Source organism: Heterodontus francisci, chromosome 7 (assembly GCF_036365525.1).
Source record: "Heterodontus francisci isolate sHetFra1 chromosome 7, sHetFra1.hap1, whole genome shotgun sequence".
Classification (NCBI taxonomy): domain Eukaryota; kingdom Metazoa; phylum Chordata; class Chondrichthyes; order Heterodontiformes; family Heterodontidae; genus Heterodontus; species Heterodontus francisci.
This window is the reverse complement of record NC_090377.1, coordinates 4199703-4270445: the sequence shown is the minus strand read 5'-3', so window position 1 is coordinate 4270445 and position 70743 is coordinate 4199703. Positions and strand designations below refer to the sequence as shown.

Genomic DNA, 70743 nt, shown 5'->3' with positions numbered 1-70743 from the left:
CTGGCCAGCGACGCCCACATCCCACGAACAAATAAATAAAAGAGAGACAAAGGTATACAGGCACAGAGAGAAACGTACACAGAGACTGAAAGGGTTGATTTGTGTTTACCAGTCTTTGGGTTGTTCTAGTCTTCCTGATCCTGTTTGTAAGGTCAAATCCTGAAAGTGCTCAATCCTTTAGTCTAAACTCATCTAAATAAGTATTCACAACGCCAAGTGCAAGCTCATGTGGATCTTTTGTTCATTTGTTCTCAAGATGTGTGACACTCGTAGCTCTGAGAGGTGATAGGTTCAATCTCCAAACTGCTCCTGCCAGTTAGTGATGTGGCTCCCATGATGACATTAGTTAGGGAATCAGGGTCCAGGAAGGTCATTAGTGGTGAAACAGGAATTTGTGTGTATGTTGTTATGAGAGTTTTCATATTTTTTGTTAATCTATGAGAAGAATTTCATGGACATTGAATCATCTGGAGATTGCTGAACTTTGTGGGTGTTTTTTGTTAAAAAGGAAAGGTTGATCAGTAAACAAGTTCTGGAAAACATGATTTCAAGTAAACACAGCAGGTGTTCTAACCTCAAGGGACAGATGTTTACAAGGAAATGATAAACCACAATATATGGCTGTCATAGGATTGTTACTGAATTGTTTTTGGTTTCATTTTGAACTGTTAAAAGCCAATTGGTTTTTGGACTAAAAGTGGCAGTTGGAGATCAGAAGAAAATCCAGACCACTGTTACCTCTCTTTGAAGAATCCCTGCTCTTGAAAAGCAAAAGCCTGTATGAAGTTGTACTGTTGCCTCCTGTATTTTGAAGACATCCTGAATGTTTGCAGAAACCTTGCATCTTTAAAAGGAATTCGTGTCGAATGTGTGAGAACTGAAACCTTTGTTGCTGCACACCTGTTGTAAGACCTATGTGAAGCCTTCTGTAGTTGAATTTCTTTGACTGCCTATCCAAGCAGACTGTTCATCAACCTCGCCTGGAAAGATTCCTAGTGGTAGCCAAGTATATTCAACTTTGGGACAGCTCGCCAAAACAAAGGACTTCCATATCTGTTTCTCAATCGAAGTTTTTTTTATTCTTTCTATTTCTTTGTAACAGCTGTAAACAAAAATTCCTTTTCTTTTGCTGGTTAACCGGTTGTGTATATGAGTGTTTGTGGAGGGCTAGGATAAAAAAAAGGAGCTTTAGTATCTCAATTCGCATATATATTTACTTTATTATTGGTTAAGACTTGGTTTATAATAAATGGATAATTTTGCTGTTTATTAAAGAAACCTGGATGGTGTGCTTTAATCTGAGAACGAATGGAATATCTAATTGACTGTTTCAGTAAGTGGGAAAATGTATTGATATGTTGTGACCTGTGGTGTAGTGGGAATGAATTAACAGTGCACTCCTCCCATTCAGTCGTAACAATGTTCAATTTAAAGTGATAGGAAATTTAACAGGAATGTCACAAGGGGAGAGGGGTAGGTACAGAAGTTTAGTACATTTGTGGAGAGCTTTAAAAAGCCTCTCAGCCCCTCAGCCTTTGATAATCATTAGCTCTAGGCAATTAACAAGCAGATTATGAATTTAAAAGGTCTCATTGTAAACATTGAATTTGGTGTTTGTTGCAACTTCCTAGACCTGTCTCTCCCTCTCTCCATTTGTTTCTCTCACGTCTCACTCTTTGGCTCGTTCTCTCCCTGTCACTCTTTCTGTCTCTGCCTCCCCATTCATCCACCTCTCAATTTCACTTTCTTGTCTGTCTCTCTCTGCATCGCTTTCTGTTTGTCTGTCTCTCTGTATCTATTTCTCTGTTTATCTTTATCCATCTCTCTTTCTGTCTGCCTCTCTCTGTTTCTCTATCTCTGTCTCTCTCTGTCTTTCTCTCAAGCATATGAACATACGAATTAGGAGCAGGAGGAGGCGACTCGGCCCCTCGAACCTGCTCCACCATTCAATAAGATCATGGCTGATCTGATTGTAATCTCAACTCCACATTCCCGCCTACCCCCAATAACCTTTCACCCCGTTGCTTATCAAGAATCTATCAACCTCTGCCTTAAAAATATTCAAAGACTCTGCTTCCACTGCCTTTTGAGGAAGAGAATTCCAAAGACTCAAGACTCAGAGAAAAAATTTCATCTCATCTCTGTCTTAAATGGGCGACCCCTTACTTGTAAATAGAGACCCCTAGTTTTAGATTCTCCCACAAGGGGAAACATCCCCAAGTCGCCTCTTATTCTTCTAAACTCCAGTGGATACAAGTCTAACCTGTCCAATCTTTCCTCGTAAGACAGCCCGCCCATTCCAGGTATTAGTCTAGTAAACCTTCTCTGAACCGTCTCCAATGCATTTACATCCTTTCTTAAATAAGGAGACCAATACTGTACACAGTACTCCAGATGTGGTCTCACCAATGCTCTGTATAGCTGAAGCATAATCTTCCTGCCTTTGCATTCAATTTCCCTCACAATAAATAATAACATTATATTAGCTTTCCTAATTACTTGCTGTACCTGCATAATAACCTTTTGCGATTCATGCACTCGGACACCCGGATCCCTCTGCATCTCAGAGCTCTGCAATCTCTCACCATTTAGATAATATGCTTCTTTTTTATTCTTCCTGCCAAAGTGGACAATTTCACATTTTCCCACATTATACTCCATTTGCCAGATCTTTGCCCACTCACTTAACCTATCTATATCCCTTTGGAGCCTCCTTACGTCCTCTTCACAACTTACTTTCCTACCTATCTACCTCTCTGTTTGCCTCTGACTGTTTTCTTTCTCTCTCTCCCTCAATCTCTCTGTTTCTCTGTTCCCCTCTCTCTCCCAGCTCTAAGAAGATCTAAACATTCTAATTACGAACCATCAGCTGAAGACAGGTAATAATCAGGTAATGATTACAAGTTGTTCTCACTGTTAATATAGTAAAGGTGATAATCAAATGGTAAAGACAGGTTTTTTTTCCTCACTGTCAGCAGAGTGTGGGTGAAGATCAGGTGGTATTTAGAAGATGTTTGCTTCAAAACTCAACTAATATTTATGAAAAAAAACTCCAATTACAAGGAAGAAAGGCACGCTCCTCTCTCTCAGCTTAATGTATTCTGAAGTTTATAAAATATAAAACAAGAGGTGGATAGAGATTCAGGAGCATCTTCAGAAGAGCGTGGAAAAATAAATGTTTGCATGGGCTATGGGAAAGAGCAAAGGCTGAATGGGATTAATTAAATAGCTCTTTCAAAGAGCCAGCACAGGCATGATGGGCTGAATGGCCTTCCCCTGGGCTGTAAGATTATTTGATTCTATGATTCCCAAAGCGACAAGAAGTTTATAATCTGTTTTTCACACAGCACACATGTACAGGCTTATTCACAAATGCACATGTACTGCACAGACCACCCCCACCCAGCACCCCCCCACCCTGCACCACCCCCACCCAGCACCCCCCCACCCTGCACCCCCCCACCCAGCACCCACCAACCCAGCACCCCCCCACCCTGCACCCCCGCACCCAGCACCCACCCACTCAGCACCCCCCCACCATGCACCCCCCACCATGCACCCGCCCCACCCTGCACCCCCCACCCTACACCACCCCACCCTGCACCACACCACCCTGCACCCCCCAACCCTGCAAACCCACCCTGCACCCCCCAACCCTGCACCCCCACCCTGCAACCCCACCCTGCACCCGCACACCCTGCACCCCCCACCCAACAAACCCCACCCTGCACCCCCCACCCAACACCCCCCACCCTGCACACCCCACCCTGCACCCCCCACCCAACACCCCCCCCACCCTGCACCCCCCACCATGCAGCCCCCCACCATGCACACCCCAACCCAACACCCCCCACCCTGCACCCCACACCATGCAGCCCCCCACCATGCACACCCCAATCCAACACCCCCCACCCTGCACACCCCACCCTGTACCCCCCACCTTGCACCCCCCACCCTGCAAGCCCCACCCTGCACACCCCACCCTGCACCCCCCACCTTGCACCCCCCACCCTGCAACCCCCACCCAACACCCCCCCACCCTGCACCCCCCACCGTGCACCCCCACCCTGCACCACCCACTCAACAACCCCCCCACCCTGCACCCCCCACCATGCAGCCCCCCACCATGCACACCCCAACCCAACACCCCCCACCCTGCACCCCTAACCCTGCACCCCATCAGCCAGCACCCCCCACCCTGCACCCCCCACCCAGCACCCACACCATCCCAGCTCACACCGTTCCAGATCACTCCATCACAACTCACACCATCCCAGCTCACTCCGTTCCAGCTCACTCCATCACAACTCACACCATCCCAGCTCACTCCGTTCCAGCTCACTCCATCACAACTCACACCATCCCAGCTCACTCCGTTCCAGCTCACTCCATCACAACTCACACCATCCCAGCTCACTCCGTTCCAGCTCACTCCATCACAACTCACACCATCCCAGCTCACTCCGTTCCAGCTCACTCCATCACAACTCACACCATCACAGCTCACTCCGTTCCAGCTCACTCCATCACAACTCACACCATCCCAGCTCACACTCTTCCAGATCACACCATCACAACTCACACCATCCCAGCTCACTCCGTTCCAGCTCACTCCATCACAACTCACACCATCCCAGCTCACTCCCTTCCAGCTCACTCCATCACAACTCACACCATCCCAGCTCACTCCGTTCCAGCTCACTCCATCACAACTCACACCATCCCAGCTCACTCCGTTCCAGCTCACTCCATCACAACTCACACCATCCCAGCTCACTCCGTTGCAGCTCACTCCATCACAACTCACACCATCCCAGCTCACTCCGTTCCAGCTCACTCCATCACAACTCACACCATCCCAGCTCACTCCGTTCCAGCTCACTCCATCACATCTCACACCATCCCAGCTCACTCCCTTCCAGATCACTCCATCACAACTCACACCATCCCAGCTCACTCCGTTCCAGATCACTCCATCACAACTCACACCATCCCAGCTCACTCCGTTCCAGCTCACTCCATCACAACTCACACCATCCCAGCTCACTCTGTTCCAGCTCACTCCATCACAACTCACACCATCCCAGCTCACTCCGTTCCAGCTCACTCCATCACAACTCACACCATCCCAGCTCACTCCGTTCCATCTCACTCCATCACAACTCACACCATCCCAGCTCACTCCGTTCCAGCTCACTCCATCACAACTCACACCATCCCAGCTCACTCCGTTCCAGCTCACTCCATCACAACTCACACCATCCCAGCTCACTCCGTTCCAGCTCACTCCATCACAACTCACACCATCCCAGCTCACTCCGTTCCAGATCACTCCATCACAACTCACAGCATCCCAGCTCACTCCGTTCCAGATCACTCCATCACAACTCACACCATCCCAGCTCACTCCGTTCCAGCTCACTCCATCACAACTCACACCATCCCAGCTCACTCCGTTCCAGCTCACTCCATCACAACTCACACCATCCCAGCTCACTCCGTTCCAGCTCACTCCATCACAACTCACACCATCCCAGCTCACTCCGTTCCAGCTCAGTCCATCACAACTCACACCATCCCAGCTCACTCCCTTCCAGCTCACTCCATCACAACTCACACCATCCCAGCTCACTCCGTTCCAGCTCACTCCATCACAACTCACACCATCCCAGCTCACTCCGTTCCAGCTCACTCCATCACAACTCACACCATCCCAGCTCACTCCGTTCCAGTTCACTCCATCACAACTCACACCATCCCAGCTCACTCCGTTCCAGCTCACTCCATCACAACTCACACCATCCCAGCTCACTCCGTTCCAGCTCACTCCATCACAACTCACACCATCCCAGCTCACTCCGTTCCAGCTCACTCCATCACAACTCACACCATCCCAGCTCACTCCGTTCCAGCGCACTCCATCACAACTCACACCATCCCAGCACACTCCGTTCCAGATCACTCCATCACAACTCACACCATCCCAGCTCACTCCGTTCCAGCTCACTCCATCACAACTCACACCATCCCAGCTCACTCCGTTCCAGATCACTCCATCACAACTCACACCATCCCAGCTCACTCCGTTCCAGATCACTCCATCACAACTCACACCATCCCAGCTCACTCCGTTCCAGCTCACTCCATCACAACTCACACCATCCCAGCTCACTCCGTTCCAGATCACTCCATCACAACTCACACCATCCCAGCTCACTCCGTTCCAGCTCACTCCATCACAACTCACACCATCCCAGCTCACTCCGTTCCAGCTCACTCCATCACAACTCACACCATCCCAGCTCACTCCGTTCCAGCTCACTCCATCACAACTCACACCATCCCAGCTCACTCCGTTCCAGCTCACTCCATCACAACTCACACCATCCCAGCTCACTCCGTTCCAGCTCACTCCATCACAACTCACACCATCCCAGCTCACTCCGTTCCAGATCACTCCATCACAACTCACACCATCCCAGCTCACTCCGTTCCAGATCACTCCATCACAACTCACACCATCCCAGCTCACTCAGTTCCAGCTCACTCCATCACAACTCACACTATCCCAGCTCACTCCGTTCCAGCTCACTCCATCACAACTCACACCATCCCAGCTCACTCCGTTCCAGATCACTCCATCACAACACACACCATCCCAGCTCACTCCGTTCCAGCTCACTCCATCACAACTCACACCATCCCAGCTCACTCCGTTCCAGCTCACTCCATCACAACTCACACCATCCCAGCTCACTCCGTTCCAGCTCACTCCATCACAACTCACACCATCTCAGCTCACTCCGTTCCAGCTCACTCCATCACAACTCACACCATCCCAGCTCACTCTGTTCCAGCTCACTCCATCACAACTCACACCATCCCAGCTCACTCCGTTCCAGCTCACTCCATCACAACTCACACCATCCCAGCTCACTCCGTTCCAGCTCACTCCATCACAACTCACACCATCCCAGCTCACTCCGTTCCAGCTCACTCCATCACAACTCACACCATCCCAGCTCACTCCGTTCCAGCTCACTCCATCACAACTCACACCATCCCAGCTCACTCCGTTCCAGCTCACTCCATCACAACTCACACCATCCCAGCTCACTCCGTTCCAGCTCACTCCATCACAACTCACACCATCCCAGCTCACTCCGTTCCAGCTCACTCCATCACAACTCACACCATCCCAGCTCACTCCGTTCCAGCTCACTCCATCACAACTCACACCATCCCAGCTCACTCCGTTCCAGCTCACTCCATCACAACTCACACCATCCCAGCTCACTCCGTTCCAGCTCACTCCATCACAACTCACACCATCCCAGCTCACTCCGTTCCAGCTCACTCCATCACAACTCACACCATCCCAGCTCACTCCGTTCCAGCTCACTCCATCACAACTCACACCATCCCAGCTCACTCCGTTCCAGCTCACTCCATCACAACTCACACCATCCCAGCTCACTCCGTTCCAGCTCACTCCATCACAACTCACACCATCCCAGCTCACTCCGTTCCAGCTCACTCCATCACAACTCACACCATCCCAGCTCACTCCGTTCCAGCTCACTCCATCACAACTCACACCATCCCAGCTCACTCTGTTCCAGCTCACTCCATCACAACTCACACCATCCCAGCTCACTCCGTTCCAGCTCACTCCATCACAACTCACACCATCCCAGCTCACTCCGTTCCAGCTCACTCCATCACAACTCACACCATCCCAGCTCACTCCCTTCCAGCTCACTGCATCACAACTCACACCATCCCAGCTCACTCCGTTCCAGATCACTCCATCACAACTCACACCATCCCAGCTCACTCCGTTCCAGCTCACTCCATCACAAATCACACCATCCCAGCTCACTCCGTTCCAGATCACTCCATCACAACTCACACCATCCCAGCTCACTCCGTTCCAGCTCACTCCATCACAAATCACACCATCCCAGCTCACTCCGTTCCAGCTCACTCCATCACAACTCACACCATCCCAGCACACTCCGTTCCAGCTCACTCCATCACAACTCACACCATCCCAGCACACTCCGTTCCAGATCACTCCATCACAACTCACACCATCCCAGCTCACTCCGTTCCAGCTCACTCCATCACAACTCACACCATCCCAGCTCACTCCGTTCCAGCTCACTCCATCACAACTCACACCATCCCAGCTCACTCCGTTCCAGATCACTCCATCACAACTCACACCATCCCAGCTCACTCCGTTCCAGCTCACTCCATCACAACTCACACCATCCCAGCTCACTCCCTTCCAGATCACTCCATCACAACTCACACCATCCCAGCTCACTCCGTTCCAGCTCACTCCATGACAACTCACACCATCCCAGCTCACTCCGTTCCAGCTCACTCCATCACAACTCACACCATCCCAGCTCACTCTGTTCCAGCTCACTCCATCACAACTCACACCATCCCAGCTCACTCCGTTCCAGCTCACTCCATCACAACTCACACCATCCCAGCTCACTCCGTTCCAGCTCACTCCATCACAACTCACACCATCCCAGCTCACTCCGTTCCAGATCACTCCATCACAACTCACACCATCCCAGCTCACTCCGTTCCAGATCAGTCCATCACAACTCACACCATCCCAGCTCACTCCGTTCCAGCTCACTCCATCACAACTCACACCATCCCAGCTCACTCCGTTCCAGCTCGCTCCATCACAACTCACACCATCCCAGCTCACTCCGTTCCAGATCACTCCAACACAACTCACACCATCCCAGCTCACTCCGTTCCAGCTCACTCCATCACAACTCACACCATCCCAGCTCAGTCCGTTCCAGCTCACTCCATCACAACTCACACCATCCCAGCTCACTCCGTTCCAGCTCACTCCATCACAACTCACACCATCCCAGCTCACTCCGTTCCAGCTCACTCCATCACAACTGACACCATCCCAGCTCACTCCGTTCCAGCTCACTCCATCACAACTCACACCATCCCAGCTCACTCCATTCCAGATCACTCCATCACAACTCACACCATCCCAGCTCACTCCATTCCAGCTCACTCCATCACAACTCACACCATCCCAGCTCACTCCGTTCCAGATCACTCCATCACAACTCACACCATCCTAGCTCACTCCGTTCCTGATCACTCCATCACAACTCACACCATCCCAGCTCACTCCGTTCCAGCTCACTCCATCACAACTCACACCATCCCAGCTCACTCCGTTCCAGATCACTCCATCACAACTCACACCATCCCAGCTCACTCCGTTCCAGCTCACTCCATCACAACTCACACCATCCCAGCTCACTCCGTTCCAGCTCACTCCATCACAAATCACACCATCCCAGCTCACTCCGTTCCAGCTCACTCCATCACAACTCACACCATCCCTGCTCACTCCGTTCCAGCTCACTCCATCACAACTCACTCCATCCCAGCTCACTCCGTTCCAGCTCACTCCATCACAACTCACACCATCCCAGCTCACTCCATTCCAGATCACTCCATCACAACTCACACCATCCCAGCTCACTCCGTTCCAGATCACTCCATCACAACTCACACCATCCCAGCTCACTCCGTTCCAGCTCACTCCATCACAACTCACACCATCCCAGCTCACTCCGTTCCAGCTCACTCCATCACAACTCACACCATCCCAGCTCACTCCGTTCCAGCTCACTCCATCACAACTCACACCATCCCAGCTCACTCCGTTCCAGCTCACTCCATTACAACTCACACCATCCCAGCTCACTCCGTTGCAGCTCACTCCATCACAACTCACACCATCCCAGCTCACTCCGTTCCAGCTCACTCCATCACAACTCACACCATCCCAGCTCACTCCGTTCCAGCTCACTCCATCACAACTCACACCATCCCAGCTCACTCCGTTCCAGCTCACTCCATCACAACTCACACCATCCCAGCTCACTCCGTTCCAGATCACTCCATGACAACTCACACCATCCCAGCTCACTCCGTTCCAGCTCACTCCATCACAACTCACACCATCCCAGCTCACTCCGTTCCAGATCACTCCATCACAACTCACACCATCCCAGCTCACTCCGTTCCAGCTCACTCCATCACAACTCACACCATCCCAGCTCACTCCGTTCCAGCTCACTCCATCACAACTCACAGCATCCCAGCTCACTCCGTTCCAGCTCACTCCATCACAACTCACACCATCCCAGCTCACTCCGTTCCAGCTCACTCCATCAGAACTCACACCATCCCAGCACACTCCGTTCCAGCTCACTCCATCACAACTTACACCATCCCAGCTCACTCCGTTCCAGCTCACTCCATCACAACTCACACCATCCCAGCTCACTCCGTTCCAGCTCACTCCATCACAACTCACACCATCCCAGCTCACTCCGTTCCAGCTCACTCCATCACAATTCACACCATCCCAGCTCACTCTGCTCCAGATCACTCCATCACAACTCACACCATCCCAGCTCACTCCGTTCCAGATCACTCCATCACAACTCACACCATCCCAGCTCACTCCGTTCCAGCTCTCTCCATCACAACTCACACCAATTCAGCTCACTCCGTTCCAGCACACTCCATCACATCTCACACCATCCCAAATCACTCCGTTCCAGCTCACTCCATCACAACTCACACCATCCCAGCTCACTCCGTTCCAGCTCACTCCATCACAACTCACACCATCCCAGCTCACTCCGTTCCAGCTCACTCCATCACAACTCACACCATCCCAGCTCACTCTGTTCCAGCTCACTCCATCACAACTCACACCATCCCAGCTCACTCCGTTCCAGCTCACTCCATCACAACTCACACCATCCCAGCTCACTCCGTTCCAGCTCACTCCATCACAACTCACACCATCCCAGCTCACTCCGTTCCAGCTCACTCCATCACAATTCACACCATCCCAGCTCATTCTGTTCCAGATCACTCCATCACAACTCACACCATCCCAGCTCACTCCGTTCCAGATCACTCCATCACAACTCACACCATCCCAGCTCACTCCGTTCCAGCTCACTCCATCACAACTCACACCATCCCAGCTCACTCCATTCCAGCTCACTCCATCACAACTCACACCATCCCAGCTCACTCCGTTCCAGCTCACTCCATCACAACTCACACCATCCCAGCTCACTCCGTTCCAGCTCACTCCATCACAACTCACACCATCCCAGCTCACTCCCTTCCAGATCACTCCATCACAACTCACACCATCCCAGCTCACTCCGTTCCAGCTCACTCCATCACAACTCACACCATCCCAGCTCACTCCGTTCCAGACCACTCCATCACAACTAACACCATCCCAGCTCACTCCGTTCCAGCTCACTCCATCACAACTCACACCATCCCAGCTCACTCTGTTCCAGCTCACTCCATCACAACTCACACCATCCCAGCTCACTCTGTTCCAGATCACTCCATCACAACTCACCATCCCAGCTCACTCTGTTCCAGCTCACTCCATCACAACTCACACCATCCCAGCTCACTCCGTTCCAGCTCACTCCATCACAACTCACACCATCCCAGCTCACTCCGTTCCAGCTCACTCCATCACAACTCACACCATCCCAGCTCACTCCGTTCCAGCTCACTCCATCACAACTCTCACCATCCCAGCTCACTCCGTTCCAGCTCACTCCATCACAACTCACACCATCCCAGCTCACTCCGTTCCAGATCACTCCATCACAACTCACACCATCCCAGCTCACTCCGTTCCACCTCACTCCATCACAGCTCACTACATCCCAGCTCACTCCGTTCCAGATCACTCCATCACAACTCACACCATCCCAGCTCACTCCATCACAACTCACACCATCCCAGCTCACTCCGTTCCAGATCACTCCATCACAACTCACACCATCCCAGCTCACTCCGTTCCACCTCACTCCATCACAACTCACACCATCCCAGCTCACTCCGTTCCAGCTCACTCCATCACAACTCACACCATCCCAGCTCACTCTGTTCCAGCTCACTCCATCACAACTCACACCATCCCAGCTCACTCCGTTCCAGCTCACTCCATCACAACTCACACCATCCCAGCTCACTCCGTTCCAGACCACTCCATCACAACTCACACCATCCCAGCTCACTCCGTTCCAGCTCACTCCATCACAACTCACACCATCCCAGCTCACTCTGTTCCAGCTCACTCCATCACAACTCACACCATCCCAGCTCACTCTGTTCCAGATCACTCCATCACAACTCACCATCCCAGCTCACTCTGTTCCAGCTCACAATCACAACTCACACCATCCCAGCTCACTCTGTTCCAGCTCACTCCATCACAACTCACACCATCCCAGCTCACTCCGTTCCAGCTCACTCCATCACAACTCACACCATCCCAGCTCACTCCGTTCCAGCTCACTCCATCACAACTCACACCATCCCAGCTCATTCCGTTCCAGATCACTCCATCACAACTCACACCATCCCAGCTCACTCCGTTCCAGCTCACTCCATCACAACTCACACCATCCCAGCTCACTCCGTTCCAGCTCACTCCATCACAACTCACACCATCCCAGCTCACTCCGTTCCAGCTCACTCCATCACAACTCACACTATCCCAGCTCACTCCGTTCCAGCTCACTCCATCACAACTCACACCATCCCAGCTCACTCCGTTCCAGCTCACTCCATCACAACTCACACCATCCCAGCTCACTCCGTTCCAGCTCACTCCATCCAGCTTTTTTATTACTCTTTCATGGGATGTGGGTATTGCTGTCAAGGCTACCATTTGTTCCCCATCCCTAATTGCCCTTGTCAACTGAGTGTCTTGCCAGGCCATTTCAGAGGGCAGTTAATTGTCAATCACATTACTGTGTGTCTGGAGTCACATGTAGGCCAGACCAGGTACGGACGGCAGATTTCATTCCCTGAAGGACATTAGTGAACCAGATGGGTTTTTATGACAATTCATAATAGTTTCATGGCACCATTACTGAGACTAACTTTCAATTCCAGGTTGTTTTTTATGATTAATTTCTTTAATTTAAATTCCACCAGCTGCCATGGTGGGATTTGAACCCATGTCCCCAGGGTATTAACCTAGGCCTTTGGATTACTGGTCCAGTGACATTTCCACGACACCACAGGCTCCCCAATCACAACTTACGCCATCACAATTCACATTGTCACAGCTCACAACATCCCCGCTCTCACTGTCACAACTCACACCATCGCACTCACACTGTCACATCTCCAATCCGATTCACTTCACGTGAGATCAAGAAATGGCTGAGGGTGCTGGATATTGGAGAGAGAGCTGTAGGAACAGAGCAGGAGAAAAAAAAAAATCAAAAAGTGACGTCACAATCAATAGAGAGAGCAGGGGAACAGTAAGCCGCCGGGCTGAGTATACCGGTAAAATTTTAATTTAATTTAATCTAAATCAATCAAATATAAAATAAGACTTGATCGATTCATTAGTATATACACTAAAAACTAAGGTGGATTTACTAGGGAGTGTATTAGTTCAAATTAGCACCTGGGAAATTAAAAATATTCAATTGGGTAGTGTAACAGTAAATGTTATAATAAGAGTATAAGCACAGAGCAGGATTCGAGGTATTAATTAAAATTGATAGTGTAAACAGATTACTAATTAGATAGTTAAAAAAGAGACTGAGTGCGACTTGAGTAGATAGTTGGGTGAATTGAGGGAGTTGGGAAAGGATGTGTTCCTTTGCTTCTTCTAACTTTTTCACCCTGTAGGATTTGGTTCTCACTCTGCTGCAGGGGATGAAGCTAGCTGTTTGGTGAGTATCCGGTAAGCAGTTAAGGTCTATCCTATTCCTAACGTTTAAAATAGTACAGGAACTGGTGATCAGGCTATGAAATATATAAAAGAGGAAAATAATTAATTGAATAAAATAATTAAGTAGTTTATTCAAACACATTAAGGATGGCAGGACAGGTGATGTGTCACGGCTGCAGCATGTGGGAGCTCCTGGATGCCAGTGTGATCCAGGGTAAACACGTCTGTGGCTCGAGGAGCTTCGGCTCAGACTCATTGAACTGGAGTCCGAACTGCAGACACTGCGACACATCAGGGAGGGGAAAAGCTACCTGGGCATTTTGTACCAGGACGTGGTCACACCCCTTAGGATAGGGTCTTCTGATTTGGTCAGTGCTCAGGGACAGGAGAATGTGGCTGCAACTGAGGCAGGTAAGGGGAGCCAGAGGGCAGGAGCGCAGGAGCCTCAACCTTTGCGATTGTACAACAGGTTTGAGGTTCTTTCAGCTTGTTTGGATGAGAGTGGGGGCTGCAGGGTGGATGAGCAACCTGACCATGGGACCATGGTACAGGAAGCCATTCAAGTGGGGGGAGCAAAAAGGAATGTAGTTGTATTGGGGGACAGTATAGTTAGGGGGATTGACAATGTTCTCTGCAGCAAAGAGCAAGAGTCCAGATGGCTGTGTTGTCTGCCCGGTGCCAGGGTTCAGGACATCTGCTCAGGGCTGGAGAGGAACTTACAGTGGGAGGGGGAGGATCCAGTCATCGTGGTCAATGTAGGTACCAATGACATAGGCAGGGCAAGAAAGATGGTTCTGCATAGTCAGTATGAGGAACTAGGCGCCAAAATAAGAAGTAGAAATTCAAAGATAACAATCTCTGGATTATTACCTGAGCCACGTGCAAATTGGTATACGGCAAATAAGATTAGAGAAATGAATGCATGGGTCAGACTGGCGGGTTCCGGTTTGTGGGGCACTGGCACCAGTACTGGGGAAAGTGGGAATTGTACTGCTGGGACGGTCTACACCTGTACTGAGCTGGGACCAGTGTTCTTGTGAGCTGCATAATTAGAGAAGTAGAGAGGATTTTAAACTGAATAGTGGGGGCAAGGGATCAAATTTGGGAAGATGTGGTAAATCAAAGAGTCGAGATTAGGGAAAAGAGAAAGGTATTAATATGGGAAATGTAAACAGACTGTGACAGGAAAGGATAGAGAGTACAAATCTAAGAGTAAATCAACAGTCAAGCTAGACCTAACAAAAATAATAAAAGGACAAAACTAAAGGCTCCTTATCTGAATGTACTTAGCATTCGAAACAAAACAGATGAACTGATAGCGCAAATAGCAATAAAGAAGTACGATCTGATAGCCATTACAGAGACATGGCTGCAGGATGACATAGATTGGGACCTGAATATTGAAGGGAACATGACATTTAGGAAGGACAGGAAGCTAAAGAAGGTGGAGGGGTAGTTCTGTTAATTAATAACGATATTAGCACATTAGAGAGGGATGACCGAAGTCAGGAGACCAGGATGCAGAAGCGGTTTGGGTAGAGATGAGAAATGATAAAGGCAAAAAGTCACTTGTGGGAGTGGTGTACAGGCCACCTAACATTAACCACACTGTAGGACAGAGCAATTAGGAAGGCTAATGGTATGTTAGCCCTTATTGCAAGAGGATTTGAGTACAGGAGTAGTGAAGTCTTGCTTCAATTGTATAGAACCTTGGTTAGACCGCACCTGGAGTACAGTGTGCAGTTTTGATCACCTTACCTTAGGAAGGATATTATTGCCATAGAGGGAGTGCAACGAAGGTTCACCAGACTTATTCCCAGGATGGTGGGACTGTCCTAGGAAGAGAGATTGGGGAAACTGGGCCTGTATTCTCGAGAATTTCGAAGAATAAGAGGTGATCTCATTGAAACCTGCAAAATAATTAAAGAGATAGACAGGGTAAACATAGAAACATAGAAAATAGGAGCAGGAGTAAGCCATTCGGCCCTTCGAGCCTGCTCCGCCATTCATCATGATCATGGCTGATCATCCAACTCAGTAACCTGTTCCCGCTTTCGCCCCAAACCCTTTGATCCCTTTAGACCCAAGAGCGATATCTAAATCCTTCTTGAAAATATATAATGTTTTGGCCGCAACTGCTTTCTGTGGTAGCGAATTCCACAGGCTCACCACTCTCTGGGTGAAGAAATTTCTCCTCATCTCAGTCCTGAAAGGTTTACCCCGTACCCTTAGACTATGACCCCTGGTTCTGGACTCCCCCACCATCGGGAACATCCTTCCTGCATCGACCCTGTCAAATCCTGTTAGAATTTTATAGGTTTCTATGAGATCCCCCCTCACTCTTCTGAACTCCAGCGAGTATAAACCCAACCAACTCAATCTCTCCTCATACGTCGGTCCCACCATCCAGGAATCAGTCTGGTAAACCTTCACTGCACTCCCTCTATAGCAAGAATATCCTTCCTCAGATTAAGAGACCAAAACTGCACACAATATTCCAGGTGTGGCCTCACCAAGGCCCGGTATAATTGCAGCAAGACATCCCTGCTCCTGTACTCGAATCCTCTCGCTATGAAGACCAACATAACATTTGCCTTTTTTACCGCCTGTTGCACCTGCATGCTTAACTTCAGCGACTGGTGTACGAGAACACCACAGTCTCGCTGCATATTTCCCTCTCTCAGTTTATAGCCATTCAGATAATAATCTGCCTTCCTGTTTTTGCTACCAAAGTGGATAACCTCACATTTATCCACATTATACTGCATCTGCCATGCATTTGCCCACTCACTCAACTTGTCCAAATCACCCTGAAGCCTCTCTGCATCCTCCTCACAACTCACCCTCCCACCCAGTTTTGTGTCATCTGCAAATTTGGAGATATTACATTTAGTTCCCTCATTTAAATCATTAATATATATTGTGAAATGCTGGGGTCCTAGCACCGATCCCTGCGGTACCCCACTAGTCACTGCCTGCCATTCGGAAAAAGACCCATTTATCCTTACTCTTTGTTTCCTGTCCATCGCAATACACTACCCCCAATCCCATGTGCTTTAATTGTACACGCTAATCTCTTATGTGGGACTTTGTCGAAAGCCTTCTGAAAGTCCAAATGAACCTCTTCCACTGGCTCCCCCTCATCAACTCTACTAGTTACATCCTCGAAGAATTCTAGTAGATTTGTCAAGCATGATTTCCCTTTCGTAAATCCATGCTGACTCTGCCCGATTCTACCACTGTTCTCTAAGTGCTCTGCTGTAAAATCTTTGCTAATGGACTCTAGAATTTTCCCCAATACCGACGTCAGGCTGACTGGTCTATAATTCCCTGCTTTCTCTCTACCTCCCTTTTTAAATAGTGGGGTTACAGTAGCTACCCTCCAATCTGTAGGAAATGTTCCAGAGTCTATAGAATCTTGGAATATGACCACCAATGCATCCACTATTTCTCGGGCCACTTCCTTAAGTATTCTGGGATGCAAACCATCAGGCCCTGGGGATTTATCGGCCTTCAATCCCATCAATTTCCCCAACACCATTTCTCTACTAATACTGATTTCTTTCAGTTCCTCTCTCTCACTAAGCCCTGTGTTCCCCAACATTTCTGGTATGATATTTGTGTCCTCCTTTGTGAAGACAGAACCAAAGTATGCATTTAGTTGCTCAGCCATTTCTTTATTCCCCATAATAAATTCCCCTGTTTCTGACTGTAAGGGACCGACATTTGTCTTCACCAATCTTTTTCTCTTCACATACCTATAGAAACTTTTACAGTCAGTTTTTATGTTCCCTGCAAGCTTGCTCTTGTACTCTATTTTCCCCTTCTTAATCAATCCCTTGATCCTCCTTTGCTGAATTCTAAACTGCTCCCAATCCTCAGGTCTGTTGTTTTTTCTGGCAGATTTATATGCCTCTTCCTTGGATCTAATGCTATCTCTAATTTCCCTTGTAAGCCATGGTTTGGTTACCTTTACCGTTTTACTTTTGCGCCAGACAGGGATAAACAATTGTTGCAGTTCATCCATGCGCTCTTTAAATGTTTGCCGTTGCCTATCCACCGTCATCCCTTTAAGTAACGTTTCCCAATCCGTCATAGCCAACTCGTGCCTCATACCTTCGTAGTTTCCTTTACTAAGATTCAGGACCCTCGTCTCAGAATTAACTATGTCACTCTCCATCTTGATGAAGAATTCTATCATATTATGGTCGCTCGTCCCCAGGGTGTCTCACACAACTAGATTGTCAATTATTCCTCTCTCATTACACAATACCCAGTCTAGGATGACCTGTTCTCTAGTTGGTTCCTCAACGTATTGGTCCAGAAAACCATCACGTATACGCTCCAATAATTCCTCCTCTACGGTATTGTGACTAACTTGATTTGCCCAATCTATATGCAGATTAAAGTCACCCATAATTACAGATATAAAAGCAAAATACTGCGGATGCTGGAAATCTGAAACAATTACAGATGTTCCTTTATTGCATGCATCTCTAATTTCCTGTTTAATGCCATTCCCAACAACACCACTACAGTTTGGGGGTCTATATACAACCCCCACTAACATTTTTTGCCCTTTAGTGTTTCTCAGCTCTACCCATACAGATCTAGAGGGTAGATGCAGGTAAGATGTTTCCACTGGTTGGGGAGTCTAGAACCAGGATACACAATTTCAAAATAAGGAGGAAGCCACGTAGGACAGAGATGAGGAGAAATTTCTTTACTCAGAGGGTTGTGAATCTTTGGAATTCTCTACCCCAGAGGGTTGTGGAAGCTCAGTCATTGAGTATGTTTAAAGCCGAGATTAACAGATTTCTAAATACCAATGACATAAAGGGATATGGGGATAGTGCGGGAAAAAGCATTGAAGTGGATGATCAGCCATGATCATATTGAATGACGGAGCAGGCTTGATGGACTGAATGGCCTCCTCCTTCTCCTATGTTCATACGTTTCCTATAAAGGAAGAAATAATGGAAGCTTGTCAGAAAGGTACGGTGATAATCATGGGGGACATTTATCTACATACAGATTATGTATGGAAATATCAGGTAGGCAAAGGTAGCCTAGATGAGGAGTTCTTAGAATGTTTCTGGGATAGTTTCTTAGAACAGAACATTCTGGAGCCAACCAGAGAGCAGGCTGTACTAGACCTGGTATTGTGCAACAAGGTAGGATCAATTGATGACCTCATAGTGAAGGTGCCCCCAAGGTAGCAATGATCATAATATGATTGAATATTACATTCAGTTTGAGGGAGAGAAGGGCATGAAAGTAGAGCCAGCACAAATGAACTGGCAAATTAGGTTAAGGGATCGGTCACTGGAGATGTAGTGGCAGACATTTAAGGGGATATTTCAGAATACACAGAATAGATACATTCTAACAAGAAAGGAAATTTCCATGGGTGGAATTAACCAATTTATTGGAGTTCTTTGAGGGAGTTACATGTGCTGTGGATAAAGGGGAACTGGTGGATGTACTGTACTTAGATTTCCAGAAGGCACTTGATAAGATACCACATCAAAGGTTATTGCAGAAAATAAAAGCTCATGGTGTAGGGGGTAACATATTGGCATGGATAGAAGATTGGCTAGCTAACAGGAAACAGAGTAGGCATAAATGGTTAATTTTTTGGCAAGATGTAACGAGTGGTGAGCCACAGGGATCTGTGTCAGGGCGTCAACTTTTTACAATTTATATAAATGACTTAGATGACGGGACCGAAGGTATGGTTGTTAAATTTGCTGATGACACAAAGATTGGTGGGAAAGTAACTTGTGAAGAGAACATAAGTGAGCACTTGGCACGTCATAACATTCAAGGCTATGGGCCAAGTGCTGGCAAATGGGATTAGGTAGACAGGTCAGGTGTCTTTAATGCATCAGTGCAGACTCGATGGGCCGAAGGGCCGAAGGGCCGAAGGGCCTCGTCTGCACTTTTAATTCTGTGATTCTGTGATACAAAGGGATATAGATAGATTAAGTGAGTGGGCAAAGATCTGGCAAATGGAGTATAATGTAGGAAAGTGTGAAATTGTCCATTTTGGCAGGAAGAATAAAAAAGCATATTATCTAAATGGTGAGAGATTGCAGAGCTCTGAGATGCAGAGGGATCTGGGTGTCCTAGTGCATGAATCGCAAAAGGTTAGTATGCAGGTTCAGCACGTAATTAGGAAAGTTAATAGAGTGTTATTTATTGCGAGGGAAATTGAATATAAAAGTAGGGAGGTTATGCTTTAGTTATACAGGGCATTGGTGAGACCACATCTGGAGTACTGTGTACAGTACTGGTCTCCTTATTTAAGGAAGGATGTAAATGCATTGGAAGCAGTTCAGAGAAGGTTTACTAGACTAATACCTGAAATGGGCGGGTTGTCTTATGAGGAAAGATTGGACAGGCTAGGCTTGTATCTGCTGGAATTTAAAAGAGTAAGAGACGACTTGATTGAAACATATAATATCCTGAGGGGTCTTGACAGGGTGGATGTGGAAAGGATGTTTCCTCTTGTGGGAGAATCTCGAACTAGGGGTGACTGTTTAAAAATAAGGGGTCACCCATTTAAGACAGAGATGAGGTGAATTTTTTTCTCTCAGAGGGTCGTGAGTCTTTGGAATTCTCTTCCTCAAAGCAGAGTTCTTAAATATTTTTAAGGCAGAGGGAGATATATTCTTGATAAGCAAGGCGTTATCGGGGACAGGCAGGAATGTGAAGTCGATGTTACAATCAAATCAGTCATGATCTTATTGAATGGTGGAGCAAGCTCAGGGCCAAGTGGCCGACTTCTGCTCCTAATTCGTATGTTCGTATACCTGGCAATGTGGAAAATTGCCCAGGCATGTCCTATACAAAAAAAGCAGGACGAATCCAACCCAGGCAATTACCACCCCTGTAATTCTACTCCTGATCATCAGCAAAGTGATGGAAGGTATCATTGACAGTGCTTTCAAGTAGCACTTACTCAGCAATCTTCTTCTTAGGCAGTCCCTTGGGAACGGGGATGACATTCTTCCACTCCAGGGTTGTGGGTCCTTCGATGACTGAATAGTCCAATTCTGGATCCACACACTCTGCCACAGGTGGGGCAGGTGGTGTTTGGTGAGCTGAGTGATCCAAATGCTCCTGTTTGCACTTGGTCGCTGCCTGGGCATGTCGACGTTGTTCAAACTGGCTGGCACCTTCACGATGCTAATTCTACATTTTGGGCAGTCCCTGACAAGAGAATCCCACGAATCAGTGGAGATGTCACATTATTTCAGGGAGGCTTTAAGGACATCCTTGTAGTGTTTCCTCGGCTCTCCTGGTAATCTCTTGCTGTGATGAAGCACAGAGTAGAAAGCTTGTTTTGGGAGTCTTGTGGCCCACCCAGCATAACTGACTAGCCAGGACTGGCATCTCGATACTGGGGATACTCAGCAATAACTTGTTCACTGAAGTTCAGTTTTGGTTCCACCAGGGCCACTCAGCTCCTGAACTTATTACAACCTTGGTCGAAACATGCACAAAAGAGCTGAACTCCTGAGGTGAGGTGAGAGTGACTGCCCTTGACATCAAGACAGCATTTGACTGAGTATGACATCAGGGAGCCCTAGCAAAACTGAGGTCAATGGGAATTGGGGGAAAACTCCGCTGGTTGCTGTCATACCTAGCGCAAAGGTGGATGGTTGTGGTTGTTGGAGGTCAATCATCTCAGCTCCAGGACATCACTGCAGGAGCTCCTCAGGGTAGTGTCCTAGGCTCAACCATCTTCAGCTGCTTCATCAATGACCTTCCTTCAATCATAAGGTCAGAAGTGCGGATGTTCGCTGATGATTGCACAATGTTCAGCACCATTCGTGACTCCTCAGATACTGAAGCAGTCCATGTCCAGATGCAGCAAGACCTGAACAACATTCAGGCTTGGGCTGATAAATGGCAAGTAACATTCGCGCCACACAAGTGCCAGGCAATGACCATCTCCAACAAGAGAGAATCTAACCATCTCCCCTTGACATTCAATGGCATTACCATCGCTGAATCCCCCACTATCAACATTCTGGGGGTACCATTGACCAGAAACTGAACTGGAGTAGCCATATAAATACTGTGGCTACAAGAGCAGGTCAGAGGCTAAGAATCCTCCGGCGAGTAACTCACCTCCTGACTCCCCAAAGCCTGTCCACCATCTACAAGGCACAAGTCAGGAGTGTGATGGAATACTCTCCACTTACCTGGATGGATGCAGCTCCAACAACACTCAAGAAGCTCGACACCATCCAGGACAAAGCAGCCCGCTTGATTGGCACACCATCTACAAACATTCACTCCCTCCACCACCGATGCACAGTGGCAGACAGTGTGTACCATCTACAATTGGTCCAAGATCAACAAAGCAGCAGATGCGTGGGAACACCACCAACTGCAAGTTTCCCTCCACACCATCCTGACATGGAAATCTATCGCCGTTCCTTCACTGTCATTGGGTCAATATCCTGGAACTCCGTTCCTCACAGCACTGTTGGTGTACCTACACCCCACGGACTGCACCTTCTCAAGGGCAATTAGGGATGGTCAAGAAATGCCAGCCAGTGACGCCCACATCCCGTGAATGCAAAATAAATAAAAAATCACAGCTTACACTGTCACAGCTCACACTGTTACAGCTCACACTGTCACAGCTCACACTGTCACAACTCACACTGTCACAATTCACACTGTCACAGCTCACACTCTCTTTACGCAGAGAGTAGTAGGGGCATGGAACGCTCTGCCTGCAACAGTAGTAGACTCGCCAACTTTAAGGGCATTTAAGTGGTCATTGGATAGACATATAGATGTAAATGGAATAGTGTAGGTCAGATGATCGGCGCAACATCGAGGGCCGAAGGGCCTGTACTGCGCTGTAATATTCTAATTCTAATTCTAAAATACACTGACACCAAGTAACAAAGACAGACAATTACACCAAGTAACAAAGACATACACTTACACCAAGTATTTTGACATACACTGACACCAAGTAACAAAGACATACACTGATACCCAGTAACACAGGCACACACTGGTGGGTGGTTAGCACCGCAGCCTCACAGCTCCAGGGACCCAGGTTCGATTCTGGGTACTGCCTGTGCGGAGTTTGCAAGTTCTCCCTGTGTCTGCGTGGGTTTCCTCCCGGTGCTCCGGTTTCCTCCCACATGCCAAAGACTTGCAGGTTGATATGTTAATTGGCCATCATAAATTGCCCCTAGTATAGATAGGTGGTAGGGAAATATATAGGGATAGGTGGGGATGTGATAGGAATATGGGATTAGTGTAGGATTAGTATAAATGGGTGGTTGATGGTCGGCACAGACTCGGTGGGCCGAAGGGCCTGTTTAAGTGCTGTATCTCTAAACTAAACTCAGACTATCACAGCTCACACTGTCACAACTCACACTGTCACAACTCACACTGTCACAACTCACACTGTTACAGCTCATACTGTCACAGCTCACACTGTCACAACTCACACTGTCACAACTCACACAGTTACAGCTCATACTGTCACAGCTCACACTGTCACAACTCACACTGTTACAGCTCATACTGTCACAGCTCACACTGTCACAACTCACACTGTTACAGCTCATACTGTCACAGCTCACACTGTCACAACTCACACTGTCACAACTCACACTGTTACAGCTCACACTGTCACAGCTCACACTGTCACAGCTCACACTGTCACAGCTCACACCGTCACAACTCACACTGTCACAACTCACAATGTCACAGCTCACACTGTCACAACTCACACTGTCACAACTCACACTGTCACAACTCACAATGTCACAGCTCACACTATCACACCTCACACTGTTACATCTCACACTGTTACAGCTCACACTGTCACAGCTCACACTGTTACAGCTCACACTGTCACAGCTCACACTATCACACCTCACACTGTTACATCTCACACTGTTACAGCTCACACTGTCACAGCTCACACTGTTACAGCTCACACTGTCACAGCTCACACTGTCACAGCTCACACTATCACAGCTCACACCGTCACAACTCACACTGTCACAACTCACAATGTCACAGCTCACACTGTCACAACTCACACTGTCACAACTCACACTGTCACAACTCACAATGTCACAGCTCATACTGTCACAGCTCACACTGTCACAACTCACACTGTTACAGCTCATACTGTCACAGCTCACACTGTCACAACTCACACTGTTACAGCTCATACTGTCACAGCTCACACTGTCACAACTCACACTGTCACAACTCACACTGTTACAGCTCACACTGTCACAGCTCACACTGTCACAGCTCACACTGTCACAGCTCACACCGTCACAACTCACACTGTCACAACTCACAATGTCACAGCTCACACTGTCACAACTCACACTGTCACAACTCACACTGTCACAACTCACAATGTCACAGCTCACACTATCACACCTCACACTGTTACATCTCACACTGTTACAGCTCACACTGTCACAGCTCACACTGTTACAGCTCACACTGTCACAGCTCACACTATCACACCTCACACTGTTACATCTCACACTGTTACAGCTCACACTGTCACAGCTCACACTGTTACAGCTCACACTGTCACAGCTCACACTGTCACAGCTCACACTATCACAGCTCACACCGTCACAACTCACACTGTCACAACTCACAATGTCACAGCTCACACTGTCACAACTCACACTGTCACAACTCACACTGTCACAACTCACAATGTCACAGCTCACACTATCACACCTCACACTGTTACATCTCACACTGTTACAGCTCACACTGTCACAGCTCACACTGTTACAGCTCACACTGTCACAGCTCACACTGTCACAGCTCACACTGTCACAACTCACAATGTCACAGCTCACACTATCACACCTCACACTGTTACATCTCACACTGCTACAGCTCACACTGTCACAGCTCACACTGTTACAGCTCACACTGTCACAGCTCACACTGTCACAACTCACAGTATCACAGCTCACACTGTCACAACTCACAGTATCACAGCTCAAACTGTTACATCTCACACCGTCACGACTCACACTGTCACAGCTCACACTGTCACAGCTCACACTATCACAGCTCACACTGTTACATCTCACACTGTCACGACTCACACTGTCACAGCTCACACTGTCACAACTCACACTGTCACAACTCACACTATCACAGCTCACACTGTCACAATTCACACTGTCACAGCTCACACTGTCACAACTCAAACTATCACACCTCACACTGTCACAGCTCACACTGTCACAGCTCACACTGTCACAACTCACACTGTCACAACTCAAACTATCACACCTCACACTGTCACAGCTCACACTGTCACAGCTCACACTATCACAGCTCACACTGTCACAGCTCACACTGTCACAACTCAAACTATCACACCTCACACTGTCATAGCTCACACTATCACAGCTCACACTGTCACAATTCACACTGTCACAGCTCACACTGTCACAACTCAAACTATCACACCTCACACTGTCACAGCTCACACTGTCACAGCTCACACTATCACAGCTCACACTGTCACAACTCAGACTATCACAGCTCACACTGTCACAACTCACACTGTTACAGCTCATACTGTCACAGCTCACACTGTCACAACTCACACTGTTACAGCTCATACTGTCACAGCTCACACTGTCACAACTCACACTGTCACAACTCACACTGTTACAGCTCATACTGTCACAGCTCACACTGTCACAACTCACACTATCACAGCTCACACTGTTACAGCTCACATTGTAACAACTCACACTATCACAGCTCACACTGTTACAGCTCACACTGTCACAGCTCACACTGTCACAGCTCACACTGTTACAGCTCACACTGTCACAGCTCACACTGTCACAGCTCACACTATCACAGCTCACACCGTCACAACTCACACTGTCACAACTCACAATGTCACAGCTCACACTATCACACCTCACACTGTTACATCTCACACTGTTACAGCTCACACTGTCACAGCTCACACTGTTACAGCTCACACTGTCACAGCTCACACTGTCACAACTCACACTATCACAGCTCACACTGTCACAACTCACAGTATCACAGCTCAAACTGTTACATCTCACACCGTCACGACTCACACTGTCACAGCTCACACTGTCACAGCTCACACTATCACAGCTCACGCTGTTACATCTCACACTGTCACGACTCACACTGTCACAGCTCACACTGTCACAACTCACACTGTCACAACTCACACTATCACAGCTCACACTGTCACAATTCACACTGTCACAGCTCACACTGTCACAACTCAAACTATCACACCTCACACTGTCACAGCTCACACTGTCACAGCTCACACTGTCACAACTCACACTGTTACAGCTCACACTGTCACAACTCACACCGTCACAGCTCACACTGTCACAGCTCACACTGTCACAGCTCACACTGTCACAGCTCACACTGTCACAACTCACATTGTCACAACTCACACTATCACAGCTCACACTGTTACAGCTCACACTGTCACAACTCACACTATCACAGCTCACACTGTTACAGCTCACACTGTCACAGCTCACACTGTCACAGCTCACACTATCACAACTCACACTGTTACAGCTCACACTGTCACAGCTCACACTGTCACAGCTCACACTATCACAGCTCACACTGTTACAGCTCACACTGTCACAGCTCACACTATCACAACTCACACTGTTACAGCTCATACTGTCACAACTCACACTGTCACAGCTCACACTGTCACAACTCACACTGTCACAACTCACACTATCACAGCTCACACTGTCACAGCTCACACTGTCACAACTCACACTGTTACAGCTCACACTATCACAGCTCACACTGTCACAACTCACACTGTTACAGCTCATACTGTCACAACTCACACTGTTACAGCTCACACTGTCACAGCTCACATTGTCACAACTCACACTATCACAGCTCACACTGTTACAGCTCACACTGTCACAGCTCACATTGTCACAACTCACACTATCACAACTCACACTGTCACAGCTCACACAGTCACAACTCACATTGTCACAACTCACACTATCACAGCTCACACTGTTACAGCTCACACTGTCACAACTCACACTATCACAGCTCACACTGTTACAGCTCACACTGTCACAACTCACACTGTCACAGCTCATACTGTCACAACTCACACTGTCACAGCTCATACTGTCACAACTCACACTGTTACAGCTCATACTGTCACAACTCACATTGTCACAACTCACACTATCACAGCTCACACTGTCACAACTCACACTGTCACAGCTCACACTGTCACAACTCACACAGTCACAGCTCACACTGTCACAGCTCACACTGTCACAACTCACACAGTCACAGCTCACACTGTCACAGCTCACACTGTCACAACTCACACTGTCACAGCTCACACTATCACAGCTCACACTGTCACAACTCAGACTATCACAGCTCACACTGTCACAACTCGCACTGTTACAGCTCATACTGTCACAGCTCACACTGTCACAACTCACACTGTTACAGCTCATACTGTCACAGCTCACACTGTCACAACTCACACTGTCACAACTCACACTGTTACAGCTCATACTGTCACAGCTCACACTGTCACAACTCACACTATCACAGCTCACACTGTTACAGCTCACATTGTAACAACTCACACTATCACAGCTCACACTGTTACAGCTCACACTGTCACAGCTCACACTGTCACAGCTCACACTGTTACAGCTCACACTGTCACAGCTCACACTGTCACAGCTCACACTATCACAGCTCACACCGTCACAACTCACACTGTCACAACTCACAATGTCACAGCTCACACTATCACACCTCACACTGTTACATCTCACACTGTTACAGCTCACACTGTCACAGCTCACACTGTTACAGCTCACACTGTCACAGCTCACACTGTCACAACTCACACTATCACAGCTCACACTGTCACAACTCACAGTATCACAGCTCAAACTGTTACATCTCACACCGTCACGACTCACACTGTCACAGCTCACACTGTCACAGCTCACACTATCACAGCTCACGCTGTTACATCTCACACTGTCACGACTCACACTGTCACAGCTCACACTGTCACAACTCACACTGTCACAACTCACACTATCACAGCTCACACTGTCACAATTCACACTGTCACAGCTCACACTGTCACAACTCAAACTATCACACCTCACACTGTCACAGCTCACACTGTCACAGCTCACACTGTCACAACTCACACTGTTACAGCTCACACTGTCACAACTCACACTGTCACAGCTCACACTGTCACAGCTCACACTGTCACAGCTCACACTGTCACAACTCACATTGTCACAACTCACACTATCACAGCTCACACTGTTACAGCTCACACTGTCACAACTCACACTATCACAGCTCACACTGTTACAGCTCACACTGTCACAGCTCACACTGTCACAGCTCACACTATCACAACTCACACTGTTACAGCTCACACTGTCACAGCTCACACTGTCACAGCTCACACTATCACAGCTCACACTGTTACAGCTCACACTGTCACAGCTCACACTATCACAACTCACACTGTTACAGCTCATACTGTCACAACTCACACTGTCACAGCTCACACTGTCACAACTCACACTGTCACAACTCACACTATCACAGCTCACACTGTCACAGCTCACACTGTCACAACTCACACTGTTACAGCTCACACTATCACAGCTCACACTGTCACAACTCACACTGTTACAGCTCATACTGTCACAACTCACACTGTTACAGCTCACACTGTCACAGCTCACATTGTCACAACTCACACTATCACAGCTCACACTGTTACAGCTCACACTGTCACAGCTCACATTGTCACAACTCACACTATCACAACTCACACTGTCACAGCTCACACAGTCACAACTCACATTGTCACAACTCACACTATCACAGCTCACACTGTTACAGCTCACACTGTCACAACTCACACTATCACAGCTCACACTGTTACAGCTCACACTGTCACAACTCACACTGTCACAGCTCATACTGTCACAACTCACACTGTCACAGCTCATACTGTCACAACTCACACTGTTACAGCTCATACTGTCACAACTCACATTGTCACAACTCACACTATCACAGCTCACACTGTCACAACTCACACTGTCACAGCTCACACTGTCACAACTCACACAGTCACAGCTCACACTGTCACAGCTCACACTGTCACAACTCACACAGTCACAGCTCACACTGTCACAGCTCACACTGTCACAACTCACACTGTCACAACTCATACTGTTACAACTCACACTATCACAGCTCATACTGTCACAGCTCACACTATCACAGCTCACACTGTTACAGCTCATACTGTCACAACTCACACTGTCACAGCTCACACTGTCACAACTCACACCGTCACAACTCACATTGTTACAGCTCACACTGTCACAACTCACACTGTCACAACTCACACTGTTACAGCTCACACTGTCACATCTCACACTGTCACAACTCACACTGTCACAGCTCACACTGTTACATCTCACACTGTCACAACTCACACTGTCACAGCTCACACTGTTACATCTCACACTGTCACAACTCACACTGTCACAGCTCACACTGTTACATCTCACACTGTCACAGCTCACACTGTCACAACTCACACTGTCACAACTCACACTGTCACAGCTCACACTGTTACAGCTCACACTGTCACAACTCACACTGTCACAACTCACACTATCACAGCTCACACTGTTACAGCTCACACTGTCACAACTCACGCTGTCACAGCTCACACTGTTACAGCTCACACTGTCACAGCTCACACTGTCACAACTCACACTATCACAGCTCACACTGTTACATCTCACACTGTCACGACTCACACTGTCACAGCTCACACTGTCACAACTCACACTGTCACAACTCACACTGTCACAGCTCACACTGTTACATCTCACACTGTCACATTTCACACTGTCACAGCTCACACTGTTACATCTCACACTGTCACAGCTCACACTATCACAGCTCACACTGTTACATCTCACACTGTCACAACTCACACTGTCACAGCTCACACTGTTACATCTCACACTGTTACATCTCACACTGTCACAACTGACACTGTCACAGCTCACACTGTTACATCTCACACTGTCACAACTCACACTGTCACAACTCACACTGTCACAACTCACACTGTCACAGCTCACACTGTTACATCTCACACTGTCACAACTCACACTGTCACAGCTCACACTGTTACATCTCACACTGTTACATCTCACACTGTCACAACTCACACTGTCACAGCTCACACTGTTACATCTCACACTGTTACATCTCACACTGTCACAACTCACACTGTCACAGCTCACACTGTCACATCTCACACTGTCACAACTCACACTGTCACAGCTCACACTGTCACAGCTGATAGTACCACATTCTTGTTTCTAAATGTCTCCATCGCCTCGCCTCACCCACCACCCCCCTCCAAACTCCCTATCTCTGGAATGTTCTCCAGCACCACAGCCCTCTGAGGTCTCTGCCCTCCTCCAAATTCAAACTCCGTACTTTCATCTGCCTGGGCTCTAAGCTCTGGAATTCCCTGCTTAAACCTCTCTGCCTCTCTCTCCTCCTTTAACTTGCTCCTTAAAACCTGCCTCTTTGACCAAGATATTGGTCACCTGTCCTGATATCACTTTATGTGGCTCAGTGTTAAATCTTGTCTGATAATTGTTGCTGTGAAACGCCTTGGGATAATTTGCTACATTAATAAATAAATAAACAATCCACTGAATGAATACAGGTTATTGTTTCTCTGGGGTTTGGCGGAAATCTGTCATGGAATAGGGAGCAAGTTTATTTTTCATTAGGTAAAAAGTGGACAACGACCTCTCCGGGCTGTGATTTTATTTGAAGCTTTGTCAGATCTTGTTTGAGACTGAAGGGTCAGCTGCTGCGGTTAAAGGGTTTCAATGTAGAGCCTGTGGGCCTCAGGCTAAAGGGCTAACTTCAGTCTCTTGTGTTAATATAGGAAGCAGCAACTACAGCAGAGTGTGAACAGGCAGAGAGCGCGTGTGATCAAACTTCCCCCAGTTCACTCACTCCCCCCATCTCCAACATTCTCCCTCCCCTTCCAATTCCCTTCCCACCCCCTCCCCTTTCCCTACTTCCACCCACTCCTCACCTCCTCACTCATCCCCATCCACTCCCTCAACTCCTCTCACTAAACCCCTCCCCCACCTCCTCACCCCTCCCACTCCACTCCCCCAACCTCTCTCCCCACTCCACCCTCTCCCCACCTTTCACCAACAGTTCTGTTTGAGAAATCTCTTGTTTTCTGAAGCCTCTCACACCAGCCGACAACAGTTTAACAATCTCACTGTTCAGTATTCTGAGAGACACCAGTCTCACTGAAAGGTTCCAGCGGAAGGGTGTCCAGCTCTGGTCCAATGCATTCATGGAGATTTTATCTCATCACCTCCCACATGCACTGCCCCATCTCCCCTCTCACCATTGGTTACCTGGCACACCCATTTTGACAGAGCCCACCCGCCACAGCCAATCAGGAAGCGAACAGACTAATTATCAGCTGAAATAAAAACAAGAAATGCTGGAAATACTCAGCAGGTCTGGCAGCATCTGTGGAAAGAGAAGCAGAGTTAACGTTTCAGGTCAGTGACCCTTCTTCGGAACTAATTATTCGCTGATTGTTCTCTCTTATCCCAAGTCTGATCTGTTTACAACCAATAAACCAAAGTGTTCAAAGAACATTTAAAAACAATATTTTGTTTTACTCTTGCATGGGATGTGGGCGTCACTGGCCAGGCCAGCATTTATTGCCCATCCCTAATTGCCCTTGAGAAGGTGGTGGTGAGCTGCCTTCTTGAACCGCTGCAGTCCATGTGGGGTAGGTACACCCACAGTGATGTTAGGAAGGGGATTCCAGGATTTTGACCCAGCGACAGTGAAGGAACGGTGATATAGTTCCAAGTCAGGATGGTGTGTGACTTGGAGGGGAACTTGCAGGTGGTGATGTTCCCATGCATCTGCTGCCCTTGTCCCAGGTGGTAGAGGTCACGGGTTTGGAAGGTGTTGTCTAAGGAGCCGTGGTGTGTTGCTGCAGTGCATCTTGTAGATGGTACACACTGCTGCTACTGTGTGTCAGTGGATGAGGGAGTGAATGTTTGTGGATGGGGTGCCAATCAAGCGGGCTGCTTTGTCCTAGATGGTGTCGAGCTTCTTGAGTGCTGTTGGAGCTGCACCCATCCAGGCAAGTGGAGAGTATTCCATCACACTCCTGACTTGTGCCTTGTAGATGGTGGACAGGCTTTGGGGAGTCAGGAGGTGAGTTACTCACCTCAGGATTCTTAGCCTCTGACCTGCTCTTTTAGCCACTGTATTTATATGGCTACTCCAGTTCAAAGGTAAATGGTAACCTCCAGGATGTTGATAGTGGGAGATTTTACAATGGTAATGTCACTGAATGTTAAGGGGCAATGGTTCTCTCTTGTTGGAGATGGTCATTGCCTGGCACTTGTGTGGCATAAATATGACTTGCCATTTATCAGCCCAAGCCAGGATATTGTCCAGTTTTTGCTGCATCTGAACATGGGTTGCCTCAATATCTGAGCAGTTGCGAATGGTGCTGAACATTGTGCAATCATCAGCGAACATCCCCACTTCTGACCTTATGATTGAAGGAAGGTCATTGATGAAGCAGCTGAAGATGGTTGGGCCGAGGACACTACCCTGAGGAACTCCTGCAGTGATGTCCTGGAGCTGAGATGATTGACCTCCAACAACCACACCATCTTCCTTTGCGATAGGTAAGACTCCAACCAGCGGAGTATTTTCCCTCGAGACCCATTGACTTCAGTTTTGCTAGGGCTCCTTGATGCCATACTCAGTCAAATGCTGCCTTGATGTCAAGGGCAACCACGCTTGCGTTACCTTGAGGAAATGGTGGCGTACTGGTGATGTCACTGAACTAGTAATCTAGAGGCCTAGGCTAATGCACTGTGTCACAGGTTCAAATCATACCATGGTAGCTGGTGAAATTTGAATTCAATCAATTATTAAAATATCTGGACTAGTCTCAGTAATGGTGCCCTGAAACTATCATTGACTGTTGTAAAAACCCATCTGGTTCACTAATGTCCTTTAGGGAAGGAAATCTGCCGTCCTTACCTGGTCTGGCCTACATGTGACTCCAGACCCACAGTAATGAGGTTGACTCTTAACTGCCCTCTGAAATGGCCTAGCAAGTCACTCAGTTGTCAAGGGCCTTTAGGGATGACTAACAAATGCTGGCCTTGCCAGCGACACCCACATCCCATGACAGAATAAAGAAAAGCTTCTTGAGTTCAACTCTTTTGTCCATGTTTGAACCAAGGCTGTAATGAGGTCAGGAGCCGAGTGGCCCTGGCGGAACCCAAAGTGAACGTTAGTGAGCAGGTTATTGCTAAGCAGGTGCCGCTTGATAGCAGTGTCGATGACACCTTCCATCACTTTACTGATGATTGAGAGTAGGCTGATGGTGCAGTAATTGGCTGGGTTGGATTTGTCCTGCTTTTTGTGTACAGGACATACCTGGGCAATTGTCCACATTGCAGGGTAGATGCCAGTGTTATAGCTGTACTGGAACAGCTTGGCTACGGGCGCGGCAAGTTCTGGAGCACAGGTCTTCAGTACTATTGCTGGAATATTGTCAGGGCCCATAGCCTTTTAGTATCCAGTGCTTTCAGCTGTTTCTTGATATCATGTGGAGTGAAACAAATTAGCTCCTTGGACAGCACCTTCCAAACCTGCGACCTCTACCAACTAGAAAGACAAGGGTAGCAAATGCATAGGAACACCACCGCCTGCAAGTTCCCCTCCAAGCCACACACCATCCTGACTTGGAACTATATCACCGTTCCTTCACTGTCGCTGGGTCAAAATCCTGGAACTCCCTTCCTAACAGCACTGTGGGTGTACCTACCCCACATGGACTGCAATGGTTCAAGATGGCAGCTCACCACCACCTTCTCAAGGGCAATTAGGGATGGGCAATAAATGCTGGCCTGGCCAGCGATGCCCACATCCCATGAATGAATAAAAAAAAAAGATTGGCATCTGTGATACTGGGAACCTCAGGAGGAGGCTGAGATGGATCATCCATTCGACACTTCTGACTGAAGATTGTTGCAAATGCTTCAGCCTTATCTTTTGCACTGACATGCTGGGCTCCCCCATCATTGAGGTTGGGGATATTTGTGGAGCCTCCTCTGTCATGATTGTTGATTGTATGTGTGGGCTTGAATATTAGAGACTATTTGGTATTCGGAAGAGAAATTGGAAGGAAGTCTCTGTACTGTGGTGAGTCACCTGACTTGGATGAGTTGGAAGGTCTGAAAACACATGCTGCAAGAAGGAGCTACCATTAAAAGCTTGTTAAATCTTTGTTAAAGTTAAGTCTGTGACTTGAACTGTGATTCTTTCAGCTTGAAATGTGACGTTGGCAATGTGGATAAAGAAAAAAATACAGAGATATTTAGGATTGTGTCATGGCATTTGTTGGAGCTGATATGTCTGCAGTCTGGGGAATTGTGCCATTTGATCCGATGGGTGATGTCAGTTCCGTCAGTGTGAAATGGAAAGCGTGGTTTGAGGAGTTTGAACCATTTGCTGACAGTTGCAATATGGGCGGCACAGTGGCGCAGTGGTTAGCACCGCAGCCTCATAGCTCCAGGGACCTGTGTTCGATTCCGGGTACTGCCTGTGTGGAGTTTGCAAGTTCTCCCTGTGTCTGCGTGGGTTTTCTCCGGGTGCTCCGGTTTCCTCCCACAAGCCAAAAGACTTGCAGGTTGATAGGTGAATTGGCCATTATAAATTGTCACTGGTGTAGGTAGGTGGTAGGGAAATATAGGGACAGGTGGGGATGTGGTAGGAATATGGGATTAGTGTAGGATTAGTATAAATGGGTGGTTGATGGTCGGCACAGACTCGGTGGGCCGAAGGGCCTGTTTCAGTGCTGTATCTCTAAATAAAAAAAAAATAAATATGTTTTTGGATTGGGTGACAGAGATGCAGAAAGCACAGCGACAGGCCTTATTGCTGTCCAATGTCACTGCTTCAGTGAGGGAGACTTTCAAGACATGGGAGAAAAGGCGGATTATGAATGTACAGTGACAGCTTTGAAGGACCATTATGTGGTGATGCCAAATGCCACATTCCAAAGGTAGGTTTTCCATTAAACGAGACAGAAAGAGAGGGAATTAGTAGTTCAGTTTGTGACTATTTTGAGGCAGGCGTCGTCACATCGATGCAATTATGTTGTGACAGTTCTGAATAACCAGATGATGGGTCAGGTGGTCCAGCATTGCAAGTCTGATAAGTTGTGGCTGAAGCTACTGGAAAGACGAGGTGATACTTTGAAAATATCAGCTGTATTGGAAGCAGCGGCGACAGGGAGAGCGAGGTGGCAGCTGGGTAAGTAAGTCCTAGATATTTGGGCACTGGCTGAACCCGAGACACTACACCTGTAGTATCTCCCACCCGCCCTCCTCCTCTAACCAAAAAAAAGGACTCGCTGGTGTGTAGATAAGGTAAGGCTTTTTCTATTTTTTTTTTCGTGTGATTGGCAAAAACTTTTTGTTCCTTTTTCATTTAACTAAGTTAAGACTAAGTTAAGCTTAAGATTAAAAATGGCAGGAGATCTCAGACCCGTGTTATGCTCCTCTTGCTCAATGTGGGAGCTCAGGGACATGGCTGATGTCCCTAACTCCTTCACGTGCAGGAAGTGTGTCCAGCTGCAGCTCTTGTTAGACCGCATGACGGCTCTGGAGCTGCGGATGGATTCACTTTGGAGCATCCGCGATGCTGAGGAGGTCGTGGATAGCACGTTTAGTGAATTGGTCACACCGCAGATTAGGATTGCTGAGGGAGAAAGGGAATGGGTGACCAAAAGGCAGAGAAAGAGCAGGAAGGCAGCGCAGGTGTCCCCTGCGGTCATCTCCCTCCAAAACAGGTATACCGTTTTGGATACTGTTGAGGGAGATGGCTCACCAGGGGAAGGCAGCAGTAGCCAGGTTCATGGCACCATGGCTGGCTCTGCTGTTCAGAAGGGCGGGAAAAAGAGTGGAAGGGCTATAGTCGTAGGGGATTCGATTGTAAGGGGAGTAGATAGGCGGTTCTGTGGTCGAAAACGAGACTCCCGAATGGTATGTTGCCTCCCAGGTGCACGGGTCAGGGATGTCTCAGATCGGCTGCAGAACATTCTGAAGGGGGAGGGTGAACAGCCAGTTGTCATTGTGCACATAGGCACCAATGATATAGGTAAAAAACGGGATGAGGTCCTACAAGCAGAATTTAGGGAGTTCGGAGCCAAGTTAAAAAGTAGGACCTCAGAGGTAGTAATCTCAGGATTGCTACCAGTGCCACGTGATAGTCAGAGTAAAAATGAAAGAATAGTCAGGATGAATGGGTGGCTTGAGAGATGGTGCAGGAGGGGGGGGTTCAGATTTTTGGGACATTGGGACCGGTTCTGGGGGAGGTGGGACTATTACAAATTGGATAGTCTACACCTGGGCCGGACTGGAACCAATGTCCTTGGGGGTGCTTTTGCTAACGCTGTTGGGGAGGGTTAAACTAATGTGGCAGGGGGATGGGAACCAAATGAGGAGGTCAGTGGACAGTAAGGAGGTAGTAACTAAAGCCTGTAAGGAACTAGATAATGAAGTCAGCGTGACTAAGGGGAAGAGTAGACAGGGAGCAGATGATGAACGCAAAGGGAGTGGTGGTCTGAGGTGCATTTGTTTTAATGCAAGAAGTGTAGTAGGTAAGGCAGATGAAGTTTAGTTTAGTTTAGAGATACAGCACTGAAACAGGCCCTTCGGCCCACCGAGTCTGTGCCGACCATCAACCACCTATTTATACTAATCCCATATTCCTACCACATCCCCACCTGTCCCTATATTTCCCTACCACCTACCTATACCAGGGGCAATTTATAATGGCCAATTAACCTATCAACCTGCAAGTCTTTGGCATGTGGGAGGAAACCGGAGCACCCGGAGGAAACCCACGCAGACACAGGGAGAACTTGCAAACTCCACACTGGCAGTACCCAGAATTGAACCCGGGTCGCTGGAGCTGTGAGGCTGCGGTGCTAACCACTGCGCCACTGTGCCGCCCCAAACTTAGGGCTTGGATTAGTACCTGGGAGTAAGATGTTATTGCTATTACTGAGACTTGGTTGAGGGAAGGGCATGATTGGCAACTAAATATCCCAGGATATCGATGCTTCAGGCGGGATAGAGAGGGAGGTAAAAGGGGTGGAGGAGTTGCATTACTGGTCAAAGAGGATATCACAGCTGTGCTGAAGGAGGGCACTATGGAGGACTCGAGCAGTGAGGCAATATGGGCAGAACTCAGAAATAGGAAGGGTGCGGTAACAATGTTGGGGCTGTACTACAGGCCTCCCAACAGCGAGCGTGAGACAGAGGTACAAATATGTAAACAGATTATGGAAAGATGTAGGAGCAACAGGGTGGTGGTGATAGGAGATTTTAATTTTCCCAACATTGACTGGGATTCACTTAGTGTTAGAGGTCGAGATGGAGCAGAATTTGTAAGGAGCATCCAGGAGGGTTTTCTACAGCAGTATGTAAATAGTCCAACTCGGGAAGGGGCCATACTGGACCTGGTGTTGGGGAATGAGCCCGGCCAGGTGGTTTCAGTAGGGGACTACTTTGGGAATAGTGATCACAATTCCGTAAATTTTAGAATACTCATGGACAAAGATGAGAGTGGTCCTAAAGGAAGAGTGCTGAATTGGGGGAAGGCCAACTATACCAAAATTCGGCAGGAGCTGGGGAATGTAGATTGGGAGCAGCTGTTTGAAGATAAATTCACATTTGATATGTGGGAGGCTTTTAAAGAGAGGTTGATTAGCGTGCAGGAGAGACATGTTCCTGTGAAAATGAGGGATAGAAATGGCAAGATTAGGGAACCATGGATCACAGGTGAAATTGTGAGACTAGCTAAGAGGGAAAAGAAAGCATACATAAGGTCTAGGAGGCTGAAGAAAGACGAAGCTTTGAAAGAATATCGGGAATGTAGGACCAATCTGAAACGAGGAATTAAGAGGGCTAAAAGGGGTCATGAAATATCTTTAGCAAACAGGGTTAAGGAAAATCCCAAAGCCTTTTATACATATATAAGGAGCAAGAGGGTAACTAGAGAAAGGATTGGTCCACTCAAGGACAAAGGAGGAAAGTTATGCGTGGAGTCAGAGAAAATGGGTGAGATTCGAAACGAGTACTTTGCATCGGTATTCACCGAGGAGAGGGACATGACGGATGTTGAGGTTAGGGACAGATGTTTGATTACTCTAGGTCAAGTCGGCATAAGGAGGGAGGAAGTGTTGGGTATTCTAAAAGGCATTAAGGTGGACAAGTCCCCAGGTCCGGATGGGATCTATCCCAGGTTACTGAGGGAAGCGAGAGAGGAAACAGCTGGGGCCTTAACAGATATCTTTGCAGCATCCCTAAACACGGGTGAGGTCCTGGAGGACTGGAGAATTGCTAATGTTGTCCCCTTGTTTAAGAAGGGTAGCAGGGATAATCCAGGTAATTATAGACTGGTGAGTCTGACGTCAGTGGTAGGGAAGCTGCTGGAGAAGTTACTGAGGGATAGGATCTATTCCCATTTGGAAGAAAATGGGCTTATCAGTGATAGGCAACATGGTTTTGTGCAGGGAAGGTCATGTCTTACCAACTTAATAGAATTCTTTGAGGAAGTGACAAAGTTGATTGATGAGGGAAGGGCTGTTGATGTCATATACATGGACTTCAGTAAGGCGTTTGATAAGGTTCCCCATGGTAGGTTGATGGAGAAAGTGAAGTCGCATGGTGTCCAGGGTGTACTAGCTAGATGGATAAAGAACTGGCTGGGCAACAGGAGACAGAGAGTAGCAGTGGAAGGGACTTTCTCAAAATGGAGACGTGTGACCAGTGGTGTTCCACAGGGATCCGTGCTGGGACCGCTGTTGTTTGTGATATACATAAATGATTTGGAGGAAAGTATAGGTGGTCTGATTAGCAAATTTGCAGATGACACTAATATTGGTGGAGTAGCAGATAGTGAAGGGGACTGTCAGAGAATACAGCAGAATATAGATAGATTGGAGAGTTGGGCAGAGAAATGGCAGATGGAGTTCAATCAGGGCAAATGCGAGGTGATGCATTTTGGAAGATCCAATTCAAGAGTGAACTATACAGTAAATGGAAAAGTCCTGGGGAAAATTGATGCACAGAGAGATTTGGGTGTTCAGGTCCATTGTTCCCTGAAGGTGGCAACGCAGGTCAATAGAATGGTCAAGAAGGCATACGGCATGCTTTCCTTCATCGGACGGGGTATTGAGTACAAGGGTTGGCAGGTCATATTACAGTTGGATAAGACTTTGGTTCGGCCACATTTGGAATACTGCGTGCAGTTCTGGTCGCCACATTACCAAAAGGATGTAGATGCTTTGGAGAGGGTGCAGAGGAGGTTCACCAGGATGTTGCCTGGTATGGAGGGCGCTAGCTATGAAGAGAGGTTGAGTAGATTAGGATTATTTTCATTAAAAAGACGGAGGTTGAGGGAGGACCTGATTGAGGTGTACAAAATCATGAGAGGTATAGACAGGGTGGATAGCAAGAAGCTTTTTCCCAGAGTAGGGGACTCAATTACAAGGGGACACGAGTTCAAAGTGAAAGGGGAAACGTTTAGGGTGGATATGCGTGGAAAGTTCTTTACGCAGAGGGTGGTGGGTGCCTGGAACGCGTTGCCAGCGGAGGTGGTAGACGCGGGCACGATAGGGTCTTTTAAGATGTATCTAGACAGATACATGAATGGGCAGGAAGTAAAGAGATACAGACCCTTAGAAAATAGACGACATGTTTAGATAGAGGATCTGGATCGGCGCAGGCTTGGAGGGCCGAAGGGCCTGTTCCTGTGCTGTAATTTTCTTTGTTCTTTGTTCAGTGGATGGATAAGTTCATAGCATGAAATTTGGTCCCACCTTTGCCATTGGTACAACAACATCTGAGGTTTATTGAGTGACACAACAGAATCCAGGTACATGTAAATATAAATAGCAAAAGTCTGAGAGAGAGTGTTTCAGATGTGACAGCTTGTGGCACCATGGAAGAGATAATTGCTGCCCTGCCAAGGGAAAGATGTGTAGAATATGTGGGGCAGAGACCATTTTGCCAAGAAGTGCAGAAGCAAAGCTGAACAGAGTGAGAAGCCTGGCAAACCATGTAAATGAAAAAGAGATGGAAGTAGTACAACTGTGAGACAAGTTGAAGATGATGCAGTGAGTGAGAACACGAATAGCAATCATGGATACAATGTTTTCTGTCAATGGGAACAATCGTGAGAAAATTCCAGTGATTGTTGGGAGTCTTGAAGTGAACATTATTGTAGATTCAGGCAGTGACAGTATGTCATCAGCAGAGCACTGTGGGAGGAACTGAAGGCAAAGCGAATCGAGTGAACGTCTCGAAAATGTGTCAAAAAACTTGATCTTACACATCTAAAACCTGACTTCAAACTGTTGGATGCTTCACTGCGAGTGTGAGAGCTGGGGATCAGAATGTGGAGGCAGAATTTGTAGTAATTGAGGAGGATGATGAGCCTCTTCTGAGAAGAGAGAAACTGGCCAAGCCTTGGGGGTGCTACACATTGGATTGAAAGTGAATTCTGTGAATTCCTATGTGGAGTTTCGAGAGGAGTTTGGACCAGAGTTTCAAGGAATTAGGAAGTTGCACAACCGGCAAGCGAGAGTAACCATTGATAAGAATGTGAAGGCTGCAGCTCAGCCTGTACACAGAACACCTTTTGGTCTGAGAGGGAAAGTTGAGGCAAAGATCAAGGAACTGGTTGACCAGGACATCAAGGAGCCAATTGAAGGACCGTGGGTGAGTCCTGTTGTGGTAGTGCCCAAACCACATGGTGACACCAGACTCTGTGTTGATATGCAACAGGTAAATGAAGTGGTAGTGAGAGAACATCACCCAATTCCCACTGTGGATGAAACCTTTCAAGAGTTGTCAACAAGCAAGGTGTTCTCCAAATTAGACCTAAAATGGGGATAACCACAGCTGGAGCTTTATCCTGATTCAAGAACAATGACAACTAGAGAGATTGGAAGAAAGTCAAAGATCCAGATTTGAATGACATCAGACAGAGAATCCAAGCTGGAAATTGGGAGAATTGCACATTCAGAGCATACATTGTTATATGAAATGAATTGTGCACAATTGGGAAGTGTGTTCTCAGAGTGCCACAAAACCTTAGGCCCAGACAGGTGATGCTAGTTCATGAGGGTCACTTGGGGGTGGTTGGTGCTAAGCAAAACTTACAAACCAAAGTATGGTGGCCAGGGATGGAGAAAGATGTGGAGCAGTTTGTCAAAACATGTCATGGATGTCAACTTGTCGTTAGACCCAATCCACCAGAACCAGTATGCAGTACACTGTTACTGGCTGGACTATAGGAGGTTGTCGCAGTTGATCTTAGGTCCACTTCCATCAGGACAGTCCATACTAGTGGTGATTGACTATTACAGCCTTTAATAAGATTATGTGGTAATGAAGTCTACAACAGCAGAGAAAATGCTGTTTGTATTGAATGAAATATTTGCAAGGCACAGTCTACCAGTCACACTGTATTCAGACAATGGGCCACAATTCATTTCACTGAGTTCTGCAGATTACATGCAAATCACAGGCATTCATCGTCACAGAGTAACACCTAAATGGCCACAGGCAAATGGGGAAGTGGAACAACAAAACCAATCTTTAGAGAAACTAATAAGGATTGCTCAGCTGAGGGTAAAGACTGGAAGGAGGTGTTAATGTCATATGTGGCCATGTATAGAGGACTATATCTCCAACACAGAAGTCCTTGAAGCGGCCAACATCCCCAGCTTATACACACTACTGAGTCAGCGGCGCTTGAGATGGCTTGGCCATGTGAGCCGCATGGAAGATGGCAGGATCCCCAAAGACACATTGTACAGCGAGCTCGCCACTGGTATCAGACCCACCGGCCGTCCATGTCTCCGTTATAAAGACGTCTGCAAACGCGACATGAAATCGTGTGACATTGATCACAAGTCGTGGGAGTCAGTTGCCAGCATTCGCCAGAGCTGGCGGGCAGCCATAAAGACAGGGCTAAATTGTGGCGAGTCGAAGAGACTTAGTAGTTGGCAGGAAAAAAGACAGAGGCGCAAGGGGAGAGCCAACTGTGCAACAGCCCCAACAAACAAATTTCTCTGCAGCACCTGTGGAAGAGCCTGTCACTCCAGAATTGGCCTTTATAGCCACTCCAGGCGCTGCTTCACAAACCACTGACCACCTCCAGGCGCGTATCCATTGTCTCTCGAGATAAGGAGGCCCAAAAGAAATAGAGCAACTACACACAGTACAATGGGAAAGAGCCCAGCTGAGTTGCTATTTGGTGTAACAAAAGTGCTTCTGTTATTGTTAAAATATTTTTTGAGAATTCATAGTCAAACTGAAGAAATGTTGGACCAGTTTTTTTTTCAAGAGGTCACCAAGAGTACACTGAAAGGATTTGTTGACAACAACATTTACTGGTTGTCACATGACTCAAGTTCAAAATAGAACAGAAACCCTGGTAATTGGGGAGGATGTATCTAGAGAAGTGACAGGTCAAAAGGTCGACTTTCTGTTTCTGGCTTCACTTCTGAATTGTTTGGAGTTGGGAATGAACTGTTTAAGAGGTTGGAGTTTAAAAAAAAAACTGAAGGACAGAACTTCAGGCTCAGCCTAGCCTTTTCATCTCTTTAAAAAGCCTGCAGAGAAAGGAAGAGAACTTGAAAGGAGAGAAGAAAATTCCCAGGGAAGGAGAGAAGGCCACAACCCAGCTCAGCTTTCCAGCACCTGGAAGACCCTGAGAAGTCCACTGTGTCAACTCGTCTCGTCTTCTGTCTTTGAAGAAAAACCTGCTAAATTAATTCTCAATACCACCTGAAAAAAACTGTTCTAAAAGATCGCAGTGACCTGTCTGGGTGTACTCAGAGGCCAGACTGTATGCCAGTTTTGGAACACAACATATCTCACCTGCTGTCTCTTCATGAATGAGCAAATACTCAGCCTAAGTGGTTTTTTTTGTCTGTAACAGAGATCTAATCAAAAATCCCTTTTCTTTTCTTTCTTTTGGGCCTCCTTATCTCGAGAGACAATGGATACGCGCCTGGAGGTGGTCAGTGGTTTGTGAAGCAGCGCCTGGAGTGGCTATAAAGGCCAATTCTGGAGTGACAGGCAACAGAGATCTAATCAAAAATCCCTTTTATTTTTCCAGTTAACTGATATATGTGTGTGTGTGTAAGCGTGAGGGGCTAAGGTAAAAAGGGAACTTTCATATTTCAATCTGTGTGTTAATGCTTTGCTTCATTACTGGATAAGACTTATTTTATAATAAACTGGTAATTTTGTTGTTCATTAAAGAAACCTGGTTGGTGTATTTTATTCTGGGAAAAATAGAGTATATGATTGAATGTATTAGTAAATGGGAAAATTTATGTTGTGACCTGTGGAGAAGTGGAACTAAAATAAACAGTGCACTCCTCCTGCCTCGGTCAGAACATTGGACACAAAATACACACCAAGTTACCAGAGCTGAGGGACATTAGAGTTGATCAGCAGGTTCGAGATCATGATACTGTGAAAAAGGGTGTTGCAAAGTTTTATGCAGATCACAGAAGGAGAGCAAGACAGTCTGATGTGATGTCAGGTGATGAGGTATTGCTGAGACGGGAGAGGCGGAGTAAGATAGATACACCATATTATTCCTAGCCGTACATGGTTATTGCCAAGAAGTGAAACAGTGGGGCTGAGCAGTCACCCGAAGGAGTACAGTATGACAGAAATTCTTCATGTATGAAAAAGTATCATGGTGACAAAGACACAGCAGCAGATGAACCAGATGCAGGAGCTGAGGCGAAGCTGATATTCAGCAATTCAGGAATCCAAGCCAGTGATGCTGATGGCGAGCAGACAGCTTGTTATCCAGAGGGACAAACATCGGTTCCAGAGGGGCTGACGACATTTCCCAATCCTGACACGGTGACCAGTGTTCCTGAGACAACAGGAAGACCACAGGAGGCACCAAAGTGGTATGAAGATTTTGTGTTGTGATTATGTTCAAAAACAAAAAGGGTGTACACTGAACACTGTCCTTGAAAGCAAATGTAACTGAAGAAATTCATTTACTCAGTGAGTTAGGGAAATAATGGTTTGTTAAGCTTGCAAAACTTATGACAGTATGTTTGGTAAGGGATGGAGTCTAAGCTACATAAACCAAGCAGGAAAATCATGGACATGTTTTGGCCCGATAAGGGAGGATGTCATAATGACTGATTGTTGTGTGAGTTTGAGTAGTAGAGACTATACAGTTCGTGGCAGAGAAACTGAAAGGAACTCTCTGTACTATGGGGAGTCACCTGACCAGTGGGTTGTTGTAAGGTCAGATAACACATATAGCAGCAGTAAGAAGGAGCCTTCATTGCAAGTTTGTTAAATCTTTGATAAAGTTAAATCTGTGACTTCAAGTGTGATTCTTTTAGCCTGAGATATGACATCCTCCTCTGGTTAGTTGTGACAGGACTGCAGAGCTTTGATCTGATCTGTTGCTTGTAGGATCACTTAGTTCTGTCTATCACATGCTGCTTCCACTATTTAGCATGCACGTAGTCCTGTGTTGTAGCTTCACCAGGTTGGCATCTCATTTTTAGTTATGTCTGGTGCTGCTCCTGGCATGTCCTTCTACAGGGATAGGCACCGACAAGTTGCAGCACAGACATTTGACAAAATTATTGACTTAGCCGTGGACAGAGGGGCAATTAATCTGTATATAAGGTGTATATCCAATCTAATGTCATCAAAACACACACCAATTTAAAACACATTTCTCCCTATAAATAAAGTAGCTAAACATACAAACGTCAATGGAGAGCAGCACAACTGTATTAGCTAGCTAGCAAAATATTAGGCAATGCCAATGCAAATTACTTTTGTTAACAGAAAAGAGCTAACTACATCATGTCATGGGGTGGTAGATGGACCTTATCGGATGACCTCTGTGGATTCACACTGTATCAGAAGTGTAAATTCATCCAATAAATCATAAAACTCAAGGGAGAGGATTGTTATTGTTGTCATTGAGATGAATGGCTGTCACTAGTTCATTCCTCAGGGCAATGCCTTGACCAATCAGAGTCAAGCTGCCTGGTTTAAATTTCAAACAAAGCTTGGCAGTTAACTATCAGTCACCATAAATTGGTGCATTCTCCATGACAACATCTTTACCAATCAGAGTTCACTTCCAACCAATCAGAACTCTCTTCTCATACAGTATAAAGTTTTCCCTTATATTGGTATTCTTGCGGTTGTCCTGATGAGTGCAAGATGAAAACCTTCAACAACATGTCTCTATTTTCAGCAAATATTTATTGCTACAACCGAGGTGGGAGGAGTGCACTATTTATTCTAGTCCCACTTCTCCACAGATCACAACATATATTTAAATTTTCCCACTTTCCAATACGGTCAATTATAGACTCTAATTTTATCTCAGAATAAAATACACCAACCAGATTTCTTTAATGAGCAACAAAATTACCAGTTTATTATAAAATAAGTCTTAACCAGTAATGAAGCAAAGCATTAACACACAGATTGAAATATGAAAGTTCCCTTTTTAAATTCCCCACACACACCCTCACTGAAATTCTATCTGTAGAGATATGTTACAAAAAAAATTGGCCAAATACTTACTAATTCTTGGAGAAAAAAAGAGTAGATATGGAAGGATGACAGATGTCCCTTTTGTCTGGTGTCTGGGTATACGGAGAAGGGTCACTGGGATCTTTTCAGAAGCAAATCATTCTGGAGATGTCAAAAAATCATCTGGTAGGTTTTCCAGGAGACATGTGCATCAGGGGTTTCAGCCAGCACACTTGAATCACAGGTATTTTCAGCTTCTCAGGAGAGATGCAGCACTAGCACACTGGATCTTTGCAGGGATTCTTCAAAGAGGTAGAGAAAGAGATGAGCTGGGTGGTTCCTTTCTCCTAGGTAGGCAAAACCAACTGCCTTCAAAACAGTTCACACCACAACAGACTTGAAAACAATAGCCAAAATGCCAAAACAGAAAGTCAATCTCTTGACCCCCATAAACCTTGACATGAGGCTTGTCTGTAAACATCTTCCACAGGTCAATAAGGTTTCTGTTGTTTATTAAGCTTAAAGCACATGACTTTCAGCAAGATTGTTTTTAAACAATATTTCAGTGTCCTTTCAATGAACTGTCAACAACAAAGCAAAGTCCAGTTTCTATGAAATCTTCAGCCTTCCAATGAATCCAGTTTAAATGAGTCCTCCAAAAAATACTGAACAAAAAATATAGAGGCATCTTCATAACACTATTAATCAAAACAACAATAAATGTGCATTTTTGTGAAGAAGCTTTAAATGAGAAGAGCAATTTATTGATGAACTTTCTCATCACTGTTGGGCACTGATTTAGTGAGATACTATCATTCTTTTTTGCTGTCACATGTAGTCAGTGTTTGCCCGCACACTTGTAGTGATGCGGAGTATTCCAGATAGATGTTCATCTGTCAGAAGTGACCTTATTCGCTCTCACTCACTCCTCTCTCTCTCTCTGTTTCTGTCTGTCTGTCTCTGTCTCCTCCCCTCTCTGTGTTCTCCCCCTTTGTATTGTTCCCTCCCCTCTCTGTATAGCTTCCTTCTCTGTGTCATTCCCCTCTCTCTCTGTCGCCCTCTCTCTTTATCCCCCCCCCCACTCCTTCTCTGTCTCTTCCCGCCTCCCCCCAGCCCCCACCTCTCTCTTTTTCTCTCCCTCTGACCATTGCTGGGAGTGTGAACAGCGGTTTCTGAACTTCGGACAGCTTTGGGGTTTTCTGGTGGGCGTTAAAAAAAAAAAATCGGAACCCGCTGGAAAACCCTGAATGTATCCGAAGTTCGGAAGTGCTGTTCCTGTGCCCAGCACCTGTCAGCTGTAAAACCGATGGTGTGATTTTTATTTACAGCAATCATCAGCGAACATCCCCACTTCTGACCTTATGATTGAAGGAAGGGCATTGATGAAGCAGCTGAAGATGGTTGGGCCTAGGACACTACCCTGAGGAACTCCTGCAGTGATATCCTGGAGCTCAGATGATTGACCTCCAACAATCACAACCATCTTCCTTTGCACTAGGTATGACTCCAACCAGCGGAGGGTTTTCCCCCTGATTCCCATTGACCTCAGTTTTTCTCGGGCGCCTTGATGCCATACTCGGTCAAATGATGTCACGGGCAGTCACTCGCACCTCACCTCTTGAGTTCAGCTCTTTTGTCCATGTTTGAACCAAGGCTGTAATGAGGTCAGGAGCTGAGTGGCCCTGGCAGAACGAGGGCTTTGGAACTCTCTGTCTCAGAAGATGGTTGACGGGGTCACTGAATATTTTTAAGGCGGAGGTAGATTGATTTCCTTGCCTAACAAGAATCTAAGATTATTGGGGATAGATGGGAATGTGGAATTCGAGACACAAACAGATCAGCCATGATCTTATTGAATAGCAGAGCAGGCTAGAGGGGCCGAATGGCTTAATTCTGCTCCTAATTCATATGTTTGTATTTAAGACAGAGATGAGGAGAATTTATTTCTCTCAGAGGGTTGTGCAACTTTGGAAATCTCTGCCTCAGAAGATGGTGGAGTTGGGGTCATTGAATATTTTGCAGGCAGAGGTAGATAGATTCTTGATAAGCAAGGGGGTGAAAAGGTTATTGGGAGTAGGTGGGAATGTAGAGTTGAGGTTACAATCAGTTCAGCCATGATCTTATTGAATGGCGGAGCAGGCTCGAGGGGCCGAGTGGCCCACTCCTGCTCCTAATTCATATGTTCGTATGTAATTACCTGTCATGGACCTCAAAATCATTTACCGCGGACTCTGGTGTCCATGTACGGACACATTGCCAACCTGTTGCTCAGCACACTGTCCTGGAGCATCAATCATTCATTCCTGTAGATTCCAGGCCAATCCTGGTGAGTTGGGAACCCCTAGCTGCAGTGGACATGGCCTGAATCTTTTATTAGTCTGAGTTTCAAGGCTCAGACAGTCTCGGGAGTGGGGAGGGTGGTCAGAACATGTGAGGAGTTGGTACAAGTCGCAGGTGTTCAATGGTAGCAGGATGTGGGATGGGAGGGACACGAGAGGAGCAAGCTGTCATTTCACAGGCTCTTTGAGCTTATGAACAGGTGTAGGCCATTCAGCCCCTCGAGCCTGTCCCACTATTCAGTGAGATCGTGGCTGATCTGTGACCAAACCCCATATACCTGCCTTTGCACCATACTCTTAATCCCTTTAATTAACCAAAAATTTATCAATCTCAGATTTAAAATTAACAATTGATCTAGAATCAACTGTCATTTACAGAAGTGAGTTCCAAACTTCTACCACCCTTTGTGTGTAGAAGTGTTTCCAAATTTCACTCCTGAAAGGTCTGGCTCTAATTTTTTGACTCTGCCCCCTAGTCCTGGACTCCCCAAGCAGTGGAAATAGTTTCTCTCTATCTACCCTATCTATTCCCCTTAATATCTTGAAAACTTGAATCAAATTACCCATTAACTTTTAAAATTGCGGGCAAAACAACCATAGTTTGTGTAATCTCTCCTTTTAATTTAACCCTTGGAGTCCAGTTATCATTCTGGTAAATCTACACTGCACTCCCTCCAAGGCCAATATATCCTTCCTAAGATGTGGTGCCCAGAACTGCTCACAGTAACTCCAGGTGTGGAGATGTTGGACTGAAGGAATTCGAAAGCCTCCACAAGCTAAGGTAGTGGAGAGAGGTAAAACAGCTCATGTCAGTGTCACCTGCAGTGTAGGCAGCAGAGAAATCAGCCAGGGTTCCTTTTCCTGATCACTGTCCAGTGACCCCTGGGTTAGAGAGAGAGAGAGAGAGAGAGAGAGAGGGAAATCAGCCAGGGTTCCTGCTCCTGATCACTGTCCAGTGACCCCTGGGTTAGAGAGAGAGGGGGAAATCAGCCAGGGTTCCTGCTCCTGATCACTGTCCAGTGACCCCTGGGTTAGAGAGAGGGGGAAATCAGCCAGGGTTCCTGCTCCGGGTTCCTGTCCAATGACCTCTGCGTTAGAGAGAGAGGGGGAAATCAGCCAGGGTTCCTGCTCCTGATCACTGTCCAGTGACCCCTGGGTTAGAGAGAGAGAGGGGGAAATCAGCCAGGGTTCCTGCTCCTGATCACTGTCCAGTGACCCTGGGTTAGAGAGAGGGGAAATCAGCCAGGGTTCCTGCTCCTGATCACTGTCCAGTGACCCTGGGTTAGAGAGAGGGGGAAATCAGCCTGGGTTCCTGCTCCTGATCACTGTCCAGTGACCCCTGAGTTAGAGAGAGAGGGGGAAATCAGCTAGGGTTCCTGCTCCTGATCACTGTCCAGTGACCCCTGGGTTAGAGAGAGAGGGAAAATCAGCCAGGGTTCCTGCTCCTGATCACTGTCCAGTGACCCCTGGGTTAGAGAGAGAGGGAACTCAGCCAGGGTTCCTGCTCCTGATCACTGTCCAGTGACCCCTGGGTTAGAGAGAGAGGGGGAAATCAGCCAAGGTTCCTGCTCCTGATCACTGTCCAGTGACCCCTGGGTTAGAGAGAGGGGGAAATCAGCCTGGGTTCCTGCTCCTGATCACTGTCCAGTGACCCCTGAGTTAGAGAGAGAGGGGGAAATCAGCCAGGGTTCCTGCTCCTGATCACTGTCCAGTGACCCCTGGGTTAGAGAGAGAGAGAGAGAGAGAGAGGGAAATCAGCCAGGGTTCCTGCTCCTGATCACTGTCCAGTGACCCCTGGGTTAGAGAGAGAGGGAGAAATCAGCCAGGGTTCCTGCTCCTGATCACTGTCCAGTGACCCCTGGGTTAGAGAGAGGGGGAAATCAGCCAGGGTTCCTGCTCCGGGTTCCTGTCCAATGACCTCTGCGTTAGAGAGAGAGGGGGAAATCAGCCAGTGTTCCTGCTCCTGATCACTGTCCAGTGACCCCTGGGTTAGAGAGAGAGAGGGGGAAATCAGCCAGGGTTCCTGCTCCTGATCACTGTCCAGTGACCCTGGGTTAGAGAGAGGGGAAATCAGCCAGGGTTCCTGCTCCTGATCACTGTCCAGTGACCCTGGGTTAGAGAGAGGGGGAAATCAGCCTGGGTTCCTGCTCCTGATCACTGACCCCTGAGTTAGAGAGAGAGGGGGAAATCAGCCAGGGTTCCTGCTCCTGATCACTGTCCAATGACCCTGGGTTAGAGAGAGAGGGAAAATCAGCCAGGGTTCCTGCTCCTGATCACTGTCCAGTGACCCCTGGGTTAGAGAGAGAGGGAACTCAGCCAGGGTTCCTGCTCCTGATCACTGTCCAGTGACCCCTGGGTTAGAGAGAGGGGAAATCAGCCAGGGTTCCTGCTCCTGATCACTGTCCAGTGAGACCTGGGTTAGAGAGAGAGGGGGAAATCAGCCAAGGTTCCTGCTCCTGATCACTGTCCAGTGACCCCTGGGTTAGAGAGAGGGGGAAATCAGCCTGGGTTCCTGCTCCTGATCACTGTCCAGTGACCCCTGAGTTAGAGAGAGAGGGGGAAATCAGCCAGGGTTCCTGCTCCTGATCACTGTCCAGTGACCCCTGAGTTAGAGAGAGAGGGGGAAATCAGCCAGGGTTCCTGCTCCTGATCACTGTCCAGTGACCCCTGGGTTAGAGAGAGGGGAAATCAGCCAGGGTTCCTGCTCCTGATCACTGTCCAGTGACCCCTGGGTTAGAGAGAGAGGGGGAAATCAGCCAGGGTTCCTGCTCCTGATCACTGTCCAGTGACCCCTGGGTTAGAGAGAGGGGGAAATCAGCCAGGGTTCCTGCTCCTGATCACTGTCCAGTGACCTCTGGGTTAGAGAGAGAGGGGGAAATCAGCCAGGGTGTTAAATTCCAGAAAGTTTGTTGCGGAACGATGATGCCGGAGCCTATCTTTACTCAGTTTCACATTTATTGCACAGAATAAAAGCGTTACAAATCTATAGCTCCTCACTCAACACTGTCCATCAGTCTCAGTCAGTGTCTGCTTATGTGTTCAAGTAAGACCCTAATTAATAATCTCCACCTTCATTTAATCAAACAATTAATACACAATTAACAGATTAACAGATTCCCTTTCTTTTATAATAAATCTAAGATTAACACACTCAAAGAACATTTCAAAATAAATCAAAATAAATTCCATTTAGGTACTGTTAGGACCAAGGTGGGAGTAATGCACTGTTAATTCAGTCCCACTACTCCACAGGTCACAGCATATTCGTAAAGTTTCCCACCAACTGGAAAGTAGCCAAATTAAACACTCTATTTGTCCCCCAGAATAAAGCACACCAAACCAGGTTTCTTTAAACAGCAACAAAATGAACTATTTATTCATTAACTAAGTCTTAAACAATAATGAAATAACTCGATAGGTGAAAAGATTCTTTTAAAACTTTTTATTCTTCCTAACCCTCATGCACACACACATTCAAAAGAAATACAGTTAACCGGTTTTAAAAAGATGTTCTCAGATTACAACTGTTTCTTAGGAATAAAATGACTGGGTTGTAACATTCTGGCAGGATATTCACAATATATATTAATAATTTAGATGAGGGAACTAAATGTAATATCTCCAGATTTGCAGATGACACAAAACTGGGTGAGAGGGGGAGTTGTGAGGAGGATGCAGAGAGGCTTCAGGGTTATTTGGACAAGTTGAGTGAGTGGGCTAATGTATGACAAATGTAGTATAATGTGGATAAATGTTAGGTTATCCACTTTGGTAGCAAAAACAGGAAGGCAGATTATTATCTGAACGGCTATAAACTGAGAGAGGGGAATATGCAGCGAGACCTGGGTGTTCTCGTACACAAGTCCTTGAAGGTCAGCATGCAGGTGCAACAGGCGGTAAAAAGGGCAAATGATATGTTGGCCTTCATAGCGAGAGGATTTGAGTACAGGAGCAGGGATGTCTTGCTGCAATTATACAGGGCCTTGGTGAGGGCACACCTGGAATATTGTGTGCAGTTTTGGTCTCCTTATCTGAGGAAGGATGTTCTTGCTGCAGAGGAAGTGCAGCGAAGGTTTACCAGACTGATTCCTGGGATGGTGGGACTGCCGTATGAGGAGAGATTGAGTTCAGAAGAGTGAGGGGGGAATCTCATAGAAACCAATAAGATTCTAACAGGACTTGACAGGGTAGATGCAGGAATGATGTTCCCGATAGTGGGGGAGTCCAGAACCAGGGGTCATAGTCTAAGGATATGGGGTAAACCTTTCAGGACTGAGATGAGGAGACATTTCTTCACCCAGAGAGTGGTGAGCCTGTGGAATTCGCTACCACAGAAAGCAGTTGAGGCCAAAACATTATATGTTTTCAAGAAGGAGTTGGATATAGCTCTCGGGTTTAAAGGGATCAAAGGGTATGGGGCAAAAGCGGGAACAGGTTACGGAGTTGCATGATCATCCATGATCATAATGAATGGCAGAGCAGGCTCGAAGGACCAAATGGCCTACTCCTGCTCCTATTTTCTATGTTTCTATATTTCCGGGTTGGTGAGGTGCCCTAGAGTCGAATAGCTGGATGCCACTTGAAGTCTTTCTAGGCAAGGTTAATGAACAGTCTGTGATGGGTAGGCATTCAAGGCAATTCATCTGTAGCAGGCATCATACAGATCTTTCAGCAAAGGGTGTAGCAACAGGTCTTCTTGGGTTTTGAAATAGCTGTCTAGCAATAGAAGCTTTCTTGAGATTTCAGGATCTCTCAAAATATAAGAGGCAACAGGAATCATTCCTGAGGCAGAGATTTTTCAGAAACTGGATGCAATAGGAATTTGCTACATTTTAAAATGCAGGGTTTCCTCTCAACAAAGGAGTCTTTCTCCACAGAGAGCAGCAACTCCCATTTTCCTGGGTCTTTTCCTCTCTCCAGGCAGACCATAGCCACCACCTCAAATTAGATTAGATTAGATTAGAGATACAGCACTGAAACAGGCCCTTCGGCCCACCGAGTCTGTGCCGACCGTCAACCACCCATTTATACTAATCCTACACTAATCCCATATTCCTACCAAACATCCCCACCTGTCCCTATATTTCCCTACCACCTACCTATACTAGTGACAATTTATAATGGCCAATTTACCTATCAACCTGCAAGTCTTTTGGCTTGTGGGAGGAAACCAGAGCACCCGGAGAAAACCCACGCAGACACAGGGAGAACTTGCAAACTCCACACAGGCAGTACCCAGGATCGAACCCGGGTCCCTGGAGCTGTGAGGCTGCAGTGCTAACCACTGCGCCACTGTGCCGCCCTGTTTTTATAATTGTTTTTACAAGAGAGGAAAATCTTTTTTCAGACAGTAGGTCTTTCCTCTGGTCTGCAAACACAGGTCCCAGCCGGCTCACTGCTAGCTGCTTCCAGCTCCCTGGGCTTTTTCACACTGCAAAACTGAAACTAAAACCCACAATCAAGTCATGTGACAGTCATAAATCTTCCTGTCATCTCCCTGTTGAGCTGGTTGGAAACAGGAGCTACAGTCTATGCACTCAGTTCAACCACCAAGTTTCAGCATTCAATGTTCACAGAAAATCCTTTCTCTCAGTTTTTAAAAGCATACAGAATTCTTAGCTTTAAATAAAAAAAACAACAAAGCTCTTGTGACAGTACAAAGTATTACGTTGTGAGATGTCCCTCCTTTAACACCCCTAACAATTTCTTTGCACTTACATCTCTCTTTGTGAAACAATCGGATAGCTGATAACTTGCATCTACCCAGTTAAGTTTGGAGATTTCCTTTCTCTCCAGCATTTGTTTCAATCCAGCAAGGTCAATACATAATCTTTTCTCACCCACACTCTTTGTGGAGTGTACATTGTCCCACAAAGAACAATTATCCACATAACATTCAATTGGTATCATAACCATAATGTTCATGTTTTCACACATATCCCTGAACTGTCATTGGCAAATTCCCCTCCATTATCAGTCAGAAACTTAGCTGTGCCCTAAGACCAGTCCCTATCCATTTCTCCAGCATTTTGTCTATAATCACCCTTTTGTCCTTGCTATTTATTATGGTAGAAAGACTAAATCTAGTTTGTCATGCGGGCCCCTACCTGCTAAGAATGAGGCATATTAATTTTGCCACAGGGACATTAAATTTCAGATTGTTGCTGGGAAGAAGAGAAGGCCTGTTACAAGGACTGCCAGACCTTGGCTGGAAAAACAATATTTACATACTAACAGACATTGAAGGCAGGGAAGCGCATTCCATTCCCTGCTAAGATGATACAATACACAGAGCCAAGACATGATCAGACCTGTTAGTCACATGACTAACCTGCTTGGCAATCTGGGGGTTTCTGAATTGTACAGTTTGAACTGACAGCCTGCATAAAGCTGTTTGCTCCTGGACTGAGAAGATCTCTCCCGTCTGCTCCCAACTATTTCTCACAAGCCTGTGAATCCACTGAAGACACATGAACCCCAAGAGAGAAACGTCTCCTACAGCGAACAAGGTTTAAGAAGAATACTGGGCCCCAATGAAAAACAAGATCTACCTACAAGCAAGGACTCTACAGTGAGCTCAAAGAACTGTAACAATGACTCTTGATATTGCCTCAAACTTTTCCACTTTATTTTTTCTTCTGCTCTTTTCTGTCTCTATTTATGTCTCTATGTGTGTATTGGGTATGCATGCGAGCATGGGGCGCATCCTATATCTGTAGGCATTAACCGAATTAGAGTTTAAGTTTAATAAATTTCAACTTTTCTTCTTTAAACCTAAGAAAACCTGTTTGTGCTGGTTTCTTTGCCTTGTAATTGGAAAGCGGTGAACAAGGATTCACCAAGGGGGAGCTAAAAACACCGTGTGTTTGAAATTAAACCCTGTTACATAAGACCAGGTGAAGGTTGACAGGGAACCCAAGACCCCTTTCTCACCTGGTCGTAACAAGTTGTTATAATATGTGGAATGAAAATATTCTTGTCTTTGTTCCACACCTTTAAATCCATGACAACTACCTCGTTAAAGTCACGTGCCAATGGAAAGCTGACACGTCCTCTGATACTTTATACAGATTTCACACTTTTCACTAATCTCTTTGATTATCCTCGGATACTCTTCACCAATCACACCTGCGTCCTTTAGCAGGGTTTTATTCTTTGTCAAGCAGGGTGAGCAAATTGTCTGTGTAACTAGAAGACAATTTGCTTTTTATCTCTCTGATTCTTAACACCTGATGCCATTAATACTTCTCTAACATATTGACTAGAAATATCAGGTTTTGTTAAGAGTGTACAATAATACCCTGACTGGGTAAACTGCAAATTCACTGACTTTCCAAAAACAATTGGCTTATCAGTCAGAGGGAGTGCAGCGAAGGTTTACCAGACTGATTCCTGGGATGGTGGGACTGACGTATGAGGAAAGATTGAGTCGGTTAGAATTATATTCGCTGGAGTTCAGAAGAGTGAGGAGGGATCTCATAGAAACCTATAAAATTCTAACAGGACTTGACAGGGTAGATGCAGGAAGGATGTTCCTGATGGTGGGGGAGTCCAGAACCAGGGGTCATAGTCTAAGATACGGGGTAAACCTTTCAGGACTGAGATGAGGAGAAATTTCTTCACCCAGAGAGTGGTGAGCCTGTGGAATTCGCTACCACTGAAAGCAGTTGAGGCCAAAACATTGTATATTTTCAAGAAGGAGTTAGATATAGCTCTTGGGTCTAAAGGGATCAAAGGATATAGGGGGAAAGCGGGAACAGGTTATGGAGTTGGATGATCAGCCATGTGGGTGGCACAGTGGCGCAGTGGTTAGCACCGCAGCTTCACAGCTCCAGGGACCCGGGTTCGATTCTGGGTACTGCTTGTGCGGAGTTTGCAAGTTCTCCCTGTGACCGCGTGGGTTTTCTCTGGGTGCTCTGGTTTCCTCCCACAGCCAATGACTTGCAGGTGATAGGTAAATTGGCTGTTGTAAATTGCCCCTAGTGTAGGTAGGTGGTCGGGCATATGGGATTACTGTAGGGTTAGTATAAATGAGTGGTTGTTGGTCGGCACAGACTCGGTGGGCCGAAGGGCCTGTTTCAGTGCTGTATCTCTAAAAAAAAAATAATGAATGGCGGAGCAGGCTCGAAGGGCCGAATGGCCTACTCCTGCTTCTATGTTTCTATCACTCTCCATATCAAAGTTCATTTGAGCCTTTTTCATTGAAGGTTCACTCAACAGTAAAGTTATCTCACTGGAGACTGCATCAGTACTGATAAAGTGGCTTACCCCAGCTATTTTACATGGAATTACTCCTCTCTTCAGTGACTTCAATGTGTTTTCATCACCAAACCTAAAGCTGGTAATACTTTAAACCTCCTTAACAATGTGTCGATCCTCACTATTGGGTGAATCTGTATAACATTGTAACCAATCAGTTCCACATACTGTCCATGACAGTATTGGTAGGAGTGGGGGACAGTCCTTGTGGAGACAAAGTCCCGCCTTCACATTGAGGAGACCCTCTATCGTGTTGTGTGACACTATCACCGTGCTAAATGAGATAGAGTTTGAACAGATCTAGCAATGCAAAACTGGGCGTCCATGAGGCGCTGTGGGCCATCAGCAGCAGCAGAATTGTACTCAACCACAATCTGTAACCTCATGGCCCGGCATATCCCCCACTCTACCATTACCATCAAGCCGGGGGACCAAACTTGGTTCAAAGAAGAGTGCAGGACGGCATGCTAGGAGCAGCACCAGGCAGACCTCAAAATGAGGTGTCAACCTGGTGAAGCTACAACACAGGACTATCTGCGTGCCAAACAGCAGAAGCAGCATGTGATAGACAGAGCTAAGCGATCCCAAACTGACGGATCAGATCTCAACTCTGCAGTCCTGCCACATCCAGCCATGAATGGCGGTGGACAATTAAACAACTAACTGGAGGTGGTGGCTCCACAAATTTCCCCATCCTCAATGATGGGGGAGCCCAGCACATCAGTGCGAAAGATAAGGCTGAAACATTTGCAACAATCTTCAGCCAGAAGTGCCGAGTTGATGATCCATCTCGGCCTCCTCCTGAAGTCCCCAGCATCACAGATGCCAGACTTCAGCCAATTCGATTCACTCCGCGTGATATCAAGAAACGACTGTAGGCACTGGATACTGCAAAGGCTATGGGCCCTGACAACATTCCGGCAATAGTACTGAAGACCTGTGCTCCAGAACTTGCCACACCCCTAGCCAAGCTGTTCCAGTACAGCTACAACACTGGCATCTACCCGGCAATGTGGAAAATTGCCCAGGTATGTCCTGTACACAAAAGGCAGGACAAGTCCAACCCGGCCAATTACCGTCCCATCAACCTACTCTCAATCATCAGTAAAGTGCTGGAAGGTGTCATTGACAGTGCCGTCAAGCGGCACTTTCTTAGCAATAACCTGCTCACTGATATAAAAACAAGAAATGCTGGAATCACTCAGCAGGTCTGGCAGCATCTGTGGAAAGAGAAGCAGAGTTAACGTTTCGGGTCAGTGACCCTTCTTCGGACTATTATCTGCTCACTGATGCTCAGTTTGGGGTCCGCCAGGACCACTCAGCTCCTGACCTCATTACAGCCTTGGTTCAAACATGGACAAAAGAGCTGAACTCCAGAAGGGAGGTGAAAGTGACTGCCCTTGACATCAAGGCAGCATTTGACCGAGTATGGCATCAGGGAGCCCTAGCAAAACTGAAGTCAATGGGAATCAGGGGGAAAACCCTCCGCTGGTTAGAGTCATACCTAGCGCAAAGGAAGATGGTTGTGGTTGTTGAAGGTCAATCATCTGAGCTCCAGGACATCACTGCAGGAGTTCCTCAGGGTAGTGTCCTGGACCCAACCATCTTCAGCTGCTTCATCAATGACCTTCCTTCAATTATAAGGTCAGATGTGGGGATGTTCGCTGATGATTGCACAATGTTCAGCACCATTCGCGACTCCTCAGATACTGAAGCAGTCCGTGTAGAAATGCAGTAAGACCTGGACAATATCCAGGCTTGGGCTGATAAGTGGCAAGTAACATTCGCGCCACACAAGTGCCAGGCAATGACCATTTCCAACAAGAGAGAATCCAACCATTGACCCTTGACGTTCAATGGCATTACCATCGCTGAATCTTCCACTATCAACATCCTAGGGGTTGCCATTGTCCAAAAACTGAACTGGAGTAGCCATATAAATACTGTGGCTACAAGAGCAAGTCAGAGGCTTGGAATCCTGAGGCGAGTAACTCACCTCCTGACTCCCCAAAGCCTGTCCACCATCTACAAGGCACAAGTCAGGAGTGTGATGGAATACTCTCCAATTGCCTGGATGGGTGCAGCTCCAACAACACTCAAGAAGCTCAACACCATCCAGGACAAAGCAGCCCGCTTGATTGGCACCCCATCCACAAACATTCACTCCCTCCACCACCGACACACAGTGGCAGCAGTGTGTACCATCTGCAAGATGAACTGCAGCGATGCACCAAGGCTCCTTAGACAGCACCTTCCAAACCCGCGACCTCTACCACCTCGAAGGACAAGGCCAGCAGACGCATGGGAACACCACCACCTGCAAGTTCCCCTCCAAGTCACACACCATCCTGACTTGGAACTATATCGCTGTTCCTTCACTGTCGCTGGGTCAAAATCCTGGAACTCCCTTCCTAACAGCACTGTGGGTGTACCTACCCCACATGGACAGCAGTGGTTCAATAAGGCAGCTCACCACCACCTTCCCAAGGGCAATTAAGGATGGGCAATAAATGCTGACTGGTCACCGATGCCCACATCCCAGGAACGAATAAAAAAAATGTTGATGTGCAAGCACTATGCAATATAGCACAGTTGAACAAATCCACAGCTAATATGTTCATCACAGGACTAAAACTCTTTGTGACTAGTACGATATGTTCAGATTCATCAGTCTCATCCTCTTCTGCCTCAGAATTCTCTGTGTTGTGTGTTATTTTGAGGACTCTGCCTCCCTGCTTAGGGCAGTTCATTGCATAATGCTACTTTGAGTCACATCTGAAGCAACTATTAACTGTTACTTGGACATTCCTGGGATTCAGTCACCTACGATTGCTGTTCCAATTCTGTCTTTCAATATAATAGTCAGACCTGCTAAAGGTGCTTTCATCCTCATTCCTCCTGTCTTTAACTCTTCCATTGTACTGATGCCTGCTTCCAGTATCTGGACCATTTCAAAGTAAATATTCGGCTCTCCATTCTTTGAGTCACCGCAGAATACCCTGTTTGTTCTACCAGGGCTACAGGAAATGACTGTTTCCCCAGGAAATTCTCGAAGGCAGCAGACATTTGATCCAACAGGGAGTCTTTATCCAAGAACAGAACCCCAGTTAGCAGCAGGAACCTGTCCATATGCGACATCCTAGCACAATCTGACAATTTAAAAGCTAGCACTGAATCAGGGATCTCCAAACTGAACTTCCTCAATCTTTTATACAATCTGTTAAAGTGCATGATAGACTGCATTTTAGATCGCCAATGCCGAAACCAGTGGGCGATGTGCAATGGCGGTCCGTCCGTGTGGACTGCATCACGCAGAGCTTCCGCGATAATCAGCGCGGTGGCTCATTTAAATGGCCGGAACAACTGCCCACCCCGATGACATAGAGGGGGTGGGCTGTCCGTCCCCGGAAATGGTGTCAGCAGCCTTTTATTTTGAAAGGGCTTCGAGCCCTTCCATTTAATTTACATTTTTAAAGCCGCAGTGAAATTAAAGCATTAAATGAATTTATCCTGACCCTCTTCCACAACCACCTCCCCCCCCCGTAATAACCATGGAAATAATTACCTGCCACCTCCCCCCACCTCTAAAACACTTATCTCGTGCACCTGACCTTCCCCCCCAAAGTTCAGAAACTTTAAACTTTACCCCTTCCCACCATCCTCTACACCAATGAAATGACTCCGATGCCGCACTCCCCCCACCCCCCCCTCAACTGAAAAACCTACCTGCTCCCCCCTGCCCAGGAGTTGCGCGGGATCGGTTCCCGATAGGGTTTCGGGGCCTGGGTCCGATGAGCCATTCCGGCAGAATGGGGGTCAGCTCGGCTGGGAGCGCTCTGCATTCCCGAGCCCCGTTGCCATCAGCTCTGAGGGGGGTCCCGGGGGTTTCGGCTACTCCTCCGCCCGCCGGACCGTCCCCGAAGTCGGCCACTCGGACAGCCGAGGCGCTCTCCTCCGCCGGCGGGGGAGCGCCCTGACTGGAGGTGATCATGTTCCAGACTCGGAATAGATCCCGGTAAAAGACAGGCAACTCCCTCAGAGAGGCGCGGCTAACGGACTCCGCCGGGAGCTGCGTGTCGTCTTGAAGGCAGTGACACTGGCGGAAACAATACGTCGCCAGCGCACACCATCTAGGAGGACGCTCGACGTACAGGTATCTCTGCAGGGTCCGAAGGCAGAGAGTCGCAGCCTGGGTTCGGATGCACACCAGCGACTGACCGCCCTCCTCGATCGGGAGACTCAGGACCGCGGCAGAGACCCAGTGTTTCCTCTTGCCCCAGAAGAAATCGACGAGTTTCTTCTGGATCTTGCTTGCAGATGCATAGGGCGGGGCCAAAGTGACCAACCGGTACCACAACATGGAGGCCACCGGTTGGTTTATGACCAGCGCTCGGCCCCTGTAGGAAAGCACTCTGAGCAGTCCTGTCCAGCGCCCCAGCCGAGCGGTGACTTTCGCCTCCAACTCCTGCCAGTTTGCCGGCCAGGCTTCCTCAGCGGGGCAAAGGTGGACTCCCAGATAGAGGAGGTGCGTGGTGCTCCACGCAAAAGGTGTCATCTCCTCCGGCAGGGAGTCCACCCGCCACTGACCAACCAGGAGTCCGGAACATTTCTCCCAATTGATCCTCGCGGAGGACGCGGCAGAAAAGGTCTGCTGGCAGTCGCGCATCCTCCGCAAGTCAACGGGATCTGTGACCGCGAGGAGCACGTCGTCGGCGTAAGCCGAGAGGACGACCCGCATGGCCGGCTCGCGCAGAGCCAATCCCGTCAACCTCCTGCGAAGCAGGCACAGGAAGGGCTCCACGCAGATGGTATACAATTGGCCGGACATGGGGCACCCCTGACGCACTCCTCTCCCAAATCGAAGGGGCGCCGTCAAGGACCCGTTAACTTTGACTAGACACTCTGCGGCAGCGTATAAAAGTCGGACCCGGGCCACGAAATGCAACCCGAGTCCGAAAGCGCGCAGAGTCCCGAAAAGGTATTCGTGATCCACCCTGTCGAACGTCCTCGCATGATCGAGGGAGAGAAAGGCGACCGACTGACCAGTCCTCTGGGAAAGATGGATCAGGTCCCGGACCAGGTGGATGTTGTCCTGGATGGACCGGCCCGGGACCGTGTAGGACTGGTCGGGGTGGATCATGTGGGCCAGCACGGAGCCCAGGCGGGTAGACATAGCCCGGGCAAAGATCTTATAATCCGTGCTGAGGAGGGAGACAGGACGCCAGTTTTGAAGCAAGCGGAGATCGCCCCTCTTCGGCAGCAGGACGATGACCGCCCAGCGCCACGAGAGGGGCATCTCCCCGGTCGCCAGGCTTTCCCCCAGGACCCACGCGTAATCGTCCCCCAGGACGTCCCAGAACGCCCTGAGGAACTCCACGGTCAGCCCGTCCTGCCCCGGGGATTTGCCCCTCGAGAGCTGGTGGAGGGCGCCAGTCAGCTCCGCCAACGTGAGCGGAGCCTCCAATCCTTCGGCGCCCTCCGGGCTGACCTGCGGCAGGTCCTTCCACAAAACTCTGTGCGCATCCTCGCTGGACGGATCTGGAGAGAACAAAGCACTGTAATAAGTACGGACCAGGAGGCCCATTCCCTCCGGATCCGTGATGGAGGATCCGTCGTCGGCCAGCAGCTCGACGAGCTGCTTACGGACCCCCCGCCATTTTTCCAGCGAGTAGAAGAAGGGTGAGGCGCGGTCCAAATCTTCCAGGATCTGGATCCGCGCCCTCACGTATGCGCCTCGGGACCCTATGAGCTGCAGGTCCCTCAGCGCGCCCTTCTTCTCTTTGTACGCCTGCCACAGGGCCGGGTCCACGACGGCATGAGCGAGGCGGGACTCCAAGTCGAGCACCTCCCTCTCAAGGCGCCCGATCTCGGCTTCCCGCCTCTTGGTATACCCCTTCGCGTACTCCTGACAGAAGACGCGGGAGACGTACGTCTGCGAAATGTAGAGGCGGTCGATTCGCGACCCCCCTCCTCCAGACCTCCACGTGAAGGCGCTGGAGTCGGGATGGAGATTCCGCCAGACGTCCACCAAGTTAAGGGAGCTGATCAGTCCCCTCAACTTCTCCACTGACGCTTGGCCGCGCTGGGGACCGGAGCGATCCCCCACCTCGAGGGTGCAGTTAAAATCCCCCCCGAGGATGATGCACTCGCCGCTATCGATGGAGCTCAAGAGAGCGGACACTTCTTCAAAGAAGCGCGCTTGCAACGCGCCGGGCCTGGGCGCGTACACGTTCACAAAGTGGAGCGGCACGCTACCCAGGCGAACGGCGAGGTGGAGCAAGCGGCCCCGCACCAGCTCCTTGACCCCCAAGATCTCCGGCTGAAAAGTCGGGGCCAACAAGATAGCCACCCCACTAGAAATAGGGGTGAGGTGACTCATGTAGACCCCACCCTGCCACTCCAGGAGCCAGGTGGCTTCGTCTCCCGGAACGGTGTGGGTTTCCTGCAGAAAGCTCACCGCGTATCTCCCTTCCCTAAGGACTGAGAGATTGTGAAATCTGCGGTGAGCCCCTCTGCTGCCGTTGATGTTGAGGCTGGCTATGGTTATCTTCATGTCAAAGGTACTTAAAACCCGTCACCAACAGCTCACTGTGAGGAGGGAGTGGAAGTGCACCTGGCCCTCCACTCCCCCAGCAACCCATTGAGGAACACATTAAAACGGCGCCTCTCAACCAGTTTCACGTCCGCACGCTTGCCCGCTATCTTAAGGGCGGCACGGACGGACTGTATGATCAGCGCCAGATTCGACCAACGGTCGAGGGCCAGCTGAACTTTATTGCGGCAACCCCTGCAAGCCGCAAGGAAATCCCGGAGTTCCGCCGTGGGGATGAGAGGAGATTCGGTGGGAGGCACGAGGGACTCCACCACCTCACTGGCGATGGAATCAAGATCATCCTCCGTGCCCCGCACCGAATCCCCATCCTCCTCCGGGTCATCACCGCCAGCGGCCGACACATCTACCACACACTGTGGGACGGACGTCCCGGCCGCGCCAGCTGGTCCCGCCTCCGTCACGATCCCACCCCCAGGATCGATGGCGGAGGAGTCCTCTCTGGGTTCTATTGTGAAACTGGAGCCTGTAGGCACCAGTGGTTCAGGACCCCCCTCCACCTCCGTCCCCAGGGCAATGAGTGGTCCAGGGGAGACAGAAGTTCCCGACTCCGGGAAACCAGCCGGAGCCGAGACTGGAGGCGGAGGGAGGAGGCTATCTCCCGCTCCGCCAGCACCCACAGGCCCAGCAGGTGGGGCAGCATTCTCAGTTATAACTGGGTCGGGTGTCTCCTGGTTGGTGGTGGACTCCGGCTGGGAGGCCCAACCCTCTGGGGCCTCGTCCTCCCCTTCATTCAGGACACCCGACCCAGTAGCAGTGGCAGAATGGGCGGCTTCCCCAGGCTCCCCCACCACAAGCAGGGCCCCACTTACTCCTTCAGGAGGGGCCTCATGTACCGGGGCCATCCCCTCCCCTCCATCCTGAGGAATAGGGAGCACCTGCCCGGACTTTGCAGCCTTGGTGGTGGCGGTAGGGGAAACCTGGGGACCCGAAACAGGAGACAGTTCCCCTCCAACAGATGGGCCCTGCGCCTCAGGGCCCCTTGTTACCTCTGTGGAGGGGTGCCTGCTCCTCTTTTTCCCAGTTGTGTGCGGAGGCTCAGAGACCTCCATATCATCAGAGGCCTCCACCTCCACACTCTCCTTTTTTTTATTCACCCTGGGCCTGAGCCCAGCCCTGGGGCAAGTTGACTTCCCGAGATCGGGCCTTGGGCAGAGCTCAGGCTCGGGTAGTGTCACGATATCCAGGGGACGCGCCTCTCGATGTTTATTTCTCCTCCGCGCCTTCCTTCCACTTGGACGGTCACCCCACCTCCCTGCCGGAGGCCGTGAAAACCACAGCCTCCGGTACCGACTGAATGGTATCTGGTGGTGGTGTAGTGGGGGTGGGAGGAGGTGCAGCGTCGCCACCCTGGGCCGCTGAGTTGGAGTTGGCAGCCGGGAGGTTGGGGCAGTTCTTACGAACATGCCCCACCCCCTTACAGACATGGCACCGCACCCCGTCCAAGGTCCAGAAGACGCGGTAGGCCGTCCCCTGGAATTCTACATTGAAGTGGCCCTCTGTCACCTCCTCCCGCGCCAGCGGCATGAATAACTGGCGGCGGAAGGAGTACACGTGTCGGAGGCTGTTCTCCCGAAGACCGAGCGGGACTGGGGTGAGCCCCGTCTTTACCTCCCCCAGATGGTGCAGGTGGGGAAGGAGGAGCTCACCAGGAATGAAGGGCGGGACATTGGATAAAATGAGCCTTTGCGCAGTGGCCTCCAGGGGGTCCACTGGCAGAAAGGTCCCGCCCACGGTGAGCCCCTTGCTCAGAGCCAGGGACACCGCCCGCTCGGTCTTCAGGAAAAACACTGCCTTCCCGTACATTTTAGAGGCTGCAACAATGGCCGAAGGGCCGACAACCTCGGCCATTGCTTTCACGCATGCCTCTATAGTCATGTTCGGGTGGACGTAGCTCTTGACCCCATGCTTCGTTGTTAATAAAGCAAACGGTGACGGGGCAACAGGTGCAGCTGCAGCAGCCGCAGCAGCATATGAACGGGTAGGCCCCGCCACCGGCAAAGAGGGGCTTGCCATGGGGTCGCAGAGCTACGTCCACCCCCAAGAAACAAAACAAAATTACACAATTTTTAAAAAGGTGGAGTGGGAGTAGAGGAGGATGGCGTAGGATGGTAAAGGAAAAGGGGAGGATAGGTGATTGAGGCGACTGAGTGGAGGAAGGGAGAGAAAGGCTGAAAAGGATGTTTGTTCCAACTGCCAGTTGGAGCACCTTTATCACAATTAGTCCAAACTTGTTTGTTGTCTTCCAGTTGGGGGAGGCTTCTTCGCCCGGGCAAGCTGGAGCCGCCCGGTACTCTCCTCTTCTGATTTTAACAAGACAGTCTTCACCCGGGCAACTCCAGCTGTCCCGAGCAGGCAGTTGGGGTGGGGAGGGAGCTCCCTGTGTGCAAACACCAATACAAACACAGGGGCCCCTACTGGATTTGGCTGCCCCACCCCTGAGTCTTCAGGCCTCTTCTCCCTCCCCCAAACAGTTTAAACTTAATAGTCTTTCAGGTGCCCTGACACCCACCTCTCCAGAAAAATTGCAGCCTTCCTTGATGGTTTCCCTCCACTCTGTATTCACCTTTCTCCAATCTCTCTCTCCAGTTGCTGCAGTTTCCACTCTCCACTCTGTTTTCACCTTTCTCCAGTCTCTCTCTCCAGTTGCTGCAGTTTCCAGTCTCCACTCTCTCTCTCCCCAGTTGCTGCAGTCTCCACTCTGCACTCTGCAATTGCTGCAACACAGGTGCAGCTGCTCCCCCTGATTGCTGGCAGGAAGTGCTCCAAATTGACCAGCCAATCCCAGTGCTGTACCTGTCCTGGGAATGTTTAAAGGGACAGTGTAGAAGGAGCTTTACTCTGTATCTAACCCCGTTTTTTTTTTTTTTTTTTTTTTTGGAGATTTACTCTGTATCTAACCCCGTTTTTTTTTTTTTGGCAGCAGCCAATCCAGTTTTTTTTTTTTTATTTTCCAAGGTGACCTTTATAACCCAGGCCCCTTTTATATTTTTCACATCGAGGGGGCCTTTATCCCTCAGGCCCCCTTTATGTACATATTTACAGTTTTAAAATAACTTTATTAAAACAGATAAATAAACAAAAAAACTCAAATTAAAATGCCATTTTCGGCGTCGACAATGCACTCCAGTCCCTGCGGTGCCCACCGGTCGCGGAAGGCCTCAAGCGTACCGGCGGACACCGCATGCTCCTTTTCCAGGGACACCCGGGCGCGAACGTAACCGCGGAAGAGGGGCAGGCAATCGGGGAGGACGGACCCCCCGACGGCCCGCAACCTGGACCTGTGAATTGCCACCTTGGCCAGGCCCAGGAGCAGACCGACGAGGAGATCCTCCTCCCGGCCCGAGCCCCTCCGCACCGGGTGCCCAAAGATCAGGAGCGTGGGACTGAAGTGCAGCCAGAATTTGAGGAGCAGCCCCTTCAGATACTCAAATAGGGGCTGCAACCTCGCACACTCCGTATAAATGTGGAACACGGACTCGTCCAGGCCGCAGAAAGTACAGGTGGCCTGGGAGTCCGTGAACCTACTTAAAAGCCTATTGCACGGGACTGCTCTGTGCAGCACCCTCCACCCCAGGTCCCCGATGTAAAGGGGGAAGACTCCCGCGTAGAGAGACCTCCATCGGGGTTTCCCCTCGCCGCCAGATGGCAACGCGGACCGCCAGGGCGTGTCCGGCCGGCTGACGAGGGCGAGGAAGTGGAGAGTGTGCAGGAACAGCCCGTACAGGAAACCCCTCCGCGCCGATTGGAATGGCACGGAGGGCATTTCCGAGAGGCGGCTCGGGTTGTGCGGGACCGGCTCCCGAGGAGGGTTTCGGGGCCTGGGTCCGATGAGCAGTTCCGGCCGAGCGGGGGTCAGCTCGGCCGGGATCGCTCCGCACTCCCGAGCCCCCTCGCCACCCGCAGTGAGGGGCGCCCCGGGGGTTTCGGCTACTCCTCCGCCCGCCGGACCGTCCCCGGAGTCGGCCGCCCGGACAGCCGAGGCGCTCTCCTCCGCCGGCGGGGGAGCGCCCTGACTGGAGGCGACCATGTTCCAGACTCGGAAAAGATCCCGGTAAAAGACAGGCAACTCCCTCAGAGAGGCGCGGCTAACGGACTCCACCGGGAGCTGCGTGTCGTCTTGAAGGCAGTGACACTGGCGGAAAAAATACGTCGCCAGCGCACACCATCTGGGAGGACGCTCGACGTACAGGTATCTCTGCAGGGTCCGAAGGCGGAGAGTCGCAGCCTGGGTGCGGACGCACACCAGCGACTGACCGCCCTCCTCGATCGGGAGACTCAGGACTGCGGCAGAGACCCAGTGTTTCCTCTTGCCCCAGAAGAAATCGACGAGTTTCTTCTGGATCTTGGTGGCAAATACAGGGGGCGGGGCCAAAGTGACCAACCGGTACCACAGCATGGAGGCCACCAGTTGGTTTATGACCAACGCTCGGCCCCTGTAGGAAAGCACTCGGAGCAGTCCTGTCCAGCGCCCCAGCCGAGCGGTGACTTTCGCCTCCAACTCCTGCCAGTTTGCCGGCCAGGCTTCCTCAGCGGGGCTAAGGTGGACTCCCAGATAGAGGAGGTGCGTGGTGCTCCACGCAAAAGGTGTCATCTCCTCCGGCAGGGAGTCCACCCGCCACTGACCAACCAGGAGTCCGGAACATTTCTCCCAATTGATCCTCGCGGAGGACGCGGCAGAAAAGGTCTGCTGGCAGTCGCGCATCCTCCGCAAGTCAACGGGATCTGTGATTGCGAGGAGCACGTCGTCGGCGTAAGCCGAGAGGACGACCCGCATGGCCGGCTCGCGCAGAGCCAATCCCGTCAACCTCCTGCGAAGCAGGCACAGGAAGGGCTCCACGCAGATGGTATACAATTGGCCGGACATGGGGCACCCCTGACGCACTCCTCTCCCAAATCGAAGGGGCGCCGTCAAGGACCCGTTAACCTTGATTAGACACTCTGCGGCGGCGTATAAAAGTCGGACCCGGGCCACGAAATGCGGCCCGAGTCCGAAAGCGCGCAGAGTCCCGAAAAGGTAATCGTGATCCACCCTGTCGAACGCCTTCTCCTGATCGAGGGAGAGAAAGGCGACCGACTGACCAGTCCTCTGGGAAAGATGGATCAGGTCCCGGACCAGGTGGATGTTGTCCTGGATGGACCGGCCCGGGACCGTGTAGGACTGGTCGGGGTGGATCATGTGGGCCAGCACGGAGCCCAGGCGGGTAGACATAGCCCGGGCAAAGATCTTATAATCCGTGCCGAGGAGGGAGACCGGACGCCAGTTTTTAAGCAGGCGGAGATCGCCCCTCTTCGGCAGCAGGACGATGACCGCCCTGCGCCACGAGAGGGGCATCTCCCCGGTCGCCAGGCTTTCCCCCAGGACCCCCGCGTAATCGTCCCCCAGGACATCCCAGAACGCCCTGAGGAACTCCACGGTCAACCCATCCAGCCCTGGGGATTTGCCCCTCGAGAGCTGGTGGAGGGCGCCAGTCAGCTCCGCCAACGTGAGCGGAGCCTCCAATCCTTCGGCGCCCTCCGGGCTGACCTGCGGCAGGTCCTCCCACAAAACTCTGCGCGCATCCTCACTGGACGGATCCGGAGAGAACAACGCACTGTAATACATCCGGACCAGGAGGCCCATTCCCTCCGGATCCGTGATGGAGGATCCATCGTCGGCCAGCAGCTCGACGAGCTGCTTACGGACCCCCCGCCATTTTTCCAGCGAGTAGAAGAAGGGTGAGGCGCGGTCCAAATCTTGCAGGATCTGGATCCGCGACCTCACGTACGCGCCTCGGGACCCTATGAGCTGCAGGTTCCTCAGCGCGCCCTTCTTCTCTTTGTACGCCTGCCACAGGGCCGGGTCCGCGACGGCATGACCGAGGCGGGATTCCAAGTCGAGCACCTCCCTCTCAAGGCGCCCGATCTCGGCTTCCCGCCTTTTGGTCGACCCCTTCGCGTACTCCTGACAGAAGACGCGGATGTGAGTCTTGCCCACATCCCACCATAGCCTCAAGGAGGGGAAGCCCCCCTGCTTCCTTCTCCAGTCGGCCCAGAATCGACAGAACGAGTCCCGAAATCGCACGTCCTCCAGCAGCCGGTTGTTAAAGTGCCAGTACGCGGACCCCGCCCGCGTGCGGAGCGGAGTGAACTCCGCCCACACCAGGCGGTGGTCCGAGCACGGCACCAGCCGCATGGAGGCCGCCGAAACGCGGGAGACGTACGCCTGCGAAATGTAGAGGCGGTCGATTCGCGACCCCCCTCCTCCAGACCTCCACGTGAAGGCGCTGGAGTCGGGATGGAGATTCCGCCAGACGTCCACCAAGTTAAGGGAGCTGATCAGTCCCCTCAACTTCTCCACCGACGCTTGGCCGCGCTGGGGACCGGAGCGATCCCCCACCTCGAGGGTGCAGTTAAAATCCCCCCCGAGGATGATGCACTCGCCGCTATCGATGGAGCTCAAGAGAGCGGACACTTCTTCAAAGAAGCGCGCTTGCAACGCGCCGGGCCTGGGCGCGTACACGTTCACAAAGTGGAGCGGCACGCTACCCAGGCGAACGGCGAGGTGGAGCAAGCGGCCCGGCACTAGCTCCTTGACCCCCAAGATCTCCGGCTGAAAAGTCGGGGCCAACAAGATAGCCACCCCACTAGAAATAGGGGTGAGGTGACTCATGTAGACCCCACCCTGCCACTCCAGGAGCCAGGTGGCTTCGTCTCCCGGAACGGTGTGGGTTTCCTGCAGAAAGCTCACCGCGTATCTCCCTTCCCTAAGGACTGAGAGATTGTGAAATCTGCGGTGAGCCCCTCTGCTGCCGTTGATGTTGAGGCTGGCTATGGTTATCTTCATGTCAAAGGTACTTAAAACCCGTCACCAACAGCTCACTGTGAGGAGGGAGTGGAAGTGCACCTGGCCCTCCACTCCCCCAGCAACCCATTGAGGAACACATTAAAACGGCGCCTCTCAACCAGTTTCACGTCCGCGCGCTTGCCCGCTATCTTAAGGGCGGCACGGACGGACTGGATGATCAGCGCCAGATTCGACCAACGGTCGAGGGCCAGCTGAACTTTATTGCGGCAACCCCTGCAAGCCGCGAGGAAATCCCGGAGTTCCGCCGTGGGGATGAGAGGAGATTCGGTGGGAGGCACGAGGGACTCCACCACCTCACTGGCGATGGAATCAAGATCATCCTCCGTGCCCCGCACCGAATCCCCATCCTCCTCCGGGTCGTCACCGCCAGCGGCCGACACATCCACCACACACTGTGGGGCGGACGTCCCGGCCGCGCCAGCTGGTCCCGCCTCCGTCACGATCCCACCCCCAGGATCGATGGCGGAGGAGTCCTCTCTGGGTTCTATTGTGAAACTGGAGCCTGTAGGCACCAGCGGTTCAGGACCCCCCTCCACCTCCGTCCCCAGGGCAATGAGTGGTCCAGGGGAGACAGAAGTTCCCGACTCCGGGAAACCAGCCGGAGCCGAGATTGGAGGCGGAGGGAGGAGGCTATCTCCCGCTCCGCCAGCACCCACAGGCCCAGCAGGTGGGGCAGCATTCTCAGTTATAACTGGGTCGGGTGTCTCCTGGTTGGTGGTGGACTCCGGCTGGGAGGCCCGACCCTCTGGGGCCTCGCCCTCCCCTTCATTCAGGACACCCGACCCAGTAGCAGTGGCAGAATGGGCGGCTTCCCCAGGCTCCCCCACCACAAGCAGGGCCCCACTTACTCCTTCAGTAGGGGCCTCATGTACCGGGGCCATCCCCTTCCCTCCATCCTGAGGAATTGGGAGCACCTGCCCGGACTTTGCAGCCTTGGTGGTGGCGGTAGGGGAAACCTGGGGACCCGAAACAGGAGACAGCTCCCCTCCAACAGATGGGCCCTGCGCCTCAGGGCCCCTTGTTAC

At 49.2% G+C, this 70743-nt stretch overlaps 1 protein-coding gene across 1 annotated transcript; it reads left to right on the top strand.

Moving 5' to 3' along the window:
• The first annotated feature begins 21391 nt into the window (after window positions 1–21391).
• Window positions 21392–41007, top strand: LOC137371802 (mucin-22-like). The gene is made up of 5 exons (XM_068034683.1): window positions 21392–21482; window positions 24503–24838; window positions 25538–26220; window positions 27298–28125; window positions 40561–41007. Exons 1-5 carry the CDS (start codon window positions 21392–21394, stop codon window positions 41005–41007), a joined length of 2385 nt encoding a protein of 794 aa, XP_067890784.1.
• Window positions 41008–70743: the final 29736 nt, after the last annotated feature.

Coding starts and splice junctions, on each gene's coding strand:
- LOC137371802 (XM_068034683.1), top strand. CDS start 21,392: ATGACATCAGGGAGCCCTAGCAAAACTGAGGTCAATGGGAATTGGGGG. Junction 26,221..27,297: donor ACACTGTTACAGCTCACACT/GTCACAACTCAC, acceptor GTCACAACTCAG/ACTATCACAGCTCACACTGT. Junction 28,126..40,560: donor ACACTGTTACAGCTCACACT/GTCACAACTCAC, acceptor TCTTCTGAGAAG/AGAGAAACTGGCCAAGCCTT.